General features: G+C 36.9%; 1 protein-coding gene, 1 long non-coding RNA gene and 1 pseudogene across 2 annotated transcripts; 1 reads left to right on the forward strand and 2 right to left on the reverse strand.

The window, feature by feature from the left end:
* The first annotated feature begins 4,972 nt into the window (after positions 1–4,972).
* LOC141520633 (uncharacterized) lies at positions 4,973–42,333 on the forward strand. The gene is made up of 6 exons (XR_012477691.1): positions 4,973–5,097; positions 8,001–8,068; positions 8,583–8,673; positions 37,619–37,843; positions 39,601–39,733; positions 41,764–42,333. It is a non-coding gene; the product is annotated as an uncharacterized LOC141520633 (long non-coding RNA).
* Positions 13,007–13,904, reverse strand: LOC141507434 (E3 ubiquitin-protein ligase RNF146-like; annotated as a pseudogene).
* A 14,349-nt stretch (positions 42,334–56,682) lies between the features above and the next one.
* Positions 56,683–68,066, reverse strand: ADAMTS1 (ADAM metallopeptidase with thrombospondin type 1 motif 1). The gene is made up of 9 exons (XM_074213948.1): positions 66,935–68,066; positions 64,499–64,845; positions 64,006–64,138; positions 62,664–62,831; positions 61,278–61,564; positions 60,821–61,007; positions 60,564–60,739; positions 59,293–59,468; positions 56,683–58,931 (listed from the first exon to the last, which is right to left on the reverse strand). Exons 1-9 carry the CDS (start codon positions 67,602–67,604, stop codon positions 58,232–58,234), a joined length of 2,844 nt encoding a protein of 947 aa, XP_074070049.1. The 5' UTR covers positions 67,605–68,066; the 3' UTR covers positions 56,683–58,231.
* Positions 68,067–72,089: the final 4,023 nt, after the last annotated feature.

Genomic DNA, 72,089 nt, shown 5'->3' on the forward strand with positions numbered 1-72,089 from the left:
TTAGACATGTTGTGAAAGAAGAATCAGAATAGGGAGAGGGAAGAGGGGGAAGAGCCAAGAGAGTGACTGCCAGAGCCTTTTCTGAAACAACTTTAGACCCTAAAGCAACAGAACCCACAGAATGAAACAAGTTCTCAACTCAATATATCATGTAGAAACTTCAGCAAAGGTCTGTCTCATGTGGGTAAAAGAGGAATATGGCCCAGCATAGACCTAAAAGTGGGAGAGCCAGCAGGAGACTTAGCCATAATGCAGTTTGGGTCTGGGTTCATAAGCTAGAAGTACAAAAGGTCAGCAGTGAAGATCCCAACCCCAGATCAGAGGACAAAGTTTAAACCTCAGGAACACTGGTGCAACAGTTGGGAGTGAGCTGGTCTACCCTGATTCAGGGAACAAACCATTAACACCTGAAATGCCATGGGCAAACTTTAAGCCAGGGACCAGACCTCCAGCCTTCAACACAAAAAATCTGGAACTGTATCTCCTTTGCCCCAGGAGCAGATCTCAACTATCAAAATGAGCAAAAACAAAACAACAAAAGCACTAACCATAATAAGAAAAGCTATTATTCTGATAAAAATACTATCTCAGAAGAGGAAAGCAGTGACAAAATTCCTACATGTTAAGCCTCAAATCCAATAACAAAAAAGTTTTAGAAGAGCTCTAAAAGGACTTTAAAAACCTAAGTAGAGGGGGTGGCTAGGTGGCGCAGTGGATAAAGCACCGGCCTTGGAGTCAGGAGTATCTGGGTTCAAATCTGACCTCAGACACTTAATAATTACCTAGCCATGTGGCCTTGGGCAAGCCACTTAACCCCATTACCTTGAAAAATCTAAAAAAAAACCCTAAGTAGAGAGGAAGAAGAAAAATGGAGAAAAAAACTGAGTCATGCAGAATTATGAAAAATTGACTGAAGGAAACAAATAAAATTGATAGTGTGGCTAGGTGATGCAGTGGATAAAGTATCAGTCCTGGAGTCAGGAGTACCTGAGTTCAAATCTGGCCTCAGACACTTAATAATTGCCTAGCTGTGTGGCCTTAGGCAAGTCACTTAACCCCATTGCCTTGCAAACCACCCCCCCTTCAAAAAAAAATCAAATTGACCACATGGAAAAAGAAATCTAAAAATAAAATGAACCAATTGGAAAAGGAAACACAAAAGATACCTGAAGAAAACAAAACCTTAAAAATTAGAATTAGATAAATGGAAACTAATGACTCTATGAGACTTCAAGATTTCATCAAACAAAATCAAAAGCCTGAAAACATAGAAGAAAATGAAAAATATTTCTTAGGAAAAACAATCAACTTGATGAAGAGATCCAGGAGAGAATTTAAAAATTATTGGTCTACCTGAAAGCCATGATCAGAAAAAAGAGTCTGTAAAATATCATGGAGGAAATTATCATAGAACAAGAAGACAAAATAGTCCTTGAAAGAATCTATCAATCACCCCCCAGAAAGAGATCCACAAATTAAAAACTCCAAGGAATATTGTAGCCAAATTTCAGAATTCTTTGCTAAATAAGGAAATACTGCAAGCTTCCAGGTAGTCACAGTTAGAATTACATAGGACTTAGCAGCTTCAACCCTAAAGGGTCAGAAAGTTTAGAATATGATATTCTGTAGAGCAAAGGAACTTGGATTACAGTCAAGAATCAACTACCCTGCAAAATTCAGCATATTCTTTCAGGGGAAAAGATATATCTTCAATGAAATAGAGGACTTTCAAATTTACCTGATAAAAGACTAGAATTAAGCAGAAATTTTGATCTTCAAATACAAGACTCAAGAGATGTGCAAAAAGACAAATGGAAAGGAAAAAAAGTTTGTAAGAGTAAGGAAAAAATGTTAGTCAATAAGACTAAATAAGAAGGCAATACCTATAATTCTTGAGAATTGTATTTCTCTTAGGATAGTTCAAGAGAACATAATTAGACACACAGTGCTGGTATAAATTGATCATGATGTGATGATTTACTTTAGCTCATGAAGGTTGCATTTCTATTGGGACAACTGGAGGGAGGGTACTCAGACAGAGGATGTGGGTCATGATATGATGGTACTTTAGCTCATGAGAGTAATATTTCTAATGGGACAATTGAAGGGAATATACTTGAACAGAGGATGTGGGTACAAATAGATCATGATGGTGACAGTGTTTTTGGCTCTTGAGAATTGTGTTTCTATCAGGATAGTTGAAATGAGTATACTTTAACAGAGGGTGTGGGTACATAACAGGTATAAAACAATTAAGAAATGAAAAAAAAACTGATTACACTGGGAGAAGGTGGAGTCATGGATAATTTACACCACAAGAAGAAGCACAAATAACCTATTATAGTAGAGTGAAAGAAGGGATAATGCAAACACAGAGGAAATCTTACTCTCAACAGATTTGGCTCAAAGAGGGAATGATATACTTTCTCAATTGAGTTTAGATATTTATTCTACTCTACAGGGAAGCTGGAAGAAAAGGGGAAAGGGACAATGTGAGGCAGGCAGCAATTAGAAGCAAAACAACATGAAGAAGGGTAAGGAGAAAAGAGAAAGAAAAGTACAAATGGGGGAATTGGTTAAAGGAAATAAAAAGTTTTTGATCTTGTTTCTTTCTCTGTCATGATCCTTCCCCCCTTTTGTTCTAGTCCTTCTTTCACAAACTGCCTAATATGGAAATATGTTAAACACAATTGTACATGTACAACCTATATCAGATTGTTCATGCCATGGGGAGGGAGGAGGGAAGAGGGAAGGAAGGAAAAATGTGGAATTCAAAAGCTTTCAAAAGGATGAATGTTAAAAACTAACTTTGAATGTAATTGGGAAAAAAACTAAGAAAAAATATGGAAAGATTTAACATGAACTGTCGCAAAGTGAAATGAGCAGAACCAGGAGAACATTGAACACAGGAACAGCATTATTGAAAGATGATCTATTGTGAATAACTTAGCTATTCTCAGCAATACAATTCTGAAGGACTTATGATAAAAGATGTTACCTATCTCCAGAAAGAAAGTGATGGTGCTCAATGCAGATCCTTTATTTTCTTGGGCTATTTTGTGTTTTTTTCTACAGTAAGACTTACATGGAAATGTGCTTTTCACTACTACATGTATAACCTATGTCAAATTGCTTGCTTTTCACAATTGAGAGAAAGAATTTGGAATTTAAAATTTGGAAAAAAGTGAAGTGTTAAAATTGTTTTACATGTAATTTAGGAAAAATATTACAAAAGAAGAATGAACAAAAGGGAAAAACATGAGAGGAAAAAACATAAAGCTTAAAACAAATATTAAAAATGGAAAATAGTATGCTTTGGTTTGCATTCAGTTTTTTCTCTGGAGGTATATGATATTTTTCATCACAAGTCCCTTGTCTTTGACCTTTGTACTGCTGAGAAGAGCTAAGTTCATCACAGTTGATCAACATACTGTGTGGCTGTTAATGTGTACAATGGTCTGATTTTGCTCACTTCATTCAGTCTCAGTTCATGTACTACAATTATATTAAGAAGGTATGTTCACATGAGGAAATCCAGTAAGTAGAAGTATGGGAGTCTTATTGAGTAAAAATCAAATAAAGGAGATGTAGAATTGATTTTATAATATGAATATATGACAACCTGGACAGAAGAAACAATAGAGCATAGCACAGAGACATAATAGAGCAGTGAGAGAAACTTTTATGATTTAGACATCTGCTGTAGCTTTCTACTAAAAAACAGAACAATTAATAAATGCTTAATTTATCTCAATAACATTTTTTTCTTCTGAAACTGGAGGAAGATATGAGAGCAATTAATATTTGCATCAATCTGAAGTAGAAATGATAGAATCTTTGGAATTTGGGGAAGAAATAGATTATTCCATTTTAGAATTCATGATAATGGAGAAAAAAACTATGTATAGTCAAATGTCCCAGCAAGTCAAAATCTTCTGAGTCAATTTCTTCCTGTGTTAAATGTTAAATGTCCTAATCTTAAATAGTTATTATAGGATATAGAACAAGATTCACAAAAAAAAAAATCAAATCTACCAGACTCACACTTGTAATTTAGACTCTCCAGAGGGGCAATTGCTACTTGGGGGTCTCATTTCTTTTTATCCTTATGTGTTTTTTTTTTCAAAATTCAAGAAACCTTTTATTGTTTATTTTTTAAATCATTTATGCCATGAATTCATAGGGGATTGGTTCCAACAGCTCAGGTTCCTTGTCATTGGTTCTTATAAAGTGTGCTTCTCTGGGTGGAGCAGGCTGAAGTTTTAGTTGAACCCAAGTCCCTTTTTCTGTGGCTTCTTTCTTCTTCTGATCATTTCCCTTTACCTGCTTCAGGAAGCTATCTCTGCTCTTAGAGTGCTTAATATGCTCAATACACACATTAATTCTCTTGGCTAGAATCTTGCCCTTAACCTGTTTGTTTATGACAATGCCTACAGCAGGCTGTGTAACATTATAGACCCATCCAGTCTTGCCATGCTAACATTTGTGGGGGATTTCTTGCTGAACTGTGCCCATACCCTTGATATCCACACTATCACCTTTCTTGTATATGTGCATATATGTAGCCAGAGGGATGACACCATGTTTCCAAAAGGGCCTAGAAAACATGCATCAAGTCCCTCTGCTTTTTCCTTTTATGTTCATCATTTTGGCAACTCACTGGAATATGGTGGAGCCAGTGGAGAGTTATCCTTATGTTTATGAAGCCCCACTATACCAGATTTAGTTACTTTTTGCAAGCTTCCTGGAGATCAAGTAAATAGCAAACTTGTCCCATATCAACACCCAGCAGAATTTCCTGGTCCACCAGCCAGGACCTTTCTCTCCCTTGGAACCTTATGTGTTGTTATTATTGTTCAGTCATTTCAGTTGTGTCTGGCTCTTTGTGACCACATTTGAAGTTTTCTGGTAAAGATACTGGAGTGGTTTGTCATTTCCTTCTCCAGTTCATTTTACAGATGAGGAGGCTGAGACAAAGATGAAGAGGCTTGCCCAGGATCTAGTTAAGTGTCTGAGACCCTGTTTTAACTCAGATCTTCCTGGCTCCAGACCTCTATCTACTGTGCCATCTATGAACTCTTTCTTTTTAGACTTCAGGTAAGAGACTGCTCTGCCTCTTTTTCCCCATCCTCTTCCATGAGGGGTTGAAGCTTCAAATACTTTCACCTTCCCCTATCTTTAGAGAGCAAGAAATAGCTCAATGGAGGTCAAGATTTCTCATCCATCAAGATAGTAAGAACCAGGATACCTTTGGAATTTATACCTGTCCTCAAACATGGTTCAAGGGCATGCAGAAGATTGGGGATGAGGTGGAGCACTATCTGTCCTATTACACTTTCCTCTTATATTTTTGATATCCTTAGTAAATCCATTGGAATGCATTTGGCACATTTGTCTAGATGACCAGTTCTAGAAAGTTCTCGGAATCCTAGAAAGGCCCAAGCATTGTTCTTTTAAGTACCTCCCTTATGTCTTGCTCCACAAAAAGTTTTTGTGACTCAGAGCTTAATGACTTCCTAAATACTCAAGAGTACTTCATCACTAAATTAATGTCTTAGGACAAGGAGATCGTAACCACCCCCATATACAAAGTTTTGCAAGTTCAACAAATGGTATTCGACAATGTTTATCACAAGTTACTATTTGTTTAGTACTTATAAGGGTTTAACTCAACCAAAGTCACTGCTTAAAGATCCAGATGACATTTACATTTATCTCTAGTTGTTGGATACTTGTAGATAGTTTAGTTTCATTTTCCTTTTGGTAGGAGTTCTGTTTTTCTAAGAATGTTCACAATATCCAGGAAAGGGTATTCCTGTCCTTGTCATTGTTCTTCCTCTCCATCTCTTTAGCCTCCCTTCTTGGGGGATTGGGGGTGGTAAGGCAGTAGTCCATGGCAAGCCTTAGGTTCAATTCATGGAAGTAAATGTGGACTGAAAACCACATGTGGTTTATGGTAGCAAAAACAACTAATGTTGAATCAAAATAAGTTTGTGTTTACAGTAGCAGCAGAGGAAAGCACCAGTAAAATGACTACCTATCAGAAGCCTTACAGCATCACTGACTTAATCAAGACGAAGGCTTCAATGAACCTAATTAGTCACTTTTATTTAAACCACCCTTAAGAATATAATCTTAAGAGTCATGTAGTCATATAACTAGGCAATTACAGATAAGAGAGTTCTCTTAGCTAGATTTATGAACAGATGTGTCATATAATTCTACTTTCCACAGTCAGATAGTAGTCACTTCTATATCTGGAATTAAAAGATACCCTTTGTTCAACGCAATCTTTTTGTATGGAGTGTTCCCCAAATTCTGTGTCTCCTATTCTCTGAACAAAAAGTTTCCAATTTAGCAAAAGGAAGTTGCATGGCTGACATTTACACATGCAAAATAGTACAAAACAAAGAATGAAATTTTGAAAAATTTGAAGTAATTGAATTTTAGCTACAATTAATGATTTCATAGAATAGTCTCTTGTATTAATTCTGTGGGATATCTCCAAGTATTATTAGCATCTGTCTGTCATCCCAGCAGGGTTTAAGGATAAACAGGTGAAAAAAGAAATAAATAGGGAGGTACTTTTCCCAGATAAATGCAACAAAATTCCCTTAACCCAACTGCAACTGTGTTGTTATATTATTAAAGCAAAACTTTAGCAAAGACAGAAAAGTACATGGCCAGGGCAGTGACCAGAATACTCTAAGATTGCGAAGATCCTTCTAATTCTCTCTCAGTCTTGTGTAATTAGGAGCACCAAATCTTCACCCCTGTCCTACATCCAAACCAGTCACATTTTAGCCCTTGTAATTTTGGAGAGTTAGGGTGGTCATTAGACTACTGAATGGTCCATTTATCACTATCCACCTGCTGTTCTGCCCTCCTAAAATAATCTCTGCTGCTTTTTTTTTTGGTCTGATTTTTGGATTCCTCTGAGCCTCATTAACTTTCTCAAAATGTTTGATTTCCAGCCTCTGCCCAAACCACCCTGTTCTATATTGTTTGATATTAAAGACTGTGGAGAACAGCAGAGGAAACACTGGATGAGAGGACAAATGTAACCTCAACATTTTAAAAGGAATCTGTATCTTATAGGCCAGTGATCTTGACTTTGATAACTGGAAATATTTAAGTATCTAGTGAACATCTAGAAAAGGAAGAGATGATCACAAGCTTGGGCTTATTAAGGAACAGCCCATTCCAGTCTAAATTTATTTCCTTTTATGACAAGTCTATTCTATAGATATGATATGCCTAGATTTTAACAAAGGGTTTGCTAAAGTAACTCAGATTATTTTTGTGGGAAAATGATAAGATGAATAGTTGATAGTATGATTAAATGAATTTAGAATTGTTTGAATATCTGGACTCATTAATCATTATTTGGAAGATCTCCAGTGTAGTACAACAGTGTTTTGTGCTTGATCCTGGCTATTAATCATTGATATCAGTGTTTTGGATAAAAGAATATATATAGCATGCTTGTCAAATTTTCAAGACAGAAATCTAAAAGAGGTAGATATGGATGACTGAGTCAGGGTGATCAAAATAGATACATAGGGGAAAATAGAGAAGAGAAGAGAGAGAGAGAGAGAGAGACAGACAGAGACAGAGACAGAGACAGAGACACAGAGACAGAGACAGAGACACAGAGAGAGACAGAGACTGATGGGTGGAGCCTAGAATATAGGACTGAACTTAATGAGATTATATTAATAGTCATAAAATTTAAAGTCTTGCAATTGAGTTCAAGAAATTGACCACATACAAGATAAAAGATGCTAGAACAGACAACAATTTGTTGATCCCTATCTGAAAGTTTTAGTGTACTTCAAATATAAATTAACAATGAGATATATGCATCCTCAACACTTAGCACAGGACCTATCTTATGTAGGCACATAATAAATGTTTGCCAATAGAACGTTTGACTGCATTAAATGTCATAGCTTCCAGAAAAAGGAAGTGATAGTTCTGTTATATTCTTCTATTCTCAGATTGTGCCTGAAATATTATGTTCAGCTCTTGGTCCTAAAGTTTAAGAAGGATCTTGAATTCATTCTGTGTAAGTATTACTAAGAGGCAACTGAGAGAGGGTTTGGGGATCATATGACTTCTCAATAGTCCATGGACAACAAGGGCGCTCAGTGACCATGGGCAACAGACAAAGCAGTTGGGCTTCCATGTCAAAGGATAGCACTGGATATTGAATATGGAGGCTCTATGAAGTTTCAGTTTATTGTTGAATCGTTTCGGTCATGTCCAACTCTTCATGACACCATTTGGTCTGAGGTCAGATTTGAAATTGGAAAAATCAGAAACTGAATTGACTGAAGAAAATTTATGTAGATAAAGTGGAGGAAGATTATGGGGGTGCTTTGTATCAAAGGTTACAGAATTAGGATTTGTTCTGCTAGTCAATGGGAAATTAGGTTCTGCACAAGATGGATCTGATGAGTGATATTTTGAATATGAGGAGTTTTAGGTCAAGTCAGAGAACTTCAATAGATTGCATTTTAAACTATGGCAACCAAATTTCATTAAACTTAAAGTATTTTTTTCTAATTTCCTGACTCCAGGCCATCACTCTATCCACTGCATCATGTAGTTGCCTTGAAGTTTCAGCTACTGGGGAGAATATGTGGATTCAGCAGCAAGCCCAACAATCAGGTAGAAGAAGTAAGAAAGAAATGTTTTAAGGAATGGGCAGGAGGATTTGGGTTTGGAAAGAGTATATTTGGAATTTTAATGGGCATGGCTTTTTTCTAGGCCTTGTATTCCTTGTCTAAGTGTTGCCTCAGGGCACTAAACATAGATCTCTTGAGCAATACATTGAAAATCTTTCAAATTATCAAAACATCATTAATGAATCCAGACATTCAGATGCTTCTAAATTCATTTACTTGTACTATTAACTATTCTTCTTATCATTTCCCCACATAAAAATAGTATGAGTTACTGTGGCAAATCCTTTGTTAAAATTTAGGCATATAATATCTACAAAGTAAACTCATCAAAAAAGGAAATATGGTTAGACTGGAATGGGTTGTTGGACTTTTGTGAACATCACTTCCTTTTGTAGAAGTTCCCACTAGAGGTAAAAAATGGATGTCTCAACTAATATTAAGTAATCTTGCTCAAGCATGATATCTTAATTGTCACAGTTCTTCAGTTTCCTTTTTTTGTAAAATGAGGACAATAGAATTTACCTCCTGAAGTTATTGTGAGATAAAATGAGATAAAATTTATAGAGTTCTTTGTGAATTTTAACATAAATGCTATCTGTTAATAGTAAGACTTGAGTATTTGAAAAGGCAGAATATATGAAGTGTTTGAAGAGGACTAGAATCTCTGGTGTGAAGGCTTGCCAAGTGCTTTTCAGGGCTGCTCATCCACTTTTGGTATCCATTTGGCACTGAACTTTCATCTGTGACTCCAAAAAACTGTAGCATGTGTAGGGCCCATACCTCAGTAAATGATCTCAGGAGATGATCTAAACCAGGTTGAGAGGAACCTCAAACCCATCAATGAGTTAAAGCAGTATCTAACCCAAGCATATGATAACTTCCCCTGATGTAATGGATAAATGAGAAAACTTTGTTCAATGGCTATGAAATTGGGGGAAGCAGGTGCTGTGGAGCACTTAGAGCTTGGATAGATATTGAAAACACCAGGATCATTCACTGCATTCCTGATTATCACCCAGCTGTCTTGACTTTTGTCTTACAACTACTCCAGTGACTCTAGAAGAAAGAATTGGACTGATGATTTTGAGCAATTCTGCTTCACTTAAATCCAATTTATATGCCAGTCATAAGGCATCATCCCAATTTTTTAAAATTTTATTTATGGCAATGGGGTTAAGTGTCTTGCCCAAGATCATACAAGTAGGCAATTATTAAGTATCTGAGGTCAGATTTGGACTTAGGTCCTCCTGACTCCAGGGCCAGTGCTCTATCCACTGCACCGCCTAGCTGCCCCAATATTGTTTTAGCACTATTACCTACCCCAAATTCCTGGGGGGACAGAGAAGTGAAGCAGCAAGTGTGGATGCACTAGGAGCTATAGTCCACTCCCCTCCCAAAGTCTCTGCTCCCCCTCCAGGTACATAATTTTGTTTTCCTATATAGGTAGGTCTCTGTGCCAAGTAGAAGCTATATATACCCCTCTCAGAATCACAAGGCTATTCCTTAGGTAAACTCCTGCTTAGGCAGAAGTGAGGTTACACATATAATCCTAAAAGTCTATAATTATGTGAATTCTACTGCTTCTACTATATTCTACTGTTTCTACTATATTCTACTTATTATGGATATTCAAATGCTCTTGGTGCTTGAAGATAACTTTATGAGTTACAATTTGCTAATCTGCATCAGCAAATTGATTTTTCATAATAGAAATTTCCCACAGGAAAGAAAACATGAGTCTTGTTTGACACTGGATTAAAGAGATAGTGAATGAGAGTAGAATGAAGTGAGAACTAGTTATAGACTGGTGTCTGAAGGCTACACGGAGGAGGTAAAATGTGAGATGTATTTTGAAGCTCTCCGAATTTGAAGTAGTAAAGAGAAGAAAGAAGAATGCAGGGAATCAAAAACCAGAAAAAGGGAAGGGGGGGAAAGAAAAAAGAAAAAAACAAACCTAAATATCTGTAAGTAAAGAAGGAAGTAAATTTAAAAAAAATAATAATAAGTAAATAAATTAATTTTTAAAAACTGGAGTTAAGAAGACCTGTGTTCAAACCCCAATCTCAAATATTTACTGAGTGATCCTGAGTCACCTGTTTGCTACAGTTTCCTCTACTGTACAAAGGGGGTAACAAAAGCACCTATTTCTCAGGGTTGTTGTAAGGATTAAGTGAGATGATATTTGTAATATGCTTAGCACAGTTCCTAGTACAAAGTAGATGCTACAGAATTGTTTATTTTAATATCAACCAAATATTAGAGTTTAGAATAAACAAAACATATATGGAGGATAATGCATACAATTAATCAGGGTATTGACTGTAGAAAATTTATGAAGATAAAGTGAAGGAAGATTATGGGGGTGCTTTGCATCAAAGGATATGGAATTAGGACTTATTCTGCTATTCAATAGGAAATTAGGTTCTTGGAGTCATTCAACTGCATACAGGATGTATCTGATGAGTGATATTTTGAATATGAGGGGTTTTAGGTCATCAGAGAACTTCAGTAGAGTTCATTTTAAACTGTGGTAATTAAACTTCAATCCATTTAAAGCATTTTTCCTAATTGTAGACCTATATGGAAATCTATATCTATACCCCTGTCAAAAATCTTTCTATATTTTTGTCTATCCACTTCTCATCCCCTCATATAAGCTTCACTGTCTCCTTCCATATCATTTACATTAACATTTGGGGTGAAGTCAAGGTGGTGGAGTAATAAGAAGTAACAGAAAGTTCGTACATCATACCTCCTTCAAAAAGATAAAGAAAACCAAATTTTGATTGGGAAATCCAAGAAAACTTCAGAGTAATTTTTTTCTCAAGCCCAAGGAGGTTTAAGAAAACAAACATAGACACCCTCAAGAGTGGGGGCAAGTAGTAGCAAAGATCTCACATCAGGAGAGTAGTGGGTAGATTTTGCCCTAGATTGCATCAATTTGGTATCACTGAAAGCTTTCAGGGCTCTCACCTTAACTGTGAAAGAATGCAAGAGCACAGAAACTCAGACCAGACATTCCCCCCAACAGCTCTTAGAGGCAGACTGGAATTCCACCATCAAGAACTATTATGATGACAAAAAAGTATAAAAGAGAAATTCAAAGGAACTATTACCAAATCAACTATTAGCAAAGTCTAAAAGAAAAATGCAGCTTGAACACAAATCCAATCAGAATGCCTGGAAGAATTAATGCAAGAATTTTCTAAGAGCTACAAATGAATTAAAAAACCAGATAAGAACAAAAGAAGTAACAGCTTGGTACAAGAGGTATAAAACCTTACTCATGACTCTGAAATTAATAAAGGCAGACTGAGGAATATATTTCTGAGTTTTATCAGTTTATTAACATAGCACGTTCAAATCTGTTAATAAAGTGGGATTGGCTACCTCAGGCCAATGACCATAAGAAAGGCAGCTTAGTTTTAAAAAAACAACACAGCAAAATCTTAAATGTTATAAGAGTATCTTCTGATTAGCCTAACATTATATCTTGACAATCTTGATTAGCAGATATTTAATTTTTTTATTTTGAAAAACTGTTTTATTAAATGATAAATTTTATAACAAAAAAGAGAAAAAGATGAGACAGATTGGGAGAAACCTCAAATAACATGACTAGATAGCAAAGCTTATGGGAATGCTATGAATTATAGTCAGTATTTTACAATAAGTTATTAGCAATTTACATTTTCATTTGGAACTTGACAAATTAATTATGTTTATTTAAAAAATCTTCCTCATAACTTTCAAAAATGTCTATTTTCACATTAAATTAAGCATTCTGTTCTAATCAATAATCAGCATCTCATATTGCTCCCAAATTTAGTATTCTTTTCATTTGTTGATCAACCCAGAGAAATAAGACACAGTGCAACAGCTGGATAATGAAGACAGTTAATATATATACAGAATACACAGAGACCAAAAAGGATTGAGGATCTCAAAAAAGAAAAGAAAAAAAAGCAAAAAGCTACAAAATACTTTTAGAAGAAAAACTAGGTATTGATAAATAACTTTCAACTATGAACACCCAAGTTCCTGACTTTTAAATAAATTTTTCAGAGACATGTTAGACATTTTACTTCCAGTCCAATTCTTCCTTTTTTCCTTTCCTAGCTCTCACCCCAAAGTATAGTACCAGGGGATGAGTGTGATGTCTCATGGGCATAAGAAACCGTTGCAGGTGTACTTGTATTCTTGAACATGTGGCTGACAAAATCTTTAAACTTCAGTTACTGTGAACTGTCCATCAGGTAGTTACTGACTACAACTGACTGGTAGTTACGGAGTCTCCACTTTTGGCTGCAAGTTTATCAGCCTATCAGAATTGGAAACAAATATCTCTGCTGAGTTGGGAATAAATGTTGTATAATGTGAGCAGATGTATCTTTACTATCACTACTAGCATCTGATTATGTTTCTTCAACGGAGGCATCTGTTGCTGGTACCCTGATTGAAGGTTGTCATTCATTCTTCCTCTCCCTCTCCCCTTTGACTCCTTTCAGTTATTTTGTCTCCACTGATCTGCAAATGAGCAACAGAATCCTCTAGAGAAATGATGCAAGCAACAGGTGAGCATATTGAAGGACCTGTTAACTGGCCATCTAGAGAAATTAAGAGTCTAACAGAAATAAACATTAAGGACAGCGCAGAAGGCCCAACCTGGGATATATGTTATCCATTCCTTCTGCAGGGCTAAGTCCCAGTTCAGCCTATGTCCAGCTACTCTCTTCTTTGATATATCGATTATATCTCATTTAATTTTCCTATACTATCCATGTACATTTTCCCTAAACTGAACCATATTTTCCAGAACAATAATATACAGAAACCCAGCAATTAATTTTTTAGTGCTCTTTTTTGTTTTGGAGAAAGCTTCTTCCAGCTCCCTGCTGTTGTGTTCATCATACTGCCACCACCCTTTTTTTTTTGTTCATTATACTAACATATTCTCCATTGCCTCTACTTTCTACTTTTTGTTCCTCTGGTGATAGCAAGGTTGACTTGTCAAGAAAATCTCCAGTAATCTCCTGACGACAGAGTGCACATTACTTTCCAAACCATGAAGCTCCCTTTACATGATATATGTTTACAAGGAAGACTGACTAGTTGAACACATGATTTCAGACAGAGGGTATATTCAGGGATAGTAAGAGAAGGTCCCAGATTGGAACCTTCATTTGCCTTCCTTTCTGTGGGAAGCATGTTAATTATGTTTCACCATAGTCAGTCATCTCTAGTCAAGATTCAAATCTAGGCTCTGACACATAATGTCTATGTAAACCTGGCAAAGTCACCACCTCCCAATTTCCAACTATCTAAGACTGAAAGATACATTAGTAGAGGAAATTTTCTTATTTCTTTTAGATTTCTCATTGATATTTGTTATAAGAATAAAATCTCTTGTTCACAGGCAGTTAGTAAAGTACTTTTTCCTATCTATTGGTCCATTCTTTGTGTTGCAAAGGGGAACCCTATTTATATTAATTTCTCTGTGAACTAGCATTATTGATTTTATTTCAACAGTTAGCTTAAAAATAATATAGTCATTATTTTTATCAAAACACTTAAATAAAATTAGGCTGCTTCTTCTGGGTCACTGCTGTGGCCATTTCACAATCTTTTCTCTCTAGGCAACAACCCCATAGCATGGACCCTGTGGATGCTTGGAAGAAGATATTTTAATGAGGAGAAAGGATTAAGAGTGACTTCAGCTCCTCCATATTACTTCCTCTTTGGGAGATGGGAGTAATTCTCAGATGTTAGTGAAACAGGAGAATTCTGGCACAGAGAAATATTGTAATTTTCTTTTTGTCTGGGAAACAAATCTTGTAAATTTTTTCTGTACTTTTCCCCCTTTTATATTGACTTTTGTAAACACATTTAGATCCCTATTTCTTTAATCCTAAACCACTTTAGACTTAACAGTAATTGCTCATATGCCTGACCTTGGTCACATATACTTGTTCCTAGGGCAGGCACAGTAGATGAAGCACCCCCTTGGAGTAAGCAGTAGATGCTACCTCACACCAAGTGTTAACCACTCCTTAAATGCTGCCCCATTCCTCCTACTACAGAAGTATATTTAAACATCTGGCTCTCTGTTCACCCCTTTCTCCTATTTTAGCAGCAGTCTCCACTCCTGGTGGTGCCCTTCCATCAATTCATTTAAGTTTCAATTTTGCAACCATACCCCCCCCCCCAATACAAGACTTGAATTTCCTGGAAGCTGCTCAGCAGATTATGGGAACAGTGCCACTGGATTGCTTCAGACCTCTGCCTTTTGTTCTTGATTAATGAAAACATTCTTGGCAAATGCTTTTACTCTGGTCCTACTCTCACAGGTCTAAGAATTTCACCTCTAGTGGCATAATACTAATGCCCCCTTGCCATCACTCTTAATTATGACCCCAGTTCTGAAAACCAATGAAATAGAATCAGGATCCTATTCCATTATTTCTAGCTGAGGGTATCTAGGCAACTTTGTCTTGCTTTGAATACTCTAATTTTTTCAAAGTAAAGCTTCAGGCCCCAGGGATACTCAGCTAAGAGAATTGAGGAGGTGCTAAGAGGCAGGGACTGGAACAGGCAGTGGCTCACCTTGTGGCAGACAACCAACTTAATCACAAGATCCAACTATGAGTTTTTTTAAATGCAGCAATTTTAATTTACCAATTGGAGCTGGAATCACTGAAGCTGCTGGCACCAGATTTGCCCTCCAATGGATCCTCATTAAAGGATTTAAAGTGTGCTCATTCCAATTACAGGGCATCAGAAAGAGTCCAGTATTGTTATTTTTCCCAAGTCCTGGGATTTCTGACTTTTCTCCTTTATTGTCCTCTGTTAATTGGCCCTCTTTGAGTTTTTGTTTCTGTTTTGTTTTGTTTGCTTAATCTTTCTCTGAGGTTTCTTTTCTCCAGGCTACAAGGAATACATCTCTAATGGTGGCCTTTGAGAGAGACACCTGTGGTTCCTTTGGGTGATGAAATCACCAGACTCTTGACTCAGGAGGATAAGAAAAGGCATAGACTTTAATTCCCAGGTTGCTGCAAAAGTTCACAGGTTACTACAAAAAAAAAATTGGGTTCTTTAACAAGATAAAGAAAGTGAGTTTTTAAGAAGATAGAAAGGTTAAGCAAAGAAAAACAGTTACAAATTAGGCTGGATGAGATTAGAAAAGGCAATTAAGAAAGGGAAACAAGGGAAATAGCCGTGAGATGGTGTCAGGGCTTAGTCATAGATCCAGCCATGTGGAGCTGGGACCTCATTGGTCCAGCAACATGGAACTGGGATCACACAGATCCAGTAAGGAGAAAGGAAGGGGAAAGGAACCAGGGCAGGCTGCTGCCAGTCAGTCAAACAGAACAGGAGAAAGGAATTGTTGCCGAATAGTAGAGATTGAAGACAATCTGAATTTAAAACTGCTCAGGATTTTATTATGGCAAAATATTACAAATATAAAGATTGAAACTAGAAAAGCAGTAACCATTTTAAGAATGTAGCTACTGGCTACTTGAGTTCAGATCTGCCCATGAGGAATCATTATTCAGACTAGGGAAAACAAGGATGGAAATAAAACAAAAATTTATTTTAAAACGTTACAACACATGGTGTGGGGGGGAGATAAAAGAACAGCCAAGCAGAGTTGACTGGGCCATGTTCAGAGAAGACTGCTGCCCTGAGTAGGAATCCAGCCCAGGTTTTTATGTCTTGCCTCTCATCCAGAGGGCAAAATGTGAACTCCCTTTCTCGTACTGTATTGGGAATTAGGTAGAACAAATTTTACATTAAACAATGAATCAATGGTACATCAAAAATGTGGATCTCCACTCAATTTGACAAAATTCTAGATTCATAGTTCTCTATATCTTTTCCATGGTAGTCAAATTACATCTCCACCCACTTTCTTTCTGTTACATTCACAATTCTCTTCATCTTTCCCTGCATCAAGAATAGACTTGGTGAAGTTTGAGTGAAAGTGAGTGAATTGAGAGAAAGAGAGAGAGAGAGAGAGAGAGAGAGAGAGAGAGAGAGAGAGAGAGAGAGAAGGGCAGGCAGCCTTGAGACTTGGCTTAGTAGGACCATATGGTGGGGGGGGGGGCTTGTGGAGGAACTCATTCTGCTAGAGTCAAAGAAGAAGAAAGAAGAAGGGGGGGGGGGGGGGAAGAGAGCAAAAGGCTCTATGTTTTCGTGTTAAATAACCTTCTGTGGTAGATTGGGCAAGAGGGGTGGTCCTACACATTGGGCCCATATCTTCCTGTCCCAAGGTGAACAACCTCTAAGTTCAACATGTCATTTCCAGTCAAGCTAACTGTACTGATCCCTCCCATCCAAAAGCCAAGTGAGAGGAAAATGGATACACAGCAACCAGATATAATCAACAGGGGGTCATTTACATCTCAGGAGCAAATAGCCCTCCACAATTAATAAGATTTTTAACAGCATTAAAGTTATATTCATAATTCTCTACATCATAATGAGCATATGGCCAGAATCTCTTTAAATATACTTGTGTGGAGGGAGATTTGAGGGCAGCATTTAAGGAATGGTTAACACCTGGAGTGAGGTAGCATCTACTGCAAACTGCTTTTGGCAGTGCAGTGCAGTGCTTCCCCTCCTGTACCTGCCCCTGGGGCAAATGTACATGACCAAGGTCAGGCACATGAGCAACTATTGTTAAGTACAGAGTGACTTGGAATTAAAGATAGAGTGATCTAAATGAGATTTACAAAAGGAAAAAAACACTTCAACAGTACAGAAAAGATTACAAGATTTGTTTCCCATAAAAAAGAAAATTATAATATTTCTCTGTGTCAGTTCCCTTGCTTCAATAGGATGTCTGCAATTGATGGTATATTTGCAAGGACTTTAAATCAATTTGAATTTGAGTCAGATGGGTAATGGGTGAGGCTACTAAGAGGTTAGAGGAGACAAGGGTGGAGGTTCAGTTCACAAAAGAACTGAATAGGAGTGGAGGTAATTATAAAACAATAGCTTGGCCTTTAGGCAAATTTCTCAGAAATGCAGGTGAAGGTAGAGTTAAAAAGATAAGGAGTTTGAACTTATACTGCTTAGAACAGTATTAAACCCATGCCAGGCAGATTTAAGTCTTAAAAACTGAATCAAAAATCAATTTTCAGAATTATACTCCAAAACAATTCCCTGAAAATTAGAATTTATCAAATAGAAGCTAATGGTTCCATGAGATATCAAAAAATGTCAAATTAATCTCAAAAGATTTTTTAAAAAAATAAAGTGAAGTATCTCACAGCAAAAAGAAACAGATCTGAAAACTAATTGAGAAGGGATAATTTAAGACTCAGTAGTCTATCTGAAACCATGAAAAAAAAAAGAGCCTATACTTCATATTTCAAGAAATCATAAAATAGCCCATATCTTTTAGAACTAGAGGATAATGTAGAAATTGAAAGAATCCACCAGTCATCTCCAAAAGGAAACTCTAAAATGAAAACTCCCAGAAATATTACAGTCAAAATTCAGAGCATCCAGGGTCAAAGAAAAATTCTATAAGCAGTCAAAAAGAAAAAATACAAGTAACAAGGAACTACAGTAAGGATCCTACAAAAATCTTGCATTTACCACTCTGAAGGAATGGAGAGCTTTAGATATGGTATTCTAGAAAGTAAATGATTTAGACGCTTACAACTAAAAGTAACTTTTCGCAGCAAAAATGAGTACTATGCTGTAGAGGGAAAATATGGATGTTTAATGAAATAGAGGACTTCTAAGCTTTACTGATGAAAAGTAGAAAATTTCACATATTAATATGTAAGTTGAGAAGTCTAAAAAGTAAACATGAGCAAGCATTGTTTTTTCACTTAGGAATATGGACAAAAGGGAAATGGTAACAAGCACCTAGTACAATTTATTTAACTATGTTTAGAGAGGAAACTATAGTGAATAGGAATTATTTCAAATGAAAACTAGATAAATGATGAAGTTGGTGTTCTGCTTATCACTGTCATAACTGAAAGTGAAATGATGCATCTTCATTCACATGTTCTGTCCTATGGAACAAATTCTTATGAGGCAGGAACTTTTATTTTCTTTCCTGTGGAACATTCAGGAACAATAAATTTTATGAAAAGAAACTGAAAGTAAAGACAAGAAAATAGGTTTAAAGACCAGTGTGGGTTCATTTGGTGAAAAATTCAACACACTTTGACTCAGGGAGATGGGAAAGGCTTAAATTTTAATTTACAGGCTGGACAAAAAGTGTACAAGCTACTACCAAAAGCTCTTAAGTTATTTCTTAAAGCAAATAGTTCACAAGTTACTACATAAAATTCACAAGTTAAGTTCTTTAGATAAGCAGCAAGATAGTATGTTTCAATTGAAATAGTGGAGTTCAGTAAAGAAGAGATAGTCATAGGCTGGGCTAGTGAGTACATCAAGGACAGCTAAGAGAAAGGGAAAATTGTGAGAGGTTATTTGGGGGATCCCTCCCTCAGAGAAATCTGGCTTCACAGGGGATAAATAGAAGAGAAGTGCAAAGGGGTGGGAAGGATCATGCTCCCCCAGAGCAGAATGTCCTCCAAAGGCAGAGGAAGCAGCTCAACTGAGGAGTGAGAGAGCTTTTAAAGGAGGACATATGTGGGAGGAGATATGTTGATGAGGGGCAGGAGCTCAAAGAGCAGAGATGAGGTAATTAGGGATATACAGGTGAGGGGTGGTAGCTCAAAGACTTAATATCTTCAGGCTAAGGTAGGGATGCATAATTTTATTGTTAGGGGAAACTCTTAACAGTCATCTCATAGCCTAGGGACAGGGACTTACCAGGCTCCTTGCCAGGGGGAGAAGGTACTTTACTAAAAGTTCATTGACCTCACCTCATAGCTTGAACAATGAGATGGTGGGAAGAGGGGTAAATGTACTAATATAGAACATATTTCTCTTAACATTTTCCCCTACTTCAAAAGGACTGGAAAACTAGAGAATTAGACAACTAAGAAAAAGATTGGAAAAGCTCCCAAGTTCACAAAGTAAACACTTCCTCTGCAAATATTTTTGTAATTGTGCCTTCTGATACCTTTTAGGGTAACTAGGTGGTTTAGTGAATAGAGAGAGCCCCAGACCTGGAGTCAGGAAAACTCTTTTCCTATATTCAAATCTGGCTTCAGACACTTACTAGCTATGTGACCTTGGGCAAGTCACTAAACAATTTGCCTTAGTTTATTTATCTGTAAAATGAGATGGAGAAGGAAATGGCAAGTCACTCCTATATCTTTGCCAAGAAAACCTTAAATGGAGTCACATAGAATCAAACCCAAATGAAAAAACTGAACAGAATAACAAATACCATATAAGGGAAAAATTTTTAACTTTTTAACATGGGATGTTATGAGAGCTATTAAAGGCTCTTCATCTATTTATTGTTGTTATCACTGGTTCTTAATTATAAATATTTAGTCCAGAGTGATTAAAATGACTTTTACTAACTTCTTTGCAGAGAAGGACCATCCCTCCTAGCAAAAGAAGGCAGTGAATTAACTACAACGTCCAGTCTTATTTGCAGTTTGAAAAGCTTGTTCCTCCCCTTTATGCCAATCATTGGTCGGGGTTGATACATTCCCCATCCTGCTCATTATACTAATGAGCACAGAGGAGTGTACAAGTAATATGTATAAACTTCATTGAGCAGTCACAAAGGACAAGGACACAGACCATAGGTCAACTCCTGACTAGTTGAAGCTAGTTTTTGACCTCCCCCTGGGAGAGGGGACCTTATTTAGCTCAATGATTGGTCAAACTAACAATCCCCCCCTTACATTCTTTGGGAGCCAAACATCCTACATTCCTCACATTATTGTCTTCATTTGCTTTGGGTTTGCTGTCAATTTCATGCTGTTTAGGCTAAACCTAAAAATATAGAAGTGGCTTTCCTTAAATCAAGCATCTTCAATTCATAAACCTAAAAGGGGACATGAAAAGAGACTTACTCTTAGCCAAGTCTTTATTTTTTATTTTCTATTTTAATATTGATGTGGGAGAAATCGGTGTCACCACCATAAAGATGAGTTCTTAAAAGTGAATTCAGAATTTTATTTCACAAGCCTGCAAAGTTCACAGATTAAAACTTATTTTTTCCCTGGAGAGATAATAAGTAATCAGCTGGAAGACAAGGTGAATAACAAAGGTTTAGGGGAGAAGGAAAGGGAGAAAAGAAAACAGTCATAAGAGCTGGCCATAGTTCTAGCTTAGAGGTAGTTCTGGCTTAGGTAGTTCTAGTTTAGAGAGAGTTCTAGCTTAGAGAAAGTGGCTATCCTGCAAAGAAGAGAGGAAAGAAAGAAAGAGAGAGAGAGATTCTCTTCCCAGAGATCTTATTTTAATGTATTTCCACAGAGGGTTGGGCAAAGGTGGCTTTTGAGGAGTGGTGTAACACTTGGTATTCTCCAATCCATGTTCCATAGAGGCAGTCCTCCAAGATGTGACTAAGACAATACTCATTGCACATGGGTGGTGTTTTAAGCATTAATCTTTCCTGGCCCAAAGGGAGTGACCTTCAAGTCCAACATAAATTATTTCCTGTGTCCTGCATCATTATATGATATAATATGTACAATACAATAATACATAAATTCATTTTATCAGAGAGACAGTTAAATGGATCAAAGATATAAAATAATAGTTCAAATGCTAATTTTAGATATTTTATTGTTCCCTATTTCTACAAAGCTAAACAAGTAGAATAAAGTAGACTATCCAATTATATGTATATTTCAATATGCAAATATTAGGGGCTATAAGGTCTGACAATATTATTAATTACATACAATTATATACCTGTAATACTCTTCCTTTTTTACTCTTTCTTCTTGATTTCACTGACTTCTTTAAAGATAGCTCAAATACCATTTTCTAGAAGAAACTTTTCCTAAGTCTCCTAAGCCTTCCCAGCAAGAGTTATCTTTCTTAGACTTTTTATATATTTTCTATCTAGCTTTTTCAGGGCTGAATTGTTTTGAGTTTTTACCTTTCTTTGTATCTTCAGTGCTTAGTACAATGCCTTAAATAAGCACTTAAGTATTTGTTGACTAACTGATAGATATTATACTTTTACATTAGTTTCATTGAGATCTTATTTTTTTATTTCAGATTTAATACATGACTTTCCAATTCCTTATTTATTACTTTTGCTTCCTTTTTGCATAATTTCTAATATGAAAATATGTTTTGTATGACTTCATATGTATAATGGATATCATATTTTTTGCCTCCTCAATGGGTAGAAGACAGGGTGGAGTAAGGGAGAGAATTATAATTATAATATATATATATATATATATATATATATATATATATATATATATTAGGATTTTGCAAGGCAAATGGGGTTAAGTGGCTTGCCCAAGGCCACACAGCTAGGTAATTATTAAGTGTCTGAGGCCAGATTTGAACTTAGGTATGCCTGACTCCAGGCCTGGTGCTCTATCCACTGTACCACCTAGCTGCCCCTATAATTAAATATTTAAAAAAATAAAAAAATCTAAGGAATATTCAGTACTCCTGACTGGGCTGTTCTACCATAAAAGAAAACAAACATTACCAAATTTAATTTATATTTTTAAAGCTATAGGAATGAAATTATCAAAGACATACTTTATAAAACTCAATAATATAATAACAAAATTGACTGGAAAAAAATTTCCCTTGTTCTTCTGGTTCTGCTCACTTTGCTCAGCATCAGTTTATGCAAGTGTTTCCAGGCTTTTCTGAAATCTGCCTGCTTATGATTTCTTTTTTTTTTTTTCCAAGGCAATGGGGTTAAGTGGCTTGCCCAAGGTCACATAGTTAGGTAGGCCACACAGCTAGGTATGCTTATGATTTCTTACAAAATAATTTGATCCAACACATTCATATGCCATAATTTGGGCATCTCCTCATTTTTCAATTCTTTGCCACTACAAAAAGAGCTGCTTTAACTATTTTTTTTAATATGTGTGTCTTTTCTCCTTTTTTTTTTGATCTCTTTGAGATACAGATCTAGTACTGGTACTTGTGGATCAAAAAGTGTGCACAGTTTTATTGCCTTTTTGTCATAGTTCCGAATTGTTCTCCAGAATAGTTGGATCAGGTCACAATTCCACCAACAATGCATTAATGTCCTAGTTTTCCTATATTCTCTCCAACATTATTTTCCTTTTTTTTTATCAGTTTAGTCAAATTAATAGGTGTGAGGTAGTACACTTAAGAGTTGTTTTAATTTTCATTTCTCTAATCAATAAGACATGTATTCTCAGTCAAATAAGGGATAGAGGCAATTATTAAAAAAATCTTTTTTGATGATCTGAATCTGAAAAACTTTAGAACAAACAAAATTAATTCACCTGGGATAAAAAAGATAGTAGTGAATGGAGAAAATATTCATATCAAATTTCTCTAATGAATGTTTGAAAAGTTTACAGAAATATTGGCATTTTTTTTTTTTAGGATTTTGCAAGGAAAATGGGGTTAAGTGGCTTGCCCAAGGCTACACAGCTAGGTAATTATTAAGTGTCTGAGACCGGATTTGAACCCAGGTACTCCTGACTCCAGGGCCGGTGCTTTATCCACTGCGCCACCTAGCCACCCCTAATATTGGCATTTTTAATAACAAATATTAGTGACCAAAAATTATTTTCCAATAGACAAGCAGCCTATGGAAATGAACAGTTGAAAGACAAATTATTAACAATCTTATAAAAGAATGTTCCAAATCACTAATGATAAGGGGGATAGCATTGAAATAACTCTGAGGTTTATTCTTAAACCTGAAAATGGGCAAAAATGACGGTAATAGTTATGGTAGGAAGGGTTATGGTAGGATAGATTAATTAATGCATTGTTGGTAGAATCAGTATAAACATTTTGGAAAGTCATTTGGAATTATACAAATAAAGGGACTAAAAATGTCCATAGTTTTTGCTCCATAAGTTCTATTCTTGGGTTTATATCCCAAACAGACCATTGATAAGGTAGTTTCCATATATCACAAATATTTATAGCAAGGCTTTTTTTTAAACAGCTACATTTTTATTGAAGAAACAAAAATGTATATTTATTAACAGAACTGAAATTCTTTCATATAAAACACTACAGCAATGATTATTTCCCCTTATTAGAAAAGCCTACAAACTCAATGTCCTTTTTTATTTTGTTGTTGCTGTTTTTTGTAAGGCAATGGGGTTAAGTGATTTGTCCAAGTCACACAGCTAAGCAGCTATTAAGTGTCTGAGGTTGGATTTGAACTCAGATCTTCCTGACTCCAGGAGCCAGTGCTCTATCCACTGTGCCACCTAGCTGACCCCATCCTTTTTTTACTTACTAGGAGAACCAGTCCAGCTCTGAGATCGTTTTTTTTTTTTTTTTTAAGAAAATATTAAGGAAAAGAGACCATGAGATTGCATTGAAAACAGCAGGATCCTGTGTGTAGTGGGAGACAAGGACATACTCCATAATGATTCACAGCTGTTCTATTTATTTGTGTTTTTTTTTGTTTGTTTGGTTTTTTTAGTCCATCCCACAGTTTAGTGAATCAATACCCTCCTAGTAGAGTTGGAATTCACCTTAAAACGAACTTAAAATTCAAACCAGAGTCCAGGCACAAAATTTGGTACAATTAAACAAGGAGAAAGGACTAAAATGAAAGAGTAGGGAGAGTGGTTATTAGCACCTTATGAATCAGAGAATGGAGCAGCTTGAGGAATCCAAAGAGGAAAGATAGGAAGAGACTTCCACAGGAGGGAGGAGAGGGGAAAGGAATTTTTTACTAAGCCATAGCAATGGGAGCTTAATCAAGCTGGCCATGTGTTCAGCTATGTTCTTATCAGGGTGTTCTGATGAGGGATACCTGAAGCCTTCTCAGCTCCTGCCCTTTACTTCCATAAAGTAACAGGGTGGAGTGGAAACTAGGGGGAAGGGATACCCTTTTCCAGTACAGCAGTCTTCTGTTTCTCCCCAACCAAGAACAGTAAATATTACACAATTCTACTAACAGATTGCAGTCACATTTAGAAAAAGACACTCCTTTTCCACCACCAGGCTCTCAATGCCAAAGAGAAATAAATTACCAAAGGTTTGTTTTTAGAAGCAGTCTAAGAACAATACCAAGCCCTGTAGAAATTGATGCCCTCAAAACAAACTAACCAACTGGAGTCCAGAGGGCCTCAGGGATTGTGAGTCTTCATAAATGCCAACAAGGAGGCCAGAAAATCATATCTCCATCAGGACACTCTTGAGATGCAAGAGACCATATTGCACAAGGCTTGAGAAAAGGAATGGGGGTGGCTCTGGTGACAACTCAAGGACAAAGAAGGGGAGAGAAAGAAAGAACTGTGCTTTGAAAAGAAAACTGTCTTAAAAGATCTGAAGTTTCCTGTAGCTCTTGATTTCACCTCTCAAAGGGCAGCAGGGCAGCAGACAAAACTATGGGTCCCAAGATCATTTCCCACAGAGAGCTCTTTGGTCCAAACTTCCATTATATTCAGTACTCATGAATGGTCTGTCTGTTCTAACATAAAATAATAATAATACCAAATTTAATTTATAATTTCAATATTATAAGAATCAGGTTATCAAAGACATGCTTTATGAAACTCAATAATATATAATAACAATATTGGAACCCCCCCCACCCCCGAGAATTCAAAAGCTAAAACAACATGAAGTTTTTGTGGAGGTGGTTTCCTTTCCCTTCTATTCTATTCCTGACTCTATGTCATCAAAAATAAAAAAAAATAAAATTCTCAAAGCTACAGAAATCATAACTGGGACATCAATATCTTTGGGACTTTGGCATAGGTATCCAACCTTTTAGCTCTTCTGTGATGCATTGCCCAATAAAAATTTAAGGACCACATATAGAATTTAATATTTATTTATGACTATAATGAAGCCCATAATACCAATGAATATAATTATAAAATGTGATAGTGCCACATTAATGGGCTTTGATGGCCATGGGTTGGACACAGGTGCCTTGAGGGTATTAGGAGGACAATTTTTTCATTTCAAGAAAAGTTGATTGAGTCAGGAGGAATAAGGATGTTTGCCCATTTATTCTCTGCCCATGATCTCATCAGAGGGGAAAATAAAGAGAAGAAAAGAAAATAATAAAAGAATAGATACATAGGAATTCAAAAGTTTAGTTTCAAATGCCCCTTACCAAAAGAGGATCAAATACTGAAATCCTGATTGTAGATGTATCAAGCTATATATTGAATCTCTTGTACCTTTTACCAACCCAAGCTACGCCATGATCTTTTTCATTTGCCATTGTTAACTATACTTGTTTTAATTTACCTTGAGGTGCTAACCAGGTTCCCAACCTGTACCTTAATCCCTTTATTGCTTCCATCTTGCCAGGCCCACACCCCTAAAGTGCTAGCCCTCCCATCTGCTCACACTGGTTTCAAGATATTAAAGCTTACAACATTTTTCTTCATAGGCACTATAGTAGATTGCTTCCAAGCTGCTCCCACAAAGACATTTTTTCTTTGGAAAAAAATTGTTCTTTCTCTTTCACTTTCTCTCTTTTTTAGTGACACAAACATACACACACACACACACACACACACATACACTATATATATATATGTACATATATAATTGTGTATATAATACACATATGATTGACATATGCACACAAACATATGTGTATATAAAATTGAGATATACCATAGACTGTGGTCACAGCTGAATGAATAAATAACATGGAGAAGTAGCAGGGGTTTTAACTGGAAACCACTAATATATAGTTCTATGAGGGGCTGCTCAGGTCCAACAGCACTCTACCTCAAAGAGGATACAAATGATCCATTTTCCCCAATTCAGTAGATCCAGCTAAAGGGTCAACTTGTTGGAAAGCATATGCTATAGCTGGGGCAGGCTAAGTCCAATCTTCCTGATTGCCTTCTCTGACCAGATCCAACTTGGAGGGAGTGATAGTCTAAACCTTCAGATGACTTTTCCGGGAACCAGTGGTGATACTAGAGCTCTGAAAGGGCCTCTTGAAGGCCCTCCATTGAAAACTTGCAGCCTCTCTTAGTGTTCCCAGCCCTGGATGCTCAACAGGCTGGTAGGGGAAATCCATCAAAACTGCAGTCTTCCAGATTATGCACGTCAGCTCCCTTGCCAGGCAACTGTGACTAGCTCATTTTGTACTCACTTTCTTGAGAATGGCAGTGGGAGTGGTGATGCTGGTAACTGCAGCAGTGGGAAATGGGGAGTTGCCAGGCTGGACCAACTGCCACACTGGGGCTTTCCAGATGAGTTGTTTTGTTTTGTTTTCCCCAGAAAACAAAACAAGTCTGTGCTGCCACTGCTTCCACCTTCCCGGAAGCCCTTTTTGTGATAGTAAAGAATTGGATGCAAAGTGGATATATTTCAATTGAGGAATGGCTAAACAAATTGTGGTAAGAAAAGACAAATGTGTTGAATTTAAAAAAGTGCAAAAAAGATCTACCTGAAGTGATGCAGTGGAAAATTGGAAAGTCAGGTATTAAATTATGAACAATTGATATTTCTCTAATTGTTTAGAGCTTTCTATTTGTGTGAAAATATTTTGTAATGGTGTTCATATATAGTCTATGTGTCTTGGCAGGTAGACTCTATGTTTTATATTGTCTGAAGTTTTTTTTTGTTTTTTCCTAGGCAATTGAGTTTAGTGGCCTGCCAAAGGCCACATACCTAGGTAATTATTAAGTGTCTGAGGTCGGATTTGAACTAAGGTACTCCTGACTCCAGGGCCAGTGCTCTATCCACTGCACCACCCAGCTGCCCCTGAAGTTATTTTCAATGGAATTTCTCTTTTCTATCCCTTCCCATTGAGTTTTGTCAATGATATATAGAAATTTATATGGGTTTATTTTATATCCTGAAACATTATTTAGAAAAAATTGTTTCAACTAACTTCTTAGTTGATTCTCAAAGAATCTACAAAACAATGATAGGTTTTTTTTTTGAGGTTTTTGCAAGGCAAATGGGGTTAAGTGGCTTACCCAAGGCCACACAGCTAGGTAATTATTAAGTGTTTGAGACCAGATTTGAACCCAGGTACTCCTGACTCCAAGGCCGGTGCTTTATCCACTAGGCCACCTAGCCGCCCACAATGATAGTTTTATTCAACTTCTCTTTCTTGTCTTAATGCTATAGCTAGCATTTCCAGTACAATATTGAATGATTAATGGTGGTAATGAACAACATTGCTTCACACTTGCTATTACTGGAAAGGTTTCTTATTTATACCCATTACAGATAATGCTTGCTTTTGGTTTTAGATAGCTATTTCTCATCAATTAAAGAAAAGCCTTTTTATTTCTGTGCTTTCTAATTTTTTTTTTAGGTTTTTGGCGAGGCAATGGGGTTAAGTGGCTTGCCCAAGGCCACACAGCTAGGTAATTATTAAGTGTCTGAGACTGGATTTGAACCCAGGTACTTCTGACTTCAGGGCTGGTGCTTTATCCACTGCGCCACCTAGCAACCCCTGTGCTTTCTAATTTTTAAAAAAATTAATAATAGATACATTATTCTATCAAAATGTTTTGCATCAGTTAATATTGTCACATAATTTTTGTTCTTTTTCTTATTGCCATCATCATTTGTGCTTATAGTTTATCTAATATTAAACTAGTCCTGCATTTTTTTCTTCATTCATAGTTTAAACCCAACTAGGTCACAGGATATGATCTTTGTAATATATTACTATAGACCTCTTTTATATTTTATTTGAAAATTTTATATCAATATTCATTAGTAAAATAGATATGTATTTTTCTTTCTCTGATTTTGCTCTCCCTGGTTTAGATAACAAAATCAAATTTGCAAAGAAATTTGATATAACTTCTTTCTCACCCCCCTTTTTTCATAGTATTCATATAGTATTGGAATTTTAAAAATATTTAGTAGAATTCACTTGATAATCCATCTAGTCCTGGAGCTTTATTTTTTTAGGGAACTCATTTATGGTATCATCAATTTCTTTTTCTAAAGTAGGATTATATAAGTATCCTCTTTCCTTTATTGTTAATTTGGGCAATTTATATATTTTTAAAAATTCAACTATTTCATTTAGTTTGACAATTTTATTGGCCTATAGTTGGGAAAAGTAACTCATAATAACTTTAATTTCAATTCATTGGTAGTACATTTACCCTTTTTATTTTTATTTTTATCTTTTAAGATTTTGCAAGGCAATGGGGTTAAGAGGCTTGCCCAAGGCCATATGGCTAGGTAATTATTGTCTGAGGTCGGATTTGAACTCAGGTACTCCTGACTCCAAGGCCAGTGCTCTATCCACTGTGCCACCTAGGTGCCTCACCCTTTTGTTATTGGTGATTTAGTTTTCTTCTTTTTTAAAATCAAATTAACCAATGTTTTATCTATTTTATACTTCTTCCCCTAAATCCAGCTCTAGTTTTATTTATTAATTCAGTTGTTTTTACCTTTCAGTTTTTCAAATCTCTCCTTTGATTTTCTGGATTTCTAGTTTAGTGTTGACTTGGGAATTAAAATTTTTTTCTTTTTCTAGTTTTTTTTTAGTTGCATGTCCACTCTGAGGTCAAAACACACACAAAAGCATACAAAAGCTTTTGTAAAAATAATTCCACTTACCATTGGTACATGGAATATATACTCATGTTTGTATTAGACCTGAAGGACAATAGTTTTTGTTGAAAGAGAATTCAGCAGGTATCACATCTAAATAGCAGCTCTGAGTGAAACAAGGCTGGCAGATGAAGGCCAGCTTACTGGAGTTGAAGCTTAATACACATTTTTCTGAAGTTGCTGCATGGGGAGTAAGATGAAGGTAGAATAAGTTTTGCAATCAAAACTAATCTATTCAACAAGCTTGAATGCCTACCAAAAGGAATGACAGACTCATGACTATGCAATTATCACTTGCAGGAGAATGCCATGTTACTTTCCATAATAAATACATGCTTCCACCACAATAAACCCTGGTGAGATCAAAGAAAAATGTTGTGAAGACCTGGAGACCCTCATCATTAATGTGCCAAAAAAAGGACAAGCTTATAATTCTGGATAATTTTAATGCAAGAATAGGTACTGACTATCAGATATGGGAGGAATAGTGTCAAAAATTAGCATTAGCAATGATCACTTACTATTGAATACTTGTGCATCTCTAACATCTTCTCATCTCTAGCACTATCTTCTGTTTACCCAAATGCAATAAAACATCATGGATACCTCAACAGCAAACACTGGCATTTTAATAGATTAAATTATTATAAAAAGAAGAGACAGAATGTGAGAGTGACAAAGCTGATGTGTGACACAGGGTATTGGCTATAGATGTATCCTCTCCAAGCTAAATATTTGTATTCAATAAAACCTGAGGTGCCAAAGAAAGGCAACTATCAGAAGACTGGCTGTCAACAGTTTAGAGTACTTCTCTGACTATTAACAGATTATTGCTAACTAGAACCAACACATGATTGCAATAGTGGAGCAGAAAAGGAGAAGATAGTTTTTAGAAGTCTGTTCACAGCCTTCATTGATCTGACCAAGGCCTTTGATATTGTCAGGCATGAGGACTTGTGGAAAATTTGGTTGCTGGGAGAAGTTCATCAGGATTGTATATCAGTTTCATGGGTTCTGGACAATAGATAATGCTCTTGCACTTTCCCAGTCACCAAGGTTTTGTACTTGCTCCCATACTTTTTAGCATGATATTTTCAAAATGTTGCCAGAAACCTTCAAAGAATAATGAGAAATTAGCTCATCTTGGAAGATCTCATATTGACAAAAGCATTCAAAGTCTTACTGGCTTTAAGAATTTTTATTGGGGCAGCTAGGTGTCACAGTGGATAGAGCACCGACCCTGGAGTCAGGAGGACCTGAGTTCAAATATGGCTTCAGAAACTTAATAATTACCTAGCTGTGTGATCTTGGACAAGTCACTTAACCTCATTGCCTTACCAAAAAAAAGAAAGGAGGCTTTGAAGGAAAATGTGTGAGAGAAAAGGTATTAGATTGCCTACCAAGCTGAAGTTCCATAGAGCTGTTGTGCTGACCTCATTTTGTTGCATGCCCTGTGAAACCTGGACAGTATACCATGCCTTGTCAGGAAATTGAATCTCTTCCATTTGAATTGTTTTAGGAAGATTCTGAAGATCATCTGGCAAGATAAAAAAAAAAAAACAGATACTGACCTCCTTTCTTGAGGTAAAACTGTCAAACATTCAAACTCTAAAACAGAGAGCTGCAACTCCAAGGGGCTTGCCACATCCTTGAAATGCTGAATGTATATTTACCTAAAAATCAACAAAGAACTCATGCAAAGCAGGTGCCCACAATGTGGCCAAAAGAAGCAATACAATGACACTTTTGAGGTTTCTCTGAACTTTGAAATCAATTGTGAGACATGGGAGACACACCAGTATAAGACTATCCAGTATGACATGCCACATCAAAGAAGACACTATGCTCTACGAGTGAAGCAAAATTACAATAGCTCAAAAGAAATGTGAGATGTTCAAAATTGGAGATATCTCCACCACAAATGTTCATATGGACTATTTGTGATCAAACTGTGGTATAACCTTCCAAGTCCACAGTCTCATTGTGCTTTGACTCCAACATCTTGATGTCATTTTAGTCCTTTTTAAGAATGTAGGACAATAATCAATCAACTAATTTTTTGTGCCTCTTTTACCAAATTTTTAATATTCTTTTTATAATTTTCTTGCATCCCTCTCATTTAACTTTCCCTATTTTCCCTCTACTACTTATTCTAATTTCTTTAACTCCTCCAGAAATTTTTGTTTGGCTTGTTTAAATAGCAATTTCTTTGAGTCTTTGATTGTAACTATTTTCATGTTGTCTTTGGAGTTTATATCTTAGTCTTCCCTGCCACCCTAACTTTTTATGGTCAAGTTTTTTTTTTATTGTTTTCCTTCTTTTCTAGTCTATTTCTTAACTTTGAGCTTTATGTTAAAGTTGGGCTCTGATCACCTAGGGCGAGGTAAGCACTGTCTGAAGTTTTAGGCTTTTTTATACTGCTATTTTCAGAGATAGTTCTGGGGGTGTGGGTCTGAAAGTTATTAGTGCTTTCAATGGGGTATTAAGTGAGGAGAGATGTGGTCACTCCTAGAATAAAGGTATAAGGAGGACAACAATGGAAATGGAAGGGATATAAAGGTATTTATTGAAGGAACAGTAGTTGGGAGGGCATGTCTTTTATAGGTTTAGTGCTATAAGTAGTTGGGAGGGCATGTCTTTTATAGGGTTAGTGCTATAAGTTTCTATGGGGGTCTGAGAGCAGTTTGGGGTCTCCATAGAGGTGTGAGTCATTTGGGGTCTCCATGGTGTCATTTGAGGTTTTCATGGAGATTAAGATTTGTTTTCTTAGGAAACCATACTCAACCTGTCTCAACTGGGCAAGAGTGAAACCCAGCCTTGGAGTTTAGAGGGAAAATTGGACTGGATTGCTATCCTTACTCCACTATTTTAGTTTTCCCCTCACCTGTCTCCCAAAATGTAGCTTTCTTATTAATCCTTTTTTTATGATGATTTGAGTGTTTTTGTGTTGTTTGATAATATGTTTGCAACTCCTGCTTTTTTTGGATTCACCTGATAGATAGCAATTTTTTACTAGCCTTTCATTTTTAGTCAATGTATATCTTTATTTTTAAATATTTCTTGTAAGGAACAAATTCTGGGTTTTATTTTATTTACTAGTTTTTCAGCATTTTTTCATTTTAAAAAATTGTTTTAATAATTCATATTTAAAGTTATAAAAGTTACATTTATATTTTTCCATTTGTTTCTAATTTTTTCCCAAATTTGGATTCCTCCCTTCTTCCCTTTGTCAACACAGTACTCTGTCTCTTCAATTATTTTAGTTTAATCTATTTTAAGTCACCTCTGTTCCTTATTTTCTTCCCCTTATTCCCTCTTTTTTGTTATCCCCTTTGCTACTTTTAGAACCTTGTTAAATTTATTAGTACATTTTACTTTTCTTTTCTTTAATTATTTAGTTCTTCCCACCTTCTCCTATTTATTTAAGTAGTCAAGTAGAATCCTCTGACTTTCCTGTTCTTCAATTTGTGGGATTTATTTAAAATTTCACTTTCTGTACCTTTTTTTTTTCTAAAAAAGCACAAAACACTCACTTGTTTTCATTATTTGTCTTTTTTTTAAAACCTATTCTAGGATTTTATTCTTGGATTCATGGCTCTCATGTTTATTTAGCTACTAGTTTCTCTGTTTATTATGTAATTAAAGCTTCTAAGGTAACTTTTAAGTTCCTTCAAAATTGCTACTATGTTGTTTTCTTGTAGAGCTTGCTCCTTAATTCCTATTTCCTTATTTCCTTTGTACATCACTTTTATACATTTGCATATATGTCTATATTTATATAAAGGATATTGCCTCATTATAGAAATTTTCCTATCCTTGATTATAAATTTCATTATTAATCTTTGCCCTCTGCATTATTATTTTCTTCCCCCTCTATTTTTCCTTGAAATTTCCTGAGACCATGCCCTCCCACTTTTTGGGGTGTTAGTTGTCCTCCTGAAACTCTTATGAGACAGAATGAGGGATCTCTCCAAGCACCAAGTCCCTGCAGATCTTATTCATTGAAAGGTCTCTATTTCCTTTTATAGACTATCTCTTTTCCTACTCCTCCCACCATGGAAACAAGATTTCACAATTTCTTCATTTTTTAAAAATCGATCCCTCCCTTAACTTTTTCACCCAGTCACTTCTTGAGAGACTTCAGGAGTTATTCTCTTGCTAGCCTTCATTTGTTAGCCTTTGACATGATTAGGGCACATCACATGTTTCCTCCATCTTTTTCCTTCCCTCCTCCCTTTTAAGTATCTTGTCATATAATTTATCTCCACAAAAAAAATGGTTAACTTTTAGATTGGGTTTTAGGAGATTTAGTTCATGATGTTTCAGGTCTCTTTGTCCTACATCAGTTCTATTTGATTTATGCTTGAATCCTTGTCTCCTTTCCTATATTTTGAAAGAAATCTCTTTTTTTCTTTTTATATATTTATTTATTCTCTTTTTGTACAAATAATGTTTTTTATACATTAATAAAATATTCTTGTGTAAGAGTATACAGAATACCCCCTCCCCCCACAAAATATAGACTAGCTTGAATGATAAAGTAAAGGGGAGAGAAAAAATTAAAATTAAAAAATAGTAGTAATAATTGTAGGTATGGCCAGGTGGCACAATGGACGGAGCCCCAGCCCTGGAGCCAGGAGCACCGGAGCCTATATCTAGCCCCATACACCCAACAATCACCCAGCCATGTGACATACAAGCCACCCCAACCCCAATGCTCTGCAAAAACCAAAAAAAAGAGAAAAAAGGACCCAAAATAAAATAAAATAATAATAATAGTAGCTGTGGCTGGGTGGCAGACAGATCATTGGCCCTTGAGCCAGGAGCACCAGTGTCCGATTCCGGACTCAGACACCCAAAGATCACCTTGCTATGTGGCTCCAGGCAGGCCGCCCAGCCCCATTTGCCTTGCACCACCCCCCAAATAATAATAATAAAAGATGTGCTTGAGTCTTTGTTCCAACACCAACAACTCTGTCATGGGTGGATCACATTCTTTATGGTAAGTCCATCACAAAAGTTACTTCCATATTTTTCCACCGTTGCCATTGCTGATTGCAACTCCCTCCTTTCGTATTTCTCCACTACCAAGTACTATATTTTCTCTCTCTCCTTTCACTCTGACTCTGCTGTAGGGTCACTGATTGGCGCAGCAGACAGATCCCTGGTCCTGGAGCCAACAGGCCCCTAGCCCCCTTACCACCTCTTAGGCCCAGCATCCACCTGGCCCTATGGTCCCGGACAGTCCATCCAATCCTAGCCCCTTGCTAGAAGTAAAAAGGAAAATGTGTTATATCTGACCACTCTCCCCCCATGGTCCATCCTCTCCTCCATCACTCACATGCCCCCCTTCCCCTTTTCCCCCCCTTTTCTTCTTACTCCAGATGTCTATACCCCATTGAGTATATATGCTGTTTCCTCTCCTAGCCACCTCTGATGAAAGCGAAGATTCCCTCATTCCCCTTTGCCTTGCCCCTTCCATATCATTGCAATAGCTCATAGCAATAAAGAAAAAACTTATTATATGAGATAATCTTGGCCTATTCCCCCTCTCCTTATCTCTTTCTCCCATCACATTTCCCTTTTTTTTCTATTGACTCCATTTTTACACCATATTTTATCTTCAAATTCAGCTTTCTCCTGTGCTTCAACTATAAAAGCTCTCTCTACCTGCTCTATTAACTGAGAATGTTCATATGAGTATTGTCAATGTCATTTTTCCATGCAGGAATACATGCAATTCATCCTCATTAAGTCCCTCATATTTCCCCCCTCTCCTCCAATCTCCATGCTTCACCTGAGTCCTGTATCTGAAGATCAAACCTTCTGTTCAGCTCTGGCCATTCCAAAAGGAACATTTGAAATTCCCCTGGTTCATTGAAAGTCCATCTTTTTCCCTGGAAGAGGACATTCAGCCTTTCTGGGTAGTTGATTCTTGGTTGCATTCTAAGCTCTTTTGCCTTCTGGTATATTATATTCCAAGCCCTACAAGCTTTTAATGTAGTTGCTGCTAAGTCCTATGTGATCCTGATTGCAGCTCCATGATATTTGAACTGTGACCTTCTGGCTGCTTATAATATTTTCTCTTCAACTTGGGAGTTCTGGAACTTGGCTATAATATTCCTAGGGGGTTGGTTTTTTGGGATCTCTTTCTTGGGGGGAATCGGTGGATTCTCTCTATTTCTATTTTGCCCTCTGCTTCTAGAATATCAGGGCAATTTTCCTGTAGTAATTCTTTGAAAATGATGTCAAGGCTCTTTTCCTGATCATGACTTTCAGGTATTCCAATAATTTTTAAATTATCTTTCCCAAGTCTGTTTTCCATCAGTTGTTTTTTCAATAAGATGTTTCACATTTTCTTCTAATTTTTCATTTTTTTTGGTTTTGAAGTAATGAATCCTGGTTTCTTGTAAATTTATCAATCTCCCTGAGTTCCATTCTTTGTCTGAAGGATTTGTTTTCCTCAGAGAGTTTTCTTATCTCTTTTTCCATCTGCCCAATTTTGCTTTTTAAAGCATTCTTCTCCTCAATAACTTTTTGAACTGTTTTATCCATTTGACCTAAGCTGGTTTTTAGCATGCTATTTTCTTCAGCATTTTTTTGGATTTCCTTGACTAGGCTGCTGACTTCATTTTCATGTTTTTCCTGCATCTCTCTCCTTTCTTTTCCCAGTTTTTCTTCCAACTCCCTCATTTGATTATCAAAATCTTTTTTGAGCTCTGTCATAGCCTGAGCCCAATTTCTGTTTTTCTTGGAGTCTTTAGATGCCAGAGCTTGTGCTTCCTCATCTTCAGACTGAGTATTTTGATCCTTCTTGGGATCATAGATAATATATTTCTCAATGGTCTTCGTCTTGTTTTTCTGCTTGCTCATTTTCTATGCCTGAGCCTGGTTTTGGGGTGCTTCCTGAACTTTTGGGACACTCCCACAAGGATCTCAGTATGTGAGGCTCTGTCCACCCTCCTGGTTTGTGAATGACCATATGCGTTCCCCTCTGGTGGGAGGGGCCCTGCTGTTCTATGGGGGGGCCTAGACTGCAATCAGGATCTGAATGTGGCCAGAGCCCCAGAGTCCTCAAAAGAAATCTCTTACAGTCTCTCTGCTGTCATTTTGTTGTTTCTTATCCCTGGTTGCTTTGTTTGTTTCCTTTTATTATATATATATATATATATATATATATATATATATATATATATATATCTGTTTTCTAAATTGATGTCTGAATCAATTAACATTTATTTCAGGCACTATGTCAAGTGATAGGGGAATACAAAAAATAGGCCAAAAAACCCCCGTCCCTACACTGAAAGATCTTATAGTCTAACAAATATATGCAAAGTGAATTGTATATAAGATAAATAGGAAATTATAGAGGAAAGATACTAAAATTAAGAGGGTTTGAGAAAGACTTCATGTAGGTGAGATTTTATTTGGGACTTAAAGGAAGCCAGGGAGGCACTATTAAGAGCGGAAGAGGGATATTGTGGGGAGGAGGGGACAGTCAGAGAAAATATCTAAAGTCAAGTGATGGAGTGTCTTGTCCACAGAATAGCCAGGAAAACCAGTGTTACTGAATTGAAGAGTACACGTTGTGGGGGTAAGGCATTTAAATAGCAAATAATTCTTTCTTTCCAGGAGTGCTCAGAATACCATTTTTTAATGAATATTCATTTTGTATCTTGAGTTCCTTAGCTTTATTCCATTCCTTCCTATAGATTGTAGAAAATGCAGAATGTCTTGTGGTATTTGAATTTTCTTTTCTTTATATTTGAAGTTATTTTTCCTAGTCACTTAGAGAATTCATTGTTTGTCAATGGGATTGTTAAATTTAACCACAATGTGTCTTAAAGTTTAACATGGTTTTTTCTCTCTGAAGAAATCTGGGGATTTGATTAAATGACGTTTTTTTTTCCCCTGTGTTCAGTAGTTTGGGAGAAGTTTTCTTGCATGTTTTCTTGCATTATTTCTTGCATTGTGTGTTGGATCCTGGCCTGAGTTTCATTGTTGCCCATTAAAGCCCCATTGATTATCCTTTCCTAAGGACATGAACCCTAACCTCCATAGAAATTCCAAACAATGCATAATCTCACTTTAGTGAACCCCCAAACAAAACAAATCCTCCAAGGAGGACCCCAAAGATTCTCAGTCCTTATAGAAACCATACCACCCTGCCTCCTATATCCAAAACCCTATAAAAGACTTGCTTTCCAAACTACTCACTTCTGGAGACTGCTTGAACCCTGCCCATTGCCATTCCTTCATTCAATAAACAGCTTTGCATTCACTTCCATTTATAGTGCCATCTTCCTTTTTTTACTGAGGTTCACCTTTTGACCTTTCATTTGGTGCCTAAACCAGGAGAGGAGCAGCCCAGAATCTTGAAGACTCCCTATCAGGTAAGCTGGCCAACTCCCTGATCTTGCCTAGGGGAACCCTTGCAACCCTCTCTTGGACCTACAGAAACCTCACCCTCGGTATTCAAGGATGACTGCTACCAATCCTCCCACTCACCTTGAGCACTTCAGAAGAAGAGACTAATTTGAGAGGTAAGACTCCTTCCCAGGCACTTCCCTTCCACTCTTCCAAGACACCCAGAGTGCTCCTTTCCAAAATCCTAGCTAGCTGGGAACTGCCTCGAAATAGAGAAATGGAACTGGGATGCCACTTTCTTTCTCTGTTTAAACTGGAACTAAACAACTCAGTAGGTGGGGAAAGCCCCATTGTAGAGTCTTCCTTATAGCGAGTGGGCTAGTCTGTGGATCTTCACCTCTCCTAGTACTCCTCTTCAAGGGAACCTTAAATTCCAAAAATATTCCAGAACCCCCCCCAACCCCCATTAGGATGTGCCTACAAAAATCTGAAACAAATAGATCTCCAACTCAAGCCTAAATAACTTGTTTTTCTTTCCAACATACAGTGGCATCATATAAATTGCATAATGGAGAGGCATGGCCACCTGAGGGAAATTTTGATTATGCCACCCCTTACTGACCCAAACAACTGTGTCAGAGGCAAGGCAAATGGAATGAGATTCCACATGTCTAACTGATTTTTGAACTAAGATGGCACTCTTCCCTATGTGAATTCATCTCCACTACCCAAATTCTTCTTTTCCATCAACCAGATTCTCCCAAAATGGGTCCCTTCAGTCCCACTTTGCTTTTCCCTTCCTTATTATCTTTCTCCTCTGATTCCACTTTAGATCTTTCACTGAGTGTGGCCACAACATCTATTCTTCCTCTTACTGCCTCAGATAATTTATCTTCTTCAACTACCACAACTTCTCCCCCTTTCACTTCCTCTTCAGGCTCACCTTTGTCTCTGTCCTGTCCTCCCTCTTCGCAAAGTGATGAGTCCCGAGGGTGAACCTATAAGGCTCCATGTCCTTTTCTCTTTGTCTGACTTCAGTCAGATTGAAAAAACGCCTTGGTTCCTATTTTACTGATCCCTCTCAATTTTCTAAAGAATTTTATTATCTTATTGTCTCCTATGACCTGACCTGGAGAGATCTTTGTGTTATTTTTTTCCACTTGTATGATGGCTGATGAGAAAGAAAGGGTTTGGAAAGCATTTTGCATCTTCAATTCCTTAGCTTTATTCCATTCCTTCCTATAGATTGTAGAAAATGCAGACTGTCTTGTGGATCATGAAGATATATTAAATAGACAGAATCCCTTAGACAGTCCTGTAGGGACAATTGCTATCCCTCAGGAAGACCCTAAATGGGACTACCAATGTTCCAAGATTTACATGCTAGGGATCTCATGAATGCTTGCCTGATGACAAGCCACAATTTGGAAAGATGTCAATTTTGAAAAAAGTTAAGGAGGTTTCTCAGGGCCCCAGTGAAAATCCCACAGCATTCTTTAACAGACTTAGAGGCTACTACCAAATATACTATTGTTAATCCTGGTTGTCTCAAAGGAATTACTTTCCTAAATATCCATTTCATTTCTCAATCAGCCCTTGATATCCATAGAAAACTGAGGAAGATGGAGGAGACTTGTCCCCATATACCCATAGGAGATTTGGTCAGTATAGCTTTTTTGGTTGTTAATAATCAGGATGAAGAGAAAACTACATCCCAGACCAAATTTCTCCAGATGTTATCCTCTGCCAATAATGGGTCCTGAGACCCCTGAAGGGCACTTAACAATGGCAATAATCCCAGAGGTGACTGTTTTAAATGTGGTAAATTGGGACATTGGGCAACTCAATACCCAAATCCCAGAACCCCCTCCAAGCTTTTGTCCCAAAAAAAGGACACTGGGAGTAAGATTGCACCTCTCTTCCTCAAAATTAGGGACCTCAGTTGGCTCCTAATGACCTTCTTGCTCTCTTGGGTTTGGTCATGGATGACTGACAGTGCCCAAGATCTGCCACAGCTCTTGAACCCATCATGCAAGCAGACCCTCGGGTAGCTCTACAAGTGTCAGGTAAGGCAATATCTTTTCTCCTAGACACGGGGTCCACCTTCTCTGTTCTGCCAGAATATAAAGGACCCACAAAGACTTCATTTATTTCAATTATGGGGATTGAGGGACTCACCTCTAATCCTCTAATTACTCCTCCTTTACCCTTTACTGTTGGGACTTTTATTTTTACTCATTCCTTTCTGATAGTTCTCAGCTGTCCTATGCCTCTATTGGGCAGGGATATCCTTTCCCATTTAAAGACTCAGATATTAATTCCTGTCTCAGCAAACAGACAAAGATTCTATGGTTATTTTCCTTCTTTCATTTTCTGACTCTTCCACTACCCTCTGATTCTTCCCCCTCATACTCCTGTCCCGAAGCCCTCTCATGCCCTTCCCTCATATTTCCAACATTCTCTTCCCAGACCCTGACAATGACTAGTTTATGGGAGTTCCTCAGTGGTAAATGAGAAATGGATAGGGGGGTACACCACTGTATCCTCTACATCTCTCATTGAGCCCAATCCTCTTCCTCTACAAACTTCCTCACAGAGATCAGAACTCATTGCCTTAATTTGAACTCTCACTCTAGCAAAAGGGATTCCTGATATGCTTCTCATAGTTTACATTCTCATGCCTCTCTCTGGACAAAAAGAGGTTTCCTTAAGTCTAAAGGCTCTTATAAGGAATGCTGACCTAATCTTTAAACTTCTCTCTTTTGGCAGTGATCCACTATATGGGTCATCAGGGCATGTCCATCTCTGTGGCAACTGCCAACCAACCGGGCAGCCAAACAGGTTGCATGCCAACCCTATACACACATTTAATTAATTACCTTGCCTTCCCTGAGTTTGGAATATACACTGGATGACAAACAAGCCCACCTCTCTAAAAGGGACATATGACAAGGGCTCTGGTTAACTCAGAATTTCTGCCTTTTCCTTCCCAAAAAGTAAGTAGATACCTTTCTTTTTCCCTTTTGTGATTCCCTCCATATAGGACAAAAACCTCTTTATCCCCACTGATTAGTACTCCTATTCTCCCTGACACCCTCCTGCACCTCACCAAAGACTTATATCTGAAACCATGCCTTCAAATCCCCCCCTTCTTTCTTTCTTTCTTTTTTTCTGTTAGGTTTTTGCAAGACAAATGGGGTTAAGTGGCTTGCCCAAGGCCACACAGCTAGGTAATTATTAAGTGGCCGTGACCGGATTTGAACCCAGGTACTCCTGACTCCAAGGCCGGTGCTTTATCCACTACACCACCTAGCTGCCCCATAATCCCCCCTTCTTTCCCAACTCACTAAGCCCATGGGCATGTCCATGGCCCAAACCTATGACAGGCCTAGCCCTCATGGATTCCCTCTCACTTTGGCACAGAGAGAGGAATGAATTTGTGCACCTCTTCTCTCTCCATCTTGGTGTGTGCTTGAGAGGAGATGCGATCTTCTTCCTCTGTGGGAGCACTATCTATCTATATCTTCCCACCAACCGAACAGTCTACCACTATTCTACCTCTCACCCTGCACTGAAGTGGCTTCTCACATCCAGTCCTTTCCTGTCACTCTCGAGCTACATGCAAGTTACCAAAGGGCTCCCACTCTCATTTATCTCTTAGAGGCTATAAGCATCCTTTCTGGCATGGGCACAGGGGTAGGAGGCATCACAACTTCTCTATATTACTTAGAGCAGCTATCACAAGACCTTCAGGAAAGTCTTAATGACATAGCCAGAAGCCTTCTACAAAGTCCAGGTCAACTGGATACCCAAGCCACTGTGACCTTACAAAACAGATAGGATCTGGACCTACTGACTGCTGAGAAGGGAGACCTCTTTTTGTTCCTGATGAAGAATGCTGCTTCTATGTTAATCAGTCTGGATTGGTTTGGTATACAAAAAATTGACTTTCAGAGCCTCACATTTTAGGGAAAAATCAGCTGACACTTGATCCAGTTGGTTTCAGTCTTCCCACATACTCCCTTGGCTCTTTCCCATATTAACCCCATTAATCATGGTCTTGTTGGCACTTTTCTTGGGTTCGCCTTTGTTTCAGATGCTTAACATCCTTCATCCACAAAACAGTGAACACTGCAACATCTCAGATGACCAAATCCACGATGCTACTTTGAGCACAAGGATACCAACTATTCCATCCTTTACTCTGTGCTGTACCTGATGACAACATTGCTCCACTCAGCTAGAAGTAGCTCCAGATGAACTGACCTCTGACCCCAATCCCCCTCTTAGTAAAACTAAAACAAAAAGACTGGAATGTTGGATCCAGGCCTGAGTTTCACTGTTACCCAATAGAGCCCCATTCTTTATCCTTTCCTAAGGACATGAACCCTAACCTCCATAGAAACTCCAAACAACACACAATCTCACCTTGGTGAACCCCATAACAAAACAAATCCTCCAAGGAGACCACAATGGCTCCCAGTACCTAGAGAAACCACACCACCCTGCCTCCTATATCCTATACCCTATAAAAGACTTGTTCTCCCCACTACCCACAGGTGGGTGGACCCAGCAGTCTGTACCTTCCTTCAATAAATAGTTTTGCATTTACTTCCATTAATAGTGCCATCTTCCTTTTTACCAAGGGTTCACCTTTTGACCTTTCATTGTGGTATTCATGTTCTTTGACTAGTTCTGTTCTTCCAGGACACCCATTCTCCTTAGCTTATTGCTACTCATCCTTTCTTCGAGATCAATGGATGTATACTTACTTTTGTTCACAATGTGTGTATGTGTGCATTTATGTTTGACTCTGTGACCCCATTTGGAGTTTTCTTTGCAGAGATACTGGCCATTTCCTTCTGCTCATTTTACAGATGAGGAAATGGAGCCAAACAGAGTTAAATGGCTTGCTTAGGGTCACACAGCTAATAATATTTTAAAAGTTACAGAGACATAATTTCTGAGTAATTAATCATTTTATTAGCAATGTTAGCAATTTATTTAAAAAAGAATGGCTATTTGGAATGATTATATCTCTTTTGGACCAAAAACAATCATGGTGGTCAGCTCATGGCTTTTATGCCATTAGAAAAATGGGTGTTCTGGAGGGTGACAATCAACTCTAACTGGCTAACAATTAATGATAGGTGGACCTAGCTGGGAGAATGACATCTTGGACAAAGGGACTACCTCTATAACCAGACCACCCACAGCCTTGGACAATCTATTCAAAGAATTTATCCCCACACAAAACTGTGTAGACCACAATGAAATTTCTATATTAAATTCCTTCAAAGGTTGGGTATAGTCTGACCATAATTGAGAAGAAAGTAAATTCAACCTTCTGAGACTGAGTTTTGAAATAAAAAACTCTAGGAAAAAAATGAGGAACTCTGGATCTTTCCAAATCTTTGGTTAGTAATAATCATTTTTCTCACGTCTGAAGCAAATTTGAATTTAGGAAAATTAATCTTCGCCTGCACCAAATAATTGCCCAAATGTATGTTTTTATAGAACTATATAGATTTATTTATATACTTATAACATATCTATATTTGGAAGTCTGTCATTTATGTCTATATGGTTATATAAGTAAACATATATATGCATATTATATGTATACACACATACATATCACATGTTTATATATCTTGGATTTGAAACCCTTCTAAGAAACATTTGATTCAAAGATTGTTCCCAGTAGACCACTTCATACATAGGATTAGAATCTTAAGGATTCTAACTTTGTTTGTGTAGAAGTTTTTCAGTTTCTTGTAATGAGTTATCTGTTTTCTTTTCTAATTGCCTCTATCTCCATTATGGTTAAGAAAAAAAAAATCTATTGATAGCTGTGAAATACTTATAGTTTGCTTTAAAAAATACTGTGATGTATCTATTTAGCATGAATTATGGAATATGATATAAATGTAGACTGTATTGTGGAATATTGTGTAAAGTGTGAGTCTAACTAATTTCTTCCAGACTGTTTTCCAGTTTTCCCGGCAATTTCAACAAAAAAGGGATAACTTGTTTTTTTCCAGTTTGCCAAAACTGGAAAACTGGGTTTTTAATTTCCATTGTTTCTGAATCGTCCTTGTCTTGTCTGCCCCTCTATTTTAAAAACAATTCCATATGGCTTTGATGACTTTTCTTTTACAATATAATTTCTTTTCATAATTCATAATTTTTTCATAAGTTCTTTTGATATTCTATATTTTTTCCTAAATGAATTATTGTGTTATTGATTTCTGAAATATTTAGACTCTTTTTTTAGTTATAGCTTTTAGATAGCATAATATTCTTAAATTATCTCTTCATTTTCTTTGTCAATCCACTATTTCTGTTATAAGATATCTATTATTTTCTTTGTGTTTTGACTTTTATTTTCTGTTTTCTCTTAGTGTTATTAACTCTTATCTGATCCATAATAATTCTCAGGGAATGTATTGCTTGTGTATGTTTTTGAACTTCTTGTGGCAAGCTTGTGCCAGCTTGTGCCAAGCTGATAATTCTATTTAAAAATCTTTTGTTTTCCATAGCTCTCATTTCTTTCCAGTTTTTCCTTTAGCACTTTAATTTAAAAAATCATTTAAAATTTCTTTTTGATCTATTTTGAGAATCCTGTTTGAATTTTCTGTTTTTCTTTCAGACTTTGCAGATGTTTTGGAGCTATTCTCTTCTGCATTTGTGTCTTGAAGACTCTTTTTTTTGTTTGTCTGTTTTTTTTCCAGCCTACCTGGTTTCAGAATAGGTTAAGCTCTATTCATCTCTGAAGGGAATTCTGGACTGATTCTGCTATTAATTTTATGGGAGCATTGTATACTATATTATTTTAAGATATCAAGGACAACTTAGCCTGGGGAATCTCCTAGCTCTCAATGGTTCCAAAGTAATCTCATCTTTGCCCTTTAGGCTCTTTAGTTTTCTTTCCTTGGTTTGGATCTACGCAACCTATCTGTGGACTTGCCCCTGATTGGTCTTCCATTAGATTGTTGGAGTCACTTCTCCTTGTTGAGTACACAGCTTACTAGAGACTACTCTACTGGGAGATTCCTTTGCTATATTCTTTACTGTTCCATTTCTTGTTCATCTGAAATATTGGGTCAGTTCGTATTTGGATAGGAGGAATTGCTTTGTTCTCTTAGGCTCATATACATAGCCCCCCCCCCCCCAGTTTTATAAAGAGAATCAGGAAAGTACAATGAATAGAGACAGAGTCTTTTGAACCTGGAAGAGTTGAGTTTAAGCCCTGATTCCTACATTTATGGACTCTGTGACCTGGCAAGCACAATCTCTCAGTTCCCTGAACTACTCTAAGAGTATAAATTACAGAGAAGATGATGATCTCTATTAGTATAGTGAGTTTCCTCATTTAAGGGATTCTTCTACCAAAATGAAATTGCAGACCCTATATCAGAAAGCCAGAAAAAACCTTGACTTAAGATCATCAGAAAACCTCCCATATCATTTTACCCTCAAAATCCTGGCTATTACTGAGGACTTCCATGATCCTGTGGAGCAATAAATTCTCAATTGGAATGGGTCTTTATCCTCTATCATTCCATAGGTATTACAGCCCCTACTAGACAGCAAACTCTTACCAAGGGCAAGAATCCTACTTTTGTATTCCCCTCAGTACTTTGTATAAGTAGCCCATGTAAATAGTGAGGGTTTCTATCCCAAAGACAACACACTGGCAGTCAAGTTCCAAGAGGGAAGCTATCCTTTCAGAGTTCTGGGGTAATCTTAAGGAGCTGACTCTATTATACAGCTAATTTTACTATTCTGAGTCCTTGTTCACTGTCTTTCTGTCAATATTAATCACCACTGCCAGTTAATACATCTTCTATCCTTGAAAACAATAACTAGAATCTCATTATTAATTTTTCTAGTTACTCTTCAATACTTATGAATCAATTAACCAAATTAACCAAAAGGATATTTACAGAACAAGTATAAAAAGATCCAAAGCAAGAAACATCCTTCTAAATCAGGGCATACTCTATTTTTTTACACCTCAGTTCCTGGGTGGGCTCAAGCTTACAGTGGTAGCTCCCAGCTTTATTCTTTTGTTTTATTTTGTTTTTTTTGGGGGGGGGGCAATTGCTCAAGATCACACCACTAGTAAATTTCAAGTGTCTGAGGACAGATTTGAACTCAGGGCCTCCTGACTCCAGGACCAGTGCTCTATCCACTGCATTATTCTTTCTAACTCCTAGTTCACATCTGAGTATGGCAAAGCCAGAAGAATATTTCCTTCCTTCCTTACAGGACATGACTCATTCTGAATTTGGCTGCTGGACTTTTACTGACTCATCTGACCTTTGCAATTAAGGTCATAGACTGGTCCCTTCCATCTCTGATATTCATTCAAAAGAGAATGAGAAAAAAAAAGAAATTAAACAGAAAGAAGAAATAGCAGCACCATTCATGCAAGGCTAAATGTTGGCCTGGGTGGTAAGACCAGGATAGTGTCACAAAGAACTCTCCACCCAGGGCTTAGAGTCATTCATTTCTCTCTTGCCAGCACAAATGAGGGAGGGAGAGGGGAAGAAAAAGACAGACACACACAGAGAGAGAGAGAGAGAGAGAGAGAGAGAGAGAGAGAGAGAGAGAGAGAGAGAAAGAGACAGATCAAATTCCTCTGTCTAAAATTTAGAAAAGGTACAGTTAGTTACAAATGTACACTAAGTTTTGGATCAGGAATCACTTAAAAGATTTTTTTCTTTACCAATGCAGTGTTTTGATAGGAAAGACATGGAATGGTTGTGCATACTCTGATACAAGGAGAGGGCATCATAATGAATTTTTTGTTCAGACTAAACAAAAGTATCCTTTTGTTGTGAGTATGGTAGAAACTTCTTAAGATCAAAGAGTATTGCTTTGTTTAATAATAATAATAATAATAATAATGATAATAATAATAGCTACTACTTAATATGTCAGACACTGTGCTAAGCCTTTACAGTTATTATCTCATTTGGTTCATACAGCAACTTTGGGAAGTAGGTATTATTATTATCACCCCCATTTTACAGTTGAATAACTGAAGCAAACAGAAGTTAAGTGACACGTCCATAGTTAAATCACTAGTAAGTTTCTAAGGCTGAATTTGAATTCAAGTCCTTTTGATTCTAGACGCTGTTCTATTCACTAGGTCATCAAAACTTTGCATTCTCGGCACCTAATAATTTTTGCTCTGAATTATTTAAAAAAAAAAACAATAAAAACTTCCTGACCACAGGAAGTAATATTCATTTTTGTAGTCTTAGTAGAGCTAAGTTGTAAAATAAGAATTGGTAATATCTTCCCAAGAACCACTGCTGTGAGTCTTTATATAACTATCTTGACTCCATCCCTTCCTCCAATTCCACAGACTCAGTGGAATCTTAACTTTTGGCTTACAATGAGATGTGGGTAGTGCAGAACAATGGCACACATTGAGTTGAGCTTTTTGAACTGATGTTCACTTGGCATATTCCTGCTCCTAGTTTCTCTGACTCATTTCACAACCAGTAAGCCAAGACTTGGGAGAACTTGGGTTCTGATGTTCAGATTCATTTTGGATATAGTTTGCAAAGGAAGTCAACATGATGCTCTTGGGGATTTTAGAGTTATTTAGAGAAAACAAAATAATAGTCAGTGATATGAAGTAGTTTAGTCTTTGAGTGTGTGTGTGTGTGTGTGTGTGTGTGTGTGTGTGTGTGTGTGTGTGTGTGTTTTGCAAGAGAGTGGAATTGACTTGACAGGATCACACAACTTATAAATATCAAGTGTCTGAGAGCAGATCTGAACTCAGGTCCTTTTGACTCTGGGGTCACTGCACCACCTAGCTGCCCCGAATTAGTTTAGTCTTAAAACCTGCAGCTATCTAGTTGGGAGTCCAGTGGAATAAACCATAAAAACAACAGGCCTATTGTCATCTGGTCTGGGTTTTATTTCTGAATATTTCTGTATGTTCTGTATTCTGTGGCACCCTTACATCTGAACCCAACTCCATCAGAGCAATCCTGTCTTATGATACCTACATCCATTGGTCCTTACCAGCTGCAACAGTTACTATTTAATAGAATATTGTCACAAAATCTAGTTCACTAGATAATCATGTCCTCCTGACTCCACATAGACTGGTGCTCTATCTTACAAATTCAATGGGCCCCAATTCAGTCCAGCTTCAAAACCATTGATCCTATTACTGAAGCTGGCAGTTGAAGACAAGTGTATTCATTCTGCTTCTGATATACTGATAAGCTATTCCAGGTCATAAAAAAGAACCTATAATTTTCTTGACACTTCTTTGATTGATCCTGAAGGCATTACTAGACCTTGCAGAAAATAGTTATGCTAAGAATTTGATTATCTGGCAAAAGAGTATTGTTTCCTGTGAAATGTTGTAAGACTTAGAGAGGTATGAATTATAAAGTTTGGAGCCGTGATAAAAGGATGGGGGTTGCCAGGAGGTAGGCAACTTTCGTACAATGAACTTTTCCTCATCTCAAAATCCCTTGAGAAAAAAGATCCTGATACATCTACCACCTCGACTAACATTTAGATCAGTACAAAACCAAAGTACCAGGCACTTTAGCTTTGAAGCATTGTTCTAAGTCTGTGTCCCTCATTTACAGAGAACTAGAAAAAAATTGATTTGGATTGACAATAGGGATGAAAGTATAGAGGGAATAGTCAGTCATTGCAGGGGTGCCATAGGGTGGTGGTGTTTATACTTCTGTTTCTGCTATACTTTCTTAATAAATATCATTTTGGAAAAAACTAATAATGTTGATTGTCTATCAATGATATTTGTCATTGGTCAAATGACCAACGGGTCAAAATGATATTAGATAAAAAGGTGAATGATATTGTGGAAAATTGGGGAGGGGCTCTCTTTATCCCCTCAGGAATTCCCTGACCACTTGGGGAAGGGAGAAGAAACAAACTTGCTCTGATCTGCTAGTGCTAGTTGGATTTGGGAGATTAAACCTAGAATCTGTATAGGCTACACTTGTCTTATTAGGTAACTTTTCATATACATATGTTTTATTTCATCAACTGACTATATATTTTAGAACTTGTGTCATATATCTTTACATAGAAGATTCATTTTCTTTATCTTCTTTCCCTAAAACATTAATCCTAGAATAATGTTAATTTTCCTATGAAATTAAAGCAAATAAGTGTGATAAGATGAAGTTGAGAAGAATGTTAAATGCCATTAGTCAGACTAGAATTTGAAAGTTGTTTTTGTAAATCACATTACATATGAGTCCCTTGGGAAAAAGAAGCTTCAGTAAAATGTATTAATTATCCAAGTTCTTTGGTTGGTTAAGATAATCTCTATAGAGATAAATCTCTATAAATTATGGACTACAAGAATTCAAATTTTGGAACTTAGAAGATTTGCTGAAGCAGATTTTTGTGGCATTTACAGAATCTTATCTAAACAATGAAAATTGTAATATGGAGATTCAAAAACCTAGAACAGTATTTAGTACTTAATAAGTGATTGTTAATCAATTGATTACCTAATAGAGAATGGCTTGCTAAGAACCTTTAGTTCCCTGATAATCAATTTGCAAAGATTTATCCACAATATTAATTAAAAACAATAATAATAGATTCCACAAACTGATTCAAATAGGTTCCTACTGGTTCAAAGGCCAGCCTTGTTGATGCATACATACCTTATGTCCATTACAGGACCACAAGGAGAGCATTGTTTCATTATCACAAAATACCTGAGTTGTTCAAATTTGAATTCAAATCTCTCCTTAGACTTATAGTATGTGATCTTGGACTAGTCAGTTAATCTCTGTCTGCCTTAGTTTCCTCAAATGTAAAATGAGGATGATCCTTACAAGGATCAAATTATTGTAAGTATTAAATGGGGTAATAATTGTAAAGTGTTGGTATGTCATAAGGCTAGATAGATGGATGACAATACTAGGGCTAATCACTATATTTTATTATTAACCTTGATGGCCTGGCAGCCAGGTCCATCTCCAGTCATCTTGATGCATATGTGGCCACTGGATTCAGATGGCTCTGGAGGAGAAAGTGAGGCTGGCAACTTAGCACAGCATCCCCCTCACTCAAATCTAATTCATGTCCTTGTCATGGCATCACCTCCTTGATGTTATGGTCTTCATCAAGAATGAAGGACAAATATTATTTTCTATATTATATAATGTTGTATTAATTAATTAATATTTATAATTATTATGATAATGATGACCATTACTGCTAGACAAGTCTCAAGAACTCTTCTTTAAAAAGGTAAAAAGGGGAAAGAACAGAGCCTAGGAATAGCCTAGGATAATGGTAGGTAATTGAATATCTATCATTTCTTTTGGATCATAGATTTGAAACTGGAAGGGACCATGAAGCCATCTAATCCTGCTCCCTCCTTTTATAGATGATTAGCTGAGTCTCAATGAGGTTGAGACTTTGTCAAGGTAGAAGAAAGTGATAGACACAAGATTCAAGTCCAGATCTTTTTAGCTTGTATTCTTTCAAAAGCTTCTCTTTTTTGTTGTGCTACTTTATAGCATTCATTTTTATTCCTTGCTGATATACTCTAGATAGGAAATATCAAATATCATAGGGATCACTTAATAGAATTCTCCTATCAAATGCCTCACTGGAACAGGTTGAAAGAGGCCAATGTATTTAATATCAATGAGGTGATAAATATGTCATCTGCCTTGAATATTCAAGAGAAAATAACTCATTCCACAGACAGATTTAAAATGTATAATTAATATTATTTTTTCAGATTATAGTAAGAAACACTCTAGTTGATTTCTAGTTATGTGAGAAATACCAATCAAATTACGGGATTATGACTTATGTTTTTTTTTCTTCCCAAGCTACTTCACAGCTCAAATTTTATGCACTTTTATAGCTTCATGCAGATAGGAGATTAAAGGTAAACCTGTTGTTAAAAGACCCTGTTAACAACTCTGATGATAGTTTTGGTAAGAGGGTTACTGTAAATTTATAGTTAAAATGAGGATTGAATATTATTGTGTATGCCAGAAATCAGTGCTATCTATATTCTCAATTACCACAAAAATTCACCATGAAATATTGCACTCTCTTGATTACCTTCAGTGGACCAAAACTGCTTATGTTCCACTTGTATTTTTATCTGCCTCACGATTATTAATATTTATTTATATGCCTGTTTGTATATTTATTTATATATTCATTTACAGAACATGCTAATTTATTAGTCCCTTTTAGTAGAAGAGAAAATTAATATAGAAATGTAAACAACTAACCTACTGCATTCAGGGATAAGCACAAGATTTTCAAGGACTTTTTCAAAGATTCAGACTCCATGTTTTAAATGGTCTGATCATACTTTTTCCTCTGTATCTTCTCCATATGTCACATGTGTTGATTTTCTCTGTAGGTTACTGTGCTCATGATTCAAATATGACTTATGTAGCCATCATGTTGGTCCCTGAGAAAATTCTGTTTATTGATATTAGATACATTAATATGACTTCCTCTTTTTTTTACTCATCTTTTTCCTTAATTAGAAGTGTTCTTCTAACCATTATCATGGTTGTAGGGATAGTTTTCTTTACCAAAAAGTATTTTCAGTAAGAACAAGAATAAACATTGACTTTCCATTTCTTTTCCTTTTGAATTAGATGCAACATTTGCTTGTGCTTTTTTTTAAAAGTGCATTTGTATGAAGAATAATGATAGACAAAAAAAATCTTGTGAAGAGAGTAAAACAAATTAGAGTTTTATTTGTTTTGTGGTTTTGAATATGGCATATTTTGTTCAATTTTCTTTTATTTTGCTTTTTCAGAACTATATTCTATATTCTCTCAGTCATACTTCTCTCTTTGGTTCTCTACATTTTATTTACAATTTCTTTCTCCACGTGTGTTTAAATACCATTTCCCTTCAATACAAAGAATAAAATTATTGCTTAAATAATCAAAGAAGATATGTCTTAGTTTTAGTTGTTAAGTGACAATTTAGAAATTTAATCTTGGTTAATTGGACTGCAAGTTTGTGAAATGACTTTTCCTTATTGGAAGGACTCTTTCCAATCAAAACAATAAAGGTCACTGTGTTAAATATGCCACTGCTAGTTTTATTATGTAATTACTTAATTTGAATTTTCCTCCCATGTTAAAAAAAAGCTTCTTTGATATACAGACCATCAAAATGACAAGACAGAGATTTTATTCATCAAATATCTTTAGTCAGTCTCTCATTGAATATAATGTAACTGGATAATGATCTGCCAAGAAGCTTAGAGTTGAGATGGTTCCTTTACTTTCATAGATGGACCTTAGCTGTTAATTTATCAGAGATTATTTGACAGTAAATGACTTAAATAGCACAGATAAACTAATTTGCATACAAAGTCCTTTAAGGCACAGCTCTTTGACCTATATTCTCCTCATTCTTTCTTTTTTTTTGTCAAGGCAATGGGGTTAAAATGACTTGCCCAAGGTCATGCAGCTAAGTATTAAGTGTCAGAGACTGAATTTGAACTCAGGTCCTCCTGACTCCAGGGCTGGTTCTTTATCCACTGGGTCATCTAGCTGACCCTCTCTTCTTTATTTCTTGGTGGTAAGTTATTAGATGCTGTTTAAAATACTTACTCTCAGGTCCTGGTGGACCACAAACTATATTGGAGGGACCATAGGAACTTGAAATGTAGGTAAACAAAAAAAGTGTTTTCATATTATGTATTTTTGTATGAATGTCTGTTCTGATAATTAACTCCAAAAATAAAATTATATTATTGTAGATCTTTTCTTTATCAGAGGACTTAGAAAAACAAGAATCCTGTTTTTTTTCCCTAGGCAAAAGGTCAACTCAGCCCCAAATTCTATCTGGTGGTTGTGGTGGTGATTGAGGGTGGGTATGGAGAGATGAGAAATCTGCTGTGGTGGTCCAAGTGGCCTTCCCTATTGCTCTACTCCAAGCATACTTAGGATTCCTGCTTAGGGTGTAGGTGAGGGTGGTGACTAGAGAGAAATCCATAACTCAAAAGAAAAATGTTACCTTCTTTTTCTAAAGGAGTAGTTTCATAAGATTTGCATAAGTATATATGAGGAAAGGAAAGATGAACTCAGAAGCCAAGTACTTAGGTTTCAAGAGGGAGACACCGAAGTGGGTATGAGGACAGGTAGGTCAGAACTTCCCACTCAGGAAGACTGGAAGAAAGCTACTGCCTTCAGTTAATACAAATTGAGAAGGGAAATCTAATAACTGAAGGAATCAAGAAAGACCTCAAGCTTGGTGCTTGAGTTGAATTTTGAAGGAAACCAGGGATTTTAAAAAGGGGAGGTAAAAAAAATAGAGTACAGACATTAGGGTTTAGAATGTCATAGGAACTATAATAGAAAGAAGATCAGTTTATCTGGAATGAAGTATGAAGGGGAATAATATGTATTAAAGCTGGAAAGGTAGACTAGAGCCAGATTACAAAGAGCTTCATAAGCTAAACAAAGGTCTTTGTGCTTGATCCTAGGAAGCCACTGGAATTTTTTGAGTAAGGAAATTATATGATTAGACCTGTACTTAAGGAGTATCACTTTAGCACTATCCAATAGATTGAATAACCATGGGAATAAATTTGAGCCTGCTTTTTTTCATATTGTATTAAGAGGCTCTTTTCTAGAATAAGGGTGATGAGGGTCTGATCTGGAGTCACAGGAACTAGATTGTGAGATATTCAATGGAAGCATAATCAATGAAGTGTGGAGAGTAAAGAGTAGAGAATTACTTTGAAGTTTTGAATATGAGTAACTGAAAGGATAGTAGCTCTATCCATAGAAATAGGGATATTAGGAAGAGGGTTGAATTTTTTTGGGAAAAGAATGAGTTTGAATTTGCAAGGCCTCAAGGATATCTAGTTGGAAATATCCGATTGATTGTTGGTGTCTCTAGACCTCAGAAGAGGTGTGGTTAACAATATAGATCTCAGTCAGCTGCATCAAGATGATAATTAAACCAAAAGTGCTTAGGAAACCATACTGGAAGAGTATGTTAAGAGAAAGACAGTCATGGGTTACATTCATAATTATGGAATAGGGCCTACATGATTTAGCAAAAGATCCTAAAAGGATTATATGAGTAGGATGAGAGATGAACCTAAAGAAAAGTGTTATGAAAATAAACTAGAAAGAACAAAGTATTTAGAAGAGGAGGTCAACAGTGTCTAATGTTTGAGGGTCTTCAAAAAGATTGAGGACTACAAAGAAGTCATTGGATTTGGCAAGTAAAAAGTCATTGTAACTTTGGACTGATGAGATGAAAAAACAGGTAACAGAGCTGTGAAGTGAGTGAGCGGTGAGGAAGAAGTAATGAGTATAGACATCTTTTTTTCTAGTTTGATTAAGGGAGTAGAGCTACAGATGTTGAATTGAAGTGATAATGCTACAGCCAAATAAAAATTGTTTTAAGATGGGCAATATCTGGATATGATTGTTGTCAACAAGGAAACCAACAGACAAGGAGAGATGCATGATTCAATAAAGAGTACAGATAATAACTGAGGCAACTTTGCAGAGGAAATGGAAAAAGATAGAATGCTGGTTATAGGTACAAGAGATGGATTTAAAGAGGAGAAAGATGACTACATTATAAACTAAATTAAAGAAAAGAGTAGTTGATGCCAAAGGGTTTTGAGATGTAGGATAACTGAGAACAGGGAATTCACAGGAAGCAACTTTCAATTTCTCAGTAAAGTATAAGGAAAGGTCTTCACTTGAGAAGAGTAGTTAAGAGATGTTGTGGGAAATGAGACAGGAATAGAAATTTAAGATAGTTGCTTTGGAGACTGACATAGTTCTAATTCTTATGGCTCTGTGCTTCTACAACATACATTATGTAAATATATAAACATAAATATAAAAAGAATAATATCAAAAAATTTAATAGCTAAATAGTATTACCATCTCTAAATGATCTGTGATTTATTAAGCTAAGGAACCTTCTCCACCCCCAAAGGGTAGTCTATGAACTTAATTCTTTAAAAATATATAATTGTATTTCAATATAATTCTACTAATTTCATACATTTAAAAACATTATTTTGAGAAGTGGTACAGAGACTTTACCAGACTACCAATGTTTTTAAAAAGGTTAAGAACTTCTATGTACTTTTCTATGTCATATAAGTTCTATGGAATTGTATAGAGAGGTTAACTGGTAATTTTTAGAGTAACACAGTAACTCCTGTTGCATTTGAATTTAAAATTTTTTACTTCAAATTCAGTATCTGACTGTACCAGAGGTACTGGCAGTAAATTTGAAAGCAAAATTAGCTATACATAAACTGTAAATACAGTCATAAATAGTCAGCAAATTTCTGGATGATCCTCTGAATAGTAACTAAGAATCCAAGAAAAATCAAGTCAGAAACAAAAGTTCCATAACTGAGAGCTTTTTCTGTTTTTTCTCTATCATAGCATATCTATTAATTTGTAAGAAATTTTGCAATATCCCTGAAGTTGAGATTTAGGTGTGAGGGCAGTTCTGTCTCTTCTCTGAGCATCTATATCAATATTTTACCACTGATTTCACATTTAACATAAGCTATCTTCCATCATGAGCCATTTTTTTGTGAATGTATTTTACCCCTTCATTAATTTAATTAGAAACTCCTGGAAGGTCAAGGATTGTTTTAAATTCCCTTGAATCCTTCTAAGTGTGTAATATAATGCCTTTTACTGTCAGGTTTATTTGGGGAAGAAAGGGCAAAGATGTAGACTTTGAACCTGTGATTTCATAAATGTGTAATCTCAGTGAAGAAACTTTCTTTACCATTGCTGATTTCTCTGTGATTTTTTTGTTTTATAGTTGCCCAGGCACAGAGAGATTGTGATTTGTATAGAGTCACAGACTTGTATTTGTCACAGACAGGATTTGAACCTAATCATCCTGACTCTGAGAAAACTAACTTGGAGTCATCTATAATCAATAAACATTTATAGAAATATGTTCATTAAGTTAGCTTAATGTCTTCAAGTCTTTCAGGACAGAATAGACTATTAGAGTACACTGAGCCAATGAGCAAATTGACGCAACTTTATGACAAAATGAGACATAAAAGATTAAGAGAAGATGCCCAAGAAGCTGAAGATGTACTTAATGAGGTTGGCATGAATAAACTATCTTCATGATTCCTTCTCTCCTATCCCTTAACGTGGCTTTCAGGTTATTTTATAATCATGATACTGGGATTAGAAGGGATCTAAGATTGAGGGTTCCCACCCAGAGAGTGGGAATTGGAAAATTAAGTATTCAAGGCAAAAATTATTCTAATTAAATATAAAGATGAATTAAAATTTAGTGTTATTGTGAAATAAGTATGCTGTATGGAAATATTTTAAAAGACTGGGAATTAAGAGAGAAAAAATGGAATTGGATGTGTCAGTGGCTAACCACATAATCAGCTATATTGCCTTTGCTGAATAAATATTATCACAAGTAATAATCTAGGTCAGCCTTTTCTATTTATCAATAAGGAAATTGGAATTCTTGCCCAAGGTCAGAGAGGTGAACACCCACAACCAGAAGCTGTATTCTGTTCCTATGACTCCAAACGCAGGACTCTTTTCCCTATGCCACCGCCTTATAATTCTCTTTAAAAGATGTTTGTGTCCTTTCAAAGGTACTATTTGGGATATTCAATCAGTAATTTACTAAAGGGTAGCTAGGTGGTAGACCTGCAGTCAAGAAGACCTGAGTTCAAATCCAGTCCCCGATACTTAGCAGATAGATGATCCTGGGCAAGTCACTTAACCTTGTTTGCCTCAGTTTCCTCATCTGTAAAATGAACTGAAGAATGAAATGGCAAACCACTCCAGTATCTTTGCCAAGAAAACCCAAAATTGTATCAGGAAGAGTTGGATGAGAACTACTGAAACTACTACTAAACAACAAGTCAAGCTTGGCATAATTTTACCAAGTATGTTATTCTCAAATAATAACTGATATAATGAATTAATATCAGTTAAATGATTAGCTGAGTAATATATGGGATTTATTTTTCTGTTTGAGTGCTTAAATAGTCATTTATCTTACAGATGATTTCATATATGTGAGACTTTTGAAATATACAATTCAAAAAGCAGTCAAGAATTTAAAGGGTATTTTATTAAATGCAGCACTAAAATACAGGAAATATTGTATGAAAGTGAAAGAGAACACTGTTTACAACCTAATACAATTATTTTAACTGAAGCCACAGGTTATATTTTTTTCATAGTTAGTCAATAAAAAGGGTCATTCCAATATTTAGCTACATAGGAATCTAATTTCTTTTAAAAGAATTGAGCAATTGTTAGTCTTTAAGAATAATATATATCTCCAATTTTCTTTCTCAGAATTCCAACAAAATAAACAAGTTCTCAAATTCTTATTTTTTATTAACTTTAGTAATATATACTATATAAATACTCTTGTTATATGACCTTTTAAAAAAGTGATAACTTAGATCCAATTAGGTAAGAAGTATAAAAATAAATATGTTCATTATATGCATTTATAACAAACTGTGGTCCTTCCTAGAAGGAACAGAATTATTAAATACTTATAAAGTACATATAATTTATAGAAACATGTTTTACAATGTACATATGGAAAAACCATATTCTCTTTCATGTGACTGTTTGCATACTGCTATGGATGGCCCTGCTATCCTTTAGCTGTGTCCTCCTCATGATACAAGTGAGATTGATGTTTTAAAATGCGCTTGATCAGTTTCTAAAATTATCATTCTTAGGCTTGCCATTAACTGTTCTTATACCATTGTACTTCATTACTGCAAGGAAAAGTATATAACTTGCTTATCACCAAAGAACGACAACCTAGTTAATAGTTTCATCTCTAGCTAACACCAGAGCCAGTAGGAAAATTACCTCTATTCCAATGTTGAAGACCTATATATTTTTACTGACTAGAGTCATGGTTTCTAAATTAAAATGAACTACACAAATAAAAGGATAATACAAAGTTACAAGTAAACTCAGATGTTTTAGTTACTTTAGAATATGAGACCATTCCTCTTACTAGACCATTCTGAATTTTACTCTTGATTTTTAAAAAAAGGACATTACTTATAAAGTTATGCATGCACATGTACAATGAATGCTAACTGAAACATTTAACAACAACAAAGCAACTGTTTCCACTATTCCTCCTTCTTTGTTCTTGGCTATATTTTGAGATGTTTTTCTTCCTGATCCTAAATTTCCTCCAGGTTTGAAGAATTTTATTTGTATCATAATAAAAACTGGAAAGAGTGAGGAATATTTGTTTAAATTCACTTTAACCAATGCTTCTGGGTTCAACTTGTAACAGACTCTAAGGCATTATCAACTAGAAATAAAGGGTTAGTGAGCCTCATCAAATTTGTTTTTGGCAGTATATTCCTGTGATGCAATATCACAAACACCTGTTTGCACTGGCCCACCTTGAAGACATTCCTTAAGAATTACATGAAAGATACCTCAGATACCTCTGGCCCTCTTATCTTCAGTGTATCAACAATCCCACCTTTACCCTAAACTGATCACTATTTAATTGCAATTTGTGAGAGTACAAATTTCTATATAATTTCTTGGTTTCTTTAAAGGATCACAACTTTCTTGAGACAATATGCCACCCTCATGGGACAGACATTTCAAGGTTCTTTTTCTGTAACCCTTTCCACATGTCTTAGAACATGGAGACCAGTCACCTAGCTGCCATTGAGGACATGGTATATTGGCACAAGGTCGAGTATTTTCTGGTTTAAGTTCTTTAGCACACTCTGAAGAAAGTTGCCCATTAATGTCTTTGCATTCTACAGATCTTCTTTGTAAACCCAGTCCACATGACTTGGAACATTCACCCCATTCTTCAATAACCCATTCAGAGAAAAGAGGTATAGCATTGAAAGATTCTTTCTTTTTCTTCACAAAATAAGTGTATTTGATTTTAGGTCGAAGGAAATTGCCCACAGTAAGAACCTGTATAGTTAAGGGTTCTTTAAGAGGACTGAAACTACGAATTCTTTCCATGGCTGCAGAAGAACCACTGTACCTCAAGAAACTACCTTTGTGATTAATGTCTTGCTCCAATGTGGAGAGTGTAAAATCACCATTAAGGATATAGGTACCATCAGCAGCTTTAATGGCAAGGAAACTTCCATTATTTCTGGAACCTCTCTGATTCCGTTGTTTCACTTCAATATTTGTTGCTCCAGCTGGAATAGTGACGATATCATGATAGCCAGGTCTATGAAAAAGAAAAGTATAGATCATGAATCCTTACGAGACCATGTTATTTAACCTACTAACAGGTTCCCTTTATGATTAGTTTTCATGGGGCTTAGAAAAATCATTGGAAATGCAGAAAGAAACTTTATAAAGGACTCAAATTAACTCCTGGTTCATTGGAAAGAACATTGACAGAGGACCTGGGTTCAAATTCTACCATTGATACCTAGTTCTCATTTAACTTTCTAGATTTTGGATTCTTTATTTATAAAATGAAGAGTTTGGACCTTTAACATGCTTCCCAGTCTCTGTCTATGATAATAATAAATCTACCAAATCTGACATTTGGAAAGAAACAGAATTCATATTTTTACACTTACTTTGCATGGGTAATTGAACCAGAGACTTTCTTGCAGGTGGATCCATTGCCTCCACAGATACCACATTTGTCAAATTTCTTCTTGGAATCTATTAAACGATCACAACCAGCTTTTACACATTGTCCTTGCACACAAACAGAGGTAGAATCTGGGCTACATGGAGTACCATCCACAACCTTGAACAAAATAGAAGGGTAGCAAAGTGTTTATTCAAATAACAGTCTTTTCATTGTTACCACATTCACATAGAACTAAATCATGCTATGTTAATGAGGAAGTTTCCCTTATTAGCATCTCTAATTTGCAAATGTTTTCACTGCCTTCAGTTTCACTGCTTTTACTAATGAGGAAAGCAAATGACAGGACTGTAATTTTTTAACTGTATCAAATTAAATTTTTACTTTGAAGGCCAAAGTTTAATTTATTTCTTGGCATCAACAGTTCTGAATGAGGCCACAATAGGGAAGCTTTGAGTCACAATATGTCCTAAAATTAAGGATATTCAAATGAGTGTACTTCTATCCTACTCGATAAACTGAAGGTGCTGCTTTCAGTGTTAGTGAAAAAAACTAAAGCCTATCAATAAAAGTTTTTAAAAAATAAGTAGTATCAGTGGACAACTATTCACTAGAGTCTGTATCCTATATAATTAAATTGTAATAATTAAAGTCCTAAATACTATTTTAAGTTGTATTCTTTTTTTAAAGGATTTTTGTAAGGCAAATGGGATTAAGTGGCTTGCCCAAGGCCACACAGCTAGATAATTATTAAGTGTCTGAGGCCGGATTTGAACTCAGGTACTCCTGACTCCAGGGCTGGTGCTCTATCCACTGTGCCACCTAGCCGCCCCTTAAGTTGTATTCTAAAACAAAATTTTGTCCAATATGTTTTTGGTATATGTCACTGAAATCAACTGTAAAAATAGTAAATGCATAAATTAAATATCTCTCAAAGATGAATAAAATTTAAAACCAAAAAGTATTCAATTGCAATTTCATTTTGCCTCCATCACTTACTACCTGGACAAATCATCTTTGGGCTTCAGTTTCATCAGGGGCAAAAACAAGACAGATTTGACTAAGTGGCTATTACGGTCCTTTCCACTCTATGATCTTGGGATCCATGGAGAAGGAAAAAGAACACTGTTTTCAAAGTAAATTTATACTCATCGGATAAAGTAAAGAAAAAAGTATTATGGTCTAGTTGCATGATAAGCTAGTAGAAGAGCTTTTTAAAGATTATTACACTAAAAAGGAGACAAATTAAACTACCTTGGGTTGCAGAACAAAGAAATAACCAATGCTTTTAGCTTGACAAATAAGTTTACATCTGTCCTTTGGTGACACTCCAGCATATTTAGGTATCCATTCTACAACAGGTCCATTTCCAAAGGGAGCTTTAGAAAAGTCATTATGGGCTTCACACTGTTCTTCTCTGAAGGTTTTTCCTGTAAACAGAATTAACAAATTAGATCACCAATTTTAATATCTCTTTTCATTTCAATCATTTTAAACTTGTGGCTACTCACCATCATTATCTGGACAGTCTTCAATATTACATGACCTATATCTCACTCTTTTGCCTTCACAATATTTTCCTCCATTCCTAGGGAGTGGATTGTCACATTCCCTAATTGTATATTGTATTCCTCCACCACAGGTCCTAGAACAATCTCCCCAGGGTCCCCAGGGTCCCCAGCTTCCATGAACAGGAGTCTAAAAGAGAAAATAAATGAACATATTTAGATTGGATTATGGAAAGAAAACCACTAAAGGGGCATTTTAAGATAAATGTAAGAAAGATTGATAAGCTCTTAGCATTTCTATTTCTTAAATTCATCTTCCTCAATTCTAGACCATAGTCTCTATGTTCTATTGTGTAGATCTTCTTTTAACTTAATTTTCAAGATTTTTTAATACTAATTTGGTCTTCTAAATGGTGCTTTTAAAATGATGAGCTATGCTATCACAAAAAGTAATACTCACGAAGAAATACTTGTTGTCGGTCTTGTTCACACACTTGCCATTGATACACCATTTTCCTTCTCCACAACTAGTGCCATCTGCCCACGGAAAGTGTTTGGTTTGACACACAAGTATTCCATCGGAAGTGCCGGTGCACCACAAAGTTGTGCATGTACTTGCTGCATCTGGGCAGTGTTTGGAGTCATCACCAAACGTGAACTGACACTGCCGGTTGGCATCATACAAGGTCCCTGGGAGATCAGAGGGGAGCTGTATGGGCTTGGGGGGCTTGTCCATTAAACATTCACCTGTAAATCAAAAGAATTGACAAACATCATTTAGTAATAACAAATGTTTATTGAAATTATTGTGAGAGGTCAATTCTCAGGATTTTTTTGCATTTGACAAAATAATGCATTTAGTATAATCAGAAAGCATGATGAACTTGTATCTCTGTGGACCTAGGTTTAAGTCCCTTCTACTACTTAATAGTGGCATGACCTCACACAAATCCCTTAACTTCCTTGAACCTCAATTTTCTTATAAAATGGAATGATAAAACCTTCACTCCTTAGACTATAGAGTTGTGAAAATCAAATGAGATAATACAATTAAAATGCTTCATAAGTCTTAAAGCAATGTATGAATTTCAGCTATGACCATATAATATAGAAATGCTTTGAAAATTATAAAAACATTGTACAAATATCACTTAGAATAGAAATTGACCCTACCAATGAGAGTCAGCATCTTTTCTACAACTTATAATCAAAGAGTTATCTAGCGTCAAGTGACTTGCCTGGATCACATATTCAGTAATGTTAATCTAGTTCTTGGTTTCCAGGCTGGTTATCCATAAAGAATACATGCTGCCTCCTTTAAAACAATAACTGAATTTTAAGAATTATGAGAAAATAAGAATATAAAAGTGCTTTGAAAATTATAAAGTATTGTAGAAATGTTACTAGTAAGGTATCATTTCACTGATCTACAACATGACAAAGTAGATAGAGTTCTGGACATGGAATCAGGAAGACCTGGATACCCATAGGCAAATTATTCTCTGATCCTCAGACAACTCTGTAAGACTAATCTCTAAATTATAGAGTTATAACTTTTTTGATGGAGAAAATTTCAATTTGAAAAACACAAATCCATAAAGCTGATATATTCTACCAAAAGGTCTTTTATGAATTAAATTATTTGCAACTATTTTTTCTTTTGAAATTAGAATGATTCTGACCATTTTGGGGCCCACTCTGATTCAAAATCATAGCTAACATTATGATAAAAGCAGAAAAATGAAAAATTTTATTGAAAGAAAATAAATAAAAATTAAAAAAAACTGAAATAGACTCTTTCTGGAAGCTTAAGAACATTAGAACATAGTTCTGAATTAGAACTTACCATGACCATTATCCAAAAATGATGTAATCATGTAAGCACTACAGGGAGACCAAGGCTGGCTTCTATCCAAGTTGGAAAGCATTGAGGTCATAATGTGGGAATCCCAGTTTATACCATTGATACTGGCACACTGCTTTGCATCATCATGTGGCATGTTAAACACGTGACCTGAGAAACAACCCCAGATTGCCCATTTAGTGTTCGTATTTTGTAATATCTATCAAACATAGATACATGTCCAATCCCAACTTCAAGAGTGTATTCCCCAGAGCCTACAGAAGAATGCTACTTTATATTTAAGAGAGATTGGAATCTGGTAAAGCTGAGATTTCACTGTCATTCTCTGAGGAGTCATTCTGTGAGAGTTCCAATTCATTCTGGAGAGTTTCCTATCTCATGGTTGAAAAGAACCTCTCACAGAGAGAGAGAGAAAGAGAATGAAGAGAATTCCATTCCTAAGAAAAATATTTTAGCTCTTACATTGAAAAGAGGTATTATGAAGAAAATTTTTTGAGAGTGCTTGGATGCAGTCCTGAAAGAACTAAATGGTGGAAACTGAAGGAAGGAAAGAAGGAAGGCAGAATCGAGCATCTATTAAGGGCTTCTTATACGTAAATAAAAACTGAGGATCTTAGGGGACCTGATTTTAAAGTTCAGAAATTCATGAACAAGGTCAGAAATGAAGGCCACACTTCCCAAACACCTTCCCAAAATAGAGGAGAGAAGAGTAGAAGAAAGAGACATGAAGAGACAGAGCTAGAGAAAGACTGGAGTGTGGGGAGAGGAGAGAGTGGAGAGAAAGGCAGAGATAGATGACCAAACTTATGGGAAAAGAGGTTTTGTCATTTTATTTGATATGTAATATCTAATAAAGTGAGGAGGGGGGAAATCAGATCTAACTGAGAGAGATGTTGCAAGTTTAATAATTTATGAAGAATCCAGGGTGAAGATAAATAAGGAAAATGTAGTTAGCAGCAGGCAGAAAGAACTACCTTTCATAGGCTACATGTATCCTAAAAGCTGTTATACATGATATTACTATTTGAAGTATCTAAAGCTCAATAGAATCCTAAATTTTGTGATTTCAAAGAATACTTTTGTTGATAAGGCAAAATAATACACACACACACACACACACACACACACACACATCAGTGAATCCTATAGCCTTATATGAGTCTAATAAAAATGAGTTCTTTTGATACTTTGATATCTTTGAATGCTCAATAATACTGACTTTATTGTCAAGTTTTATTATCTATCAATGTTCTCAAATTTGTGTATTTGTCTATTGGCTTTAATAAGTGAATTTCATCTAAATCTTATTCTAAATTATACTCACCTAATTCATGGGTCATTGTGAAAGCAGCTTGTAAACCATCATCTTCTATAACGGAACAACTTCGGTTTGGATCACATACTGTTCCAACATCGGCCATCCCAAGGGTATCACATGTCTGGGCACCACAAAGGTTCTAGAAAGAAGAAAGCAATTTTATTATTAATTCTGAACAGAGCATCAACCTTGGAAGATCTTTAGTAGGCTGGTTTTTCTTATATATTGCAGCAAAGATATTCATTGATATTCAATAGCAAATCTTTCTTTGGCATCTGGGAGATAAAGTCTACACATGGCTAAGTTATTTAGAATTCTTACCAATTACTTTAAAATAGAATTACAAGATACAGTAAGTTTATCTGCTTTGCTAGTTGAAAATTTTTAAAGTAGAACATAGGTGAGAGTTGAAAAATAAAAAATAGGCATGTCTTTTTTTAAGTTTTATTTCAAATGAGCATAGTTCTTCACTTCCTCTTCCCTCCCTCTGCCTCCTCACCTGTCTGGTAAAAAGAATTGCTGTGTCATAATGTTCTGCATCTCGGTCACTGGGTGGATTGTGCTGTTTTTGCCAGCTACAGAAATTTCGCAGAGTAAGGGCAGCATTGGAGGTCACATCAGGCCCCTTCTGTTCCTCATAGATGACTAAAATCTTCACCACCACCAGGCTAATTGAATTTCTAATACTGGGATGTTTGTACAACTTGGATGCAACAGAGAACAGAGTCAGGAGGTAGTGCTTTAGACCATTGCCATGGTACTCTGCCATGGTCTGATCTGCTACAAGCATGGTTTCCACATAGCGAGGACTAGAAACAAACCTTTTTTTCCTTGTATTTCCAGTTCCTGTATTAAAATAATAAAGATAATTTGTCTATAACAATAAGCAAGAAGTCACCTTATAAGAGTACATCAATTGTAATCACTCAAATCAATTAAACAAATCCAAATATATATAACTCAAATAACAAAAATTCTTCACTGTTGTCTTTCATTGAAAGTATTTTCAGTTTTAATCTTTGTTTTTTAAAAATGACAAGTACTTCTGAGTGAAAAAAGTACTTTTCAAGGTAGCAGCTCTACAGTACTAACAGAATCCTACCTAATAAGTCACCTCTGCTATTGCTGATTGCTCTCAAGATTAACTCCTAGCCAATAGTATTGCTCTGAGTCATTCTTTCATAGGACATGTATCAATTCTGGAATGAGATCATTGAACTTCAAATGGAAGGAAGAGTACTAGGATTTTTTAAGCTTTTTCAGAGACCAATACTCGTGTGAATCTACAAAGTGTAGAGGTTGTATTTCAAGCTCCTCTTGAACTATAGAGTACATTACATCTATAATGTGCTTAAGACAGCATTTGAGATCACTCTACTTTGTAGGTTATTGTTATTATTTTTTAACATACTAGTGAAACAAGTGCCTGATATGCAAAATTCCTAGTTAGAAAAACCAGTTTCAAATCACTTCCCTGACTCAGGAGTAATCATAAATTTGGCTAGTTTTGCTCCAGAGTTTTTGAGGTCTCTATCAAGATCTTCAACCTTTCTCTTTTCATTTCTCTCTTCTCTCCTTCTACTTTTTTGAAAGAAAAAGCAGCAGTGAGGCTATAAGAGAGTCTGGGAAGGCCACTGACAAAATTCAATAACAACCTTTTTTTAATTAGAGCTCCCTCCAAAGTCTCCATAAGGCTGATATTCTCTTGGTGAAACAGATGTTCTGTCTAAGGAGATGGAAAAACAGTGCATGAGGAAACCATAAAACAAAAGTAGACTAGCAAGAATGGAAACTGGAGAAAAAATCCATAACAAAAAAGGAATATATGGAGCAGATAAAAAAAAAAGAAAATACAGTTGACAGAAAAGTTGACAAAGACTTTAGGTCAAAGATTGGCAATAAAAAAAGTAGGAAGGGGGGATAAAACAAGCTACAAAAAAGAAATGGCTGTTTTAGGGTTACTATAGTGAAAAGGAGTAGGAGGAGAGGACAGAACTTGATGAAATGCACACAAGGGAGACTTGCCTCAGGTGAGGAGGTATAATGTACTCTAGAATACAACTACCAAATGTGGGAATTAGGGAAAAAACCCAAGCAAAATCAAGGCTGCGGCAGCACAGTGGTCTACCATTTCTAGAAAAGTGAAAAGGGAGTGGGGGAAAGTGGCATATTCCTCTCTTCTATCAAAACAAATATCCTTGCCCTTTCCCTTAAGATTCACGAATGCATATATATGCTGATACAAATATGTATATGTATATGTGTGGGAAAAGGAGGGGAGAGAGGGAGGAGGAGGAGGGAGAGAGAGAGAGAGAGAGAGAGAGAGAGAGAGAGAGAGAGAGAGAGAGAGAGAGAGGAGAGTTAGTTCTTAGGAGGCAAAGGAAAACGACAAGAGTGTAGCCAAGAAAGAACTAAACATGGCAAGAAGGAAAAAGGCACTGGTCAAAGAAAGAAGGGAAGGAAAAAATCGTGGAGATGGGGGTGGGGAGAGAAATTCCCCGCCCTTCCTTCCTGCCACACTACTAAAGCAGGAAGGAGTTCAGGTTATGAAACTGTCTCTATCTCCTTGGCCTCACTTGTCGTCCCGTGGGTCCCCCAGGCATCGGTGTCCCAGGATCGGGGCATTTTTCTCCTTGATTACATTTCTGGGTTCCTCCTGGGGATGAAGATGCTAATCTCGACTAAACATTTAGTAACTGGAATAGACTTGATTTCTACCAATATGGGTCTCAGATTTGTGTCAGTGAGCACAAATATGTGCTGAGGCCTATGAAATAAAAATATTCCTATGAAACATGGTGCATGTGCACATATATTGGCAGGATCTCTATCTCAAGGAGCACCTTCTACATTGGGTGGAAATAGGGCTAGAGAGGGGATGTCAGGGAACACAAAAGAAGCGATCCAAGTCTGGCGCCCCGGGTCTTCCACCTACCTGTTAAAGGTCCCGGGCGTTGCTTCCACTCCTCCATCGGCTGCCTCTGCTCCTCCTGGGGATCGGCATCTCTTTGTTGGAAGTTCTGGTCTAGGACTCCGCACTTGGCCCCGCTTTGGCTCTTTAGCCTCCGGCTGAGGAGGTGAAGTTGCTGCTCTAGTTGCACCTCCTTTGGGGTGGAAAGGGGGGAGAAGCGGATTTCGTTGGTGGCAGGCGGCTGTATGAAATACTCTTCTCCCTGGAGGTAAAATGCCCCACGGATGCCAGCACAGAGGCTGAGAGCCGCTGCTGAGGAGGGGTCTCCGTTCACCGTGCCAGAGTAGAAACAAAGCGCCAGGTCGTTGGTGGGGATGAATGGGTGCTCCTCCTCCTCCTTCTGCTCCTCAGGTTTGCTCCCCAAGTACTGGAGCGTGAAACCCTGGGCAAGGAAGCTGCTGTCGGGGTGTAGCTCCAAGTTCAGGCGCTTCCCGAAAGCATCCAAACGGAAGAGCCTTTTGCCTGGATCTGGAGAGTCCATCGGGACTGGGAGCACTAGTTCCTCGTCCTCTTCCACGGGGCGACACTGTACGCCTGGCATAGTCAGGAAAACCATTGCCACTACTACCAGAGAAGCTTCCATCAAAATTGGCAGGGACCTCTCCTTTTCCAGCGGCCACGCTACTGCCCCCATTCTCTGTCAGCTCAAGTGTGAAAGCTATCTTTTCAATCAGGGAGCCTGAAAACCTGGACCGTCTTTATTTTTTACAACTATTACTTTTGGTAGTAATATTTGTAGTCATCTAAAGTTTTACAGCAGAAAAAAAAAGTTTGCCTTAACTAGAAAGTGAGGGTAAGGAGCTGGTACATTGCTTGGCGCTTTGCTTTCTCTGATGGCTGTTGAAACTGTTCTGCAAATGGTGATGGTGGAAGAAATATCTACGTCTCTTTTTTCGGTGGGATTCTCCAGGCAGAAGGCGAGAGAGGGCAGGAACTGGTTAATCTCCCGTTCTCCCTTAAGCTTCTTCTTGTACTCAGTCTTGTCTGTGGCTGCCTCGTGCTTAATATTCTCTGGGATGATAAAATCCCTTGCTTTGGCCTTGCTTGGCTCAATCTCCTTGAGGCTTTGCAGTGGGAGTGCAGGAACCTGGCAGCCTGGTCTCTATTTTATAATGTTTTGTCCCCAGAGCCCCCACCCCTCCTTACGGGAGCACCGCCCCCCCTTTTTTTTAATGTGCCTATGAGCTAAGTTCATACGTAACTTCGCTCAGGCTGCCCCAGCAGCCTCAGGCTGAGCAGGCAGAGGACTGGGGGAATAACGGTGGGGGTAGGGGTGCGAGACAGAACCTGGCTCTGGGCCATTTCTTCCTTAGTCACCAACTGAAGGGGCGTTGTTGTGGATGATTTTTGTCTTAGTAGCTTTGGTGGCTGAACGTTCCTCTGCTATCAACACCCTTCCCTCTGCTTCACAAAAGAACAGCCCGGCCACTGTCCCTCCATCCAACAAACTCCAGCCTCCCTAAATTTTGTAACTCAAAAAGGGGGGGGGGGGAGGTGTAACGTGGTGGGGGAGGAGCAGACGAGGAGTATTTCTAACTATCTCTTCCTGGGAAACTCCTTCTTTTGAGCCCATCTGGAATCAACCCACCCCAACTCAAATGTTTTCTATTGTCAGTTTGCTGCAATCCCCGTCCCCACCCCCATTCCTTGTTCTTTCTACCCACCCTCAACTTGGTCCAGGGCTGGAAGCTTGCTGGACGCTTGCTTCCATAAAGAATCTATGCTCCCACTCGGCTGGACTGTTCCCCTTACAGGGACCGCGATCCTTTTCTTGGACTGGGCTAATCTCCCTTTAATGAAAGAATGGAATTGCTCTTCTTCCATTTGAGAAGTAGTGTCCCGCCCAACCTCCTTCCTCCCTCAAAATTAACTCCAGGCACTCCTCGGGTAGTCCTCCAGCTTCTGACCACACCCATATCAAATCCAAGACTTCCTTTAGAATGCTAGTAACTGGTGGGAACCATATTATCCAACCTACGGGATTACTGGAATAAGGACGTGTACGCGATGAAATCAGAAAAGTCCTGACAACCTCCCCCCACCCTTTTCCTCAAGAAAGGGAAATGGCTCTAACGGTGACTTGGAAATAAAGGTGCTAATCAGCACAGCAAGCTGTTAGCAAGAGAACAGGGTTTAGAAGATTTTCTATCCAGAGAAGGAGGGGCTTGTGACAGGAGAGGAAGGAAAATTTTCACAATCTTTTCGAAATCTAGGCTGCCCCAAATTTTAAAAAATGGAAACGTCTCCATTCGCCAAAGTCCCTAATCGAACCTCTTTCCATTTAATATGATTATCTATTTAAATTTAAAGTATATGCCTTAGTTTTCTTTCACGGAGGAATCCATCCTCTCCCCCTCCCCCCACTCCCCAACCCCTAATATAAACACTGATTTTTCCAGTGTTCTTTATCACTGTGCTTCCTTCTTCCCATAACTGTCCATGGAAAAGCTTCCCAGTTTGCCTTTCAGGCATTTCCTCTCCTCCTAGAACTTTCTCTCAAGATGGTGTTTAATTAGGTCTTTGACTCCCACTGTTGTTTGTCTTTTATTCTCGAAGAGGACCAATGATCTTTAGCAAATAGGGAAAGAATTTCCAGGATTTTGGAATTTACCCTTCTCCCCATTTGCACTTTGTCTCTGTAGAGTGGATCTAGAAGTCTATAAGTGACAATTTAAAAATGTGCTAAAGGCAATGAAATGGGAGGAAGGGAAAAACCATTCTGTTTAATAACCATTTTTGGTTCAATCTGTGACTCATACAGTTTCAGTTATTCATTGTCTCAGTCTTTTATTTATTCTTCTGCCAAATCACTGTTGTATTCACTCAGTCTTTGCTTCATCTGCCCAAACTTTCTTTAATATCCCATCTCTTTTGAAAGAATATAAATGTAATTTGCTCACATAGGGTGTGCCTATGGATTATATAGATGCTCATGTTCTTGGGTAGAGATAAACAGGTATCTGGAGATTCATACAGTCACCTCCCCTTTCTATTAGCAAATCTGATTCCTGCCTTGAGGGCAAGGAGGAAATTGGTATAAGAGGCTGGCCACTCTCCACTCTTATAGGACACTTGACTAGAATTATATCTATCTTCCCCCATCCCCCTTAAGGTTATTTGTCTAGAGGAAATAATGTTTAGATTCAAGTTGAGATCCTGACGGCTATCACTTAATGGGAAGGAGCATGCCAAGTTATATTTCCAAGTCTCGACTCCTTTTCCACCAAAATTCAATTCCACACAGAGCATACATAATGAATATAACTCATTTATAAGCTCATTTATCCAAGACAATACCATAAATCAGAGAAGATTTAGAGAGAGTATATCAGACAGTGCACAGAGTGAACCAAAGCAATACACAGAGTCCCAGCTCTCACTCAAGGGGAAATCTCCCAAAATCTATGGTATAGGAAATGGGGGATAGGGATATATGATTGAAGTGCTGGATCTTTGTGTTGGCTTCTTTGAAGGTGGAAGTCGGAAAAATCAGGATCTCTCTTCTCTCAAATTCTTGCCAACTCTTGTAGTCATGGAATGTTAGACAAGTGGGCTTTGAGCCATGGGTTGCATTGTTTCATACTATGGGGGCCCAGCCTTGGAGCTCATGTGAATATTCCCTGCCTGTTACTACAGATACTACATGGTAGCTAGACAAGATATTGTTATAGATGGTCATGGGTGTTTAAAGAACTTGTAATATGTGAAGATGAAGAATCTTTTAATCAGGTGCTAATATGACAGAACTTCCAGGATTGCTGAGACAAGTCATTTAGTGTAAATAAAGGGAGATGCATTTATTTTCTGAGACCCTCATTTTGGGGAAGGTCACCAACCTTCATCCCCCTCCCATTTGTGTTTCTTCCTTCCCATATTTCAGTACTATGCCCCCAAGCAGGTAGTTTCACTTCTCAATCCTTTTCCCTTATCATTTCCTTTTCTCATTAGATATAAGCCCAGTGAGGAGGGCACTGTTATTTCTTTTTTGCTTGTATTTGCATCCCCATCATTTATCACATTTTCCTGGCACGTAATAAATACCCAATAAATACATATTGTCTTGTTTTGCCTTGCTGTCTTTTCAGTTGCTAAGAGGCAGGATTACTTTAAACTGCCTCTGAGAGACAGTTAGGGGAGTTCTGGGCTATGGTACTTGTGTTTGTTTTTTATTTTAGATGAATGAATATCCTATTATGGAGTTATCGAGGCAGCTGGGTGAGGTGTGAATAATCTGAGAGGCTTGTGAGTTGGCGACTTCAACATTCGTTGAAATGTCAAACACTACCAAATGGGCATATGGCTGATGTCAGTAGAACTGACTATATTGGTAGCAAAGATACAAGTTGAGGGTAAGTGAATCTGAAATAATAGTCACTTGAGAAAAGGTAGCTACAGAGAACTTTAAAGGGCTACCTTTTGTCCTAGAGAAATACCAATTATGTACTCCAGAAAGGCATTGATGCTCAAATAGAGAGCTATACCTAAGGAAAATGAACATGGGAACTCTACAAAGGGAAAAAAAAGAGTTCCAGTACAGAAGTTGTGAATTATATCCTTTGCTACATGTCTGCTCTACACATGTGTCTTTCTACCATTGAACTCGAAGTCCAATCTTCCCATGGATTCTATGTATATTTGTGGGACAGTATATCAGGTTTGGGGGATTTGGGGTGGGGGATGCTTGGTATCAATTATTCTTATTATAATACATTCTTGAAAAGCTGATTGCGGTTACTGGTGAATTGTTAATAAAGGAGGAACCAATAATGTTATCTCAGGAGTTATAGTGGTACAATGATTACCTCTCAGGCTAACTCCCTAGTCTACAGCCTTCTGGTAGACTCAGTCTGCCAGCCTGAGTTAGAGTTGTGGGAATGACCCTAGAGGGTGTACCGCATATTCCTGGACATTCCCACTCACTCCATTAACCTCATTAGTCTAACTCTTTTCACATTCCATATTTTTCCCTAATCCTCCTTTTTGCTTCTCTCTTTTTTTTTCTCTCTCTCTGTCACCTCTCCAGCGCCATCCAGTGCTCAGTTTCTTTCTATCTCTTCTTCATTTCATATTTTCCTATCTGAAAATAAATTTACACTTTTCTATTTCCTGTACAATATCT

Source organism: Macrotis lagotis, chromosome 1 (genome assembly GCF_037893015.1).
Source record: "Macrotis lagotis isolate mMagLag1 chromosome 1, bilby.v1.9.chrom.fasta, whole genome shotgun sequence".
NCBI classification, from domain to species: Eukaryota; Metazoa; Chordata; class Mammalia; order Peramelemorphia; family Peramelidae; genus Macrotis; species Macrotis lagotis.

What these genes read in the sequence shown, in the direction of transcription:
- ADAMTS1 (XM_074213948.1), bottom strand. Translation starts at nt 67,604, where the DNA reads ATGGGGGCAGTAGCGTGGCCGCTGGAAAAGGAGAGGTCCCTGCCAATT. An exon ending in CACAATGACCCATGAATTAG is followed by an intron (nt 62,832 to 64,005) that starts GTGAGTATAATT and finishes GTTGTTTCTCAG; the next exon opens with GTCACGTGTTTAACATGCCA. An exon ending in GGTTCAATTACCCATGCAAA is followed by an intron (nt 58,932 to 59,292) that starts GTAAGTGTAAAA and finishes TCTTTTTCATAG; the next exon opens with ACCTGGCTATCATGATATCG.